The 72,089-nt window shown below is 43.6% G+C and overlaps 2 protein-coding genes across 2 annotated transcripts in view; both read left to right on the plus strand.

The window, feature by feature from the left end:
- The window catches only part of LOC149290479 (uncharacterized), a 5,831-nt gene extending 5,385 nt beyond the window's left edge, over positions 1-446 (plus strand). The window contains exon 3 of the mRNA XM_089489279.1: positions 1-446. This exon is cut by the window's left edge and continues 576 nt beyond it. The gene's annotated coding sequence lies outside the window, so the exon portion shown is untranslated.
- Positions 447-24,438: 23,992 nt separating this feature from the next.
- Positions 24,439-49,344, plus strand: LOC149290480 (uncharacterized). Its single transcript, XM_089489343.1, has 2 exons — positions 24,439-24,553; positions 48,583-49,344. Exons 1-2 carry the CDS (start codon positions 24,439-24,441, stop codon positions 49,308-49,310), a joined length of 843 nt encoding a protein of 280 aa, XP_089345469.1. The 3' UTR covers positions 49,311-49,344.
- Positions 49,345-72,089: the final 22,745 nt, after the last annotated feature.

The following is a 72,089-nucleotide window of genomic DNA, read 5'->3' on the forward strand; positions in this document are numbered from 1 at the left end:
TTATTGTCAAGAAGGAATACAAAAAATATATTTTCAATCGTATGGTGCTAAGAAAAGGTCCTTGTGATTTTGCTTTTAAGGTTTGTCTGTCCATTTGTCAATGTTTTAAGGTTCTATTTTGTTAAGGTTTTCATTGCTAATTGTATAGATAATTACTTTGGGTTGTAAATTTGGCTGGGGATTGTGGGTCTTGGTATAGGTTAGGTAGATGGGGGGTGGGATTTGTTGCAGCTGTCTAGAATAGTTATGGGAATGATAGCTTTTGCAATGTGTGGGATGTTGGCTGAAGAAAGTTGGGGACAGGTATTAACAGAAAGAGTTACTTTCTGGGAATGGCAAAGAGGGGATTGTTACCTGCGGGGCAGAGACTGTGGGAATTGGAGGTAGGGGCTAGGTTTGGAAGAGGATGATATTTAAGGTTTTGGGGTTTTAATTTATTGTTTGGATTGGTGTGGGCTTAAACACTGAATTTCTATGTGTTCTCAATAAAGTTCTTTGCTGTTTCAACACACTGGATTCTTTGATGCACTGAAGTTCTGAATTTGCCCAAAACTGACCCTTTCTTCTCTCCTCAATCCTCAGCTCCATTCCCAGCCATCAGAACAGCAGAGGCAAACACACACACAAACACACACACAAATATACAGGGTACACAGAGAGCTTTATTTCCAAACTACAGCCTTCCTTTCCTGCCTTTCCTTCCTGAATCCAGCGCTGCACCTTGGGCACATTGTGGTCTCCTCAAAGGAAGAAAGAAGGGGAGGCTGCTGAACCCCCGGAGCATACCTTCTTTTCCCGCAAAGGCCGCCAGCGGAATAAGAAGCACCAGCAACAGCCTGGAACTAGCAATCCCTGTGCATAAATGCATGAATAAAGGGATTTATGACATATTGTGACCCATTGTGACCTCAGTCTGCTGCTCCTCACCTTAAGGATTGAGACAGGACTATTGTGATCTCACCCTGAGGTTCCTTGCCTGAAAGTCTGAGATGGGACTATTGGCTCGTGCTCTTTACCTGAAGGATTGTGACTGGTCCTATTGTGATCTCAGTCTGATGCTGCTTGCCTGACAGATTGAGATGCGACTATTGTGACTCAAGGCTGGTGCTTCTTACCTACAGGAATGAGATGGGACTATTGTCATTTCAGACTGGTGCTCCATACCTGGAGGATTGATACTGGTCCATTATGACCTCAGGCTGATGCTCATTGCCTGAGAGATTGAAACTGGCGCAGTTTGACTAAGGCTGATGCTCCTTGCCTGAACGATAAGGATTGTCATATTGTGACCTCAGGCTGATGCTCCTTTCCTGATTGCTTGAGACCGGACTATTGTGAGTTCAGGAAGATTCTTCTTTCCTGAAGGATTGAGACTGTCCCATTGTGACTTCAGTCTGATGCTTCTTGCCTGAAGCATTGACACTGTCCCATTGTGACTTCAGTCTGATGCTCCTTACTATTAAAACCCCCCAACCCTCCTCCTAATGATAAAAACATTAATCAACCCCTAATAAGCTATTAAACAGCAAGAAAATTTAAAACATTCCAAACACAATACAATAAAAAGGGTTTTTCAGGCAAGAATTGGATCATTTTCTGAAGGTGAGAAGGAAGGGCAAGAATGATAGATACATCAATAACAATTTCCATAAGAATAACAATGGCAAGGGTAAGGGTCAGGGGGAGGGGGAGACAAGTCAGTAGATCTAATCTAGTCTGGAAAGGGCTGCCAAAGAGATCTGTCTTAATAGCCTTCCTAAAGGCTTCCAAGGTGGAAATATGACGGATCTCATCCGGAGGTCGTTCCAGAGCCTAGGAGAGGCTGAAGAGAAGGACCTTTGGGTCACTGCTGAAAGTCTGTTCTTCTTGAGTTGTAGCAAGTTCTTCCCAGAGGACCTGAGTCTGCAATGGATTGTATGGGAGGAGGTGTTCCCACAAGTAGTCAGGACCCAAGTCATGTAGGGGTTTAAAGGTTAAAACCAACACCTTGTATCTTACCCAGAAACTAATGGAAAGCCCATGGAGGGATATAAGAACCGGTGTCAAATAGAATGCATCACACAGAATAGGGTTCAATAGCTTCGGAAACAACATTTTTGTGGGGAGGGGGAGCTTTTTCTGGAGTCCTGGGGGGAGGGGGCTCTGGGGGGAGAAGAGCCATAATCTAGGCCAAAGCCAAGAGGAGGAGAATGGGGGGGGGGACCTCAAAACTCTGGCAATCCCCTGGCAACCTGAGAACTAGGTTTAGAGGTCCTCCCTTCATTCCAAATGCCACTGCCCTGGTCTTGAAGGGAGAGAAGAACCAGCAGTACCTGCTTGACTTGATCCCCTTCCCCACTGCCATTCCCTTCTCTTTTGTGTTGTGTCTTTTTAGATTGTGAGCCTGAGGGGCAGGGAATTGTACAATTAACTATCTGTAAGCTGCCCTGTGGCTGAAGAGAAAAGAATAAATACTCTAAATAAATAAATAACTATAGAAGCAACAATTCCCAAATTAGTGTGTTATAGCATTAGCAATATAGCATGTACACTTCTGTACCGCTTATCAGTGCACTCAGCACTCCCTAAATGGTTTACAATCTGTAAGGCAATTGACCCCAACAAGCTAGATACTCATTTGACTGACCTATGAAAGGATGGAAGGCTGAGTGGACCTTGGAGCCTTGCCTGGGATCGAACTCACAACCGTGGCTTCAGCACTGACCTTTAACCTCTGCGCCACCAGTGCCCCAGGTTCTCCACCATCTTCTAGTCCAGACAATTCAACATCCCCCTTACTTTCTTCTTTGCATGGCTAATGTAGTATTTCATTGTTGTTTGACCTTTAAGCCAAATAACCAGATTACAATATTGCTGCAAACTTCATTTAATTCCAAAATATAACACAGTTGGAATATTCTGAAGAAGCTGAATAAGGAAATCAGATTACATCGTACTGTTTACAGACTCAAGTCTGTCATTTTCACATCATATACATGTTGTTAACTGCCCTTGAACTGGTCCCGAGGCCCCCGACTCATGCTGACCCTGTGGATGAGACATCTCCAAGACCCCTGTCCTCCATTGCTCTGCTTAGGTCCTGCAGATTCAGGTCCGATTATTGACTCTACCCATTGGGCATGTGGTTTCCTCTACCTTCTATTTTTCCTAGCATCATTGTCCTTCCTAATGAGTCATGCCTTCTTGTGATGTGTCCAAATACGACGGCCTCAATTTAGTCATCTTGGCTTCCAGAGAGAGTTCTGTCTTGATCTGCTTTAGAACCCATTTGTTTGGCTTTTTGGCTGTCCATGGGATCCTTAGCACTTTTCCCCACCATCGCATCTCGAATGAGTTGATTTTCTTCCTGTTGGCTTTCTTAACTGTCCAGTTCTCACATGTGTATAAAGTGATGAGGAATCCCATGATTTGGATGGTTCTAGTTTTAGTGCTCAGTTGTTTATCTTTAGGATCTCGTCTAGTTCTTTCATCGCTGCCCTCCCCATTCCTAGTCTTCCTCTGATTTCTTGACTGCAGTCTCCATTCTGATCAGTGCTTGATCCAAGGAACTCTAACTTTCGATTTCCTCACAGTCTAAGTTGAATTTATGCAGCTTCTCCATGGTTGTTATTTTTGTTTTCTTTATATTCAGCAGTAATCCTGCCTTTACACTTTCACATCAGCCCTTTTCACATCATATACAAACAGTTACTCGAACATCTAAGCAAAGGCCTGACTTTCAGTGTCACACCACTGATCACAACACATAGTGGTTTCATGGGCACATCATACATGTCATCACACACCTCATCCCTTTGCTGTTTTGCTACTTTGTGTGTGAAGATCTGTTTCTCTCACAATTTTTCTTCCTCGCTGGTTTTTTTCTTTCTATCCCCATGACTTTTCTCTCTCTTAATCTCCCACTTCACTTTCTCTCTTTCTCTCTCTCCTCTCCCTCCCTATTTTCCTTTTGTATGAGAAAAAAGAAACTACGTTCCTGACTCTCTAAGACTTATCCCTCCCTCACAGACACACAAGGCATTAAGTCCATGTCTGCATCCATTTGAAAAATGGCCAATATGCCCACTGCCCCTCCCAAACGTGGGAGATTTCAGGCGTATGTAATGAGAAGTAACATCCTCGATAACAACATTACACATTATAACTTTTGTAGATCAGAGAGTGACCTGGTTTACAAAGAATTCAACCCAGTACATGAATGAGCCACATTTTCTTTCTTTAATATGTTTACTGCACTTACATTCCTGCTTTTCTCCCAAAATGGGAAACAAGGTGGCTTACAATAATTTTTAAAATATTCAACTAAAACATTAATTTACAAAAGCTATAAAGAAATTCAGCGTCAGCACTGAAAACATGACTAAAACACGAAAAACAAAATGTATTTAAAACAGTTCTTATATATACAGTACACTGGTGCCTCGGGATACGAAATGACCGGGTTACGAAATTTTCGGGATACGAAAAACGTGGATTGGAAAAAACTGTTTCGGGTTACGAAATGTTTTTCGGGTTACGAAATCCATTTCGGCGCGAAATTCAAATGATGCAAAGTGCAGCTACAGGCTTTCTAGGGATTTCCAGGGCTAACGGAAACCTAAGGGGGCTGGGTTAGGGGTTAGCTTTGGCGCGAATTTTGAATTTCGTTAGCAGCAGTGATTGGCTTGAGAAATCAAGCTGATCAACTGTATTGGCTAACGAAATTGGGGGGGTGGCTTGCCTTGAGATACAAAAGCCGGCTTCCATTGATCTGCTCCTTTGTCTGGCCCTGTGGACTGTGTGAGGAAGAGTTGATATTCTGAGCTCTGACTCTTGGTTCCACTTGAGGTTCGGACTTTTCCTGGCCTTTGGACTTTTTCTGCCTTTGCCAGGTGTATCTTCGGATCAAGACCGGCCATCAGGAATTTCTCTACAGGTAGGTTGATGGATTTTTACCTTCTTCTTGTGGGGTGGGGTGGGGTGAGACAGTGTGACCATGCTTTTGCTGTGGGGTGCTGGTTTTTTTTTGTGTGTGTGTTTTCAAAGTGTGGATTGTGGGTTTTGCTACTGGCATGTTCAGATGTGTGGATTATGGGCTTGGGGTGCTAGCTTGCCTTTTTTGGCTTTTTTTCCTTTTAGGGTGGCATGTTCAGATGTGTGGATTATGGGCTTGGGGTGCTAGCTTGCCTTTTTTGGCTTTTTTTCCTTTTAGGGTGGCATGTTCAGATGTGTGGATTATGGGCTTGACATGCTGGCTTGCCTTTTTTGGCTTTTTTCCCTTTTAGGGTGGCATGTTCAGATGTGTGGATTATGGGCTTGGGTGCTAGCTTGCCTTTTTTGGCTTTTTTTCCTTTTAGGGTGGCATGTTCAGATGTGTGGATTATGGGCTTGACATGCTGGCTTGCCTTTTTTGGCTTTTTTTCCTTTTAGGGTGGCATGTTCAGATGTGTGGATTATGGGCTTGACATGCTGGCTTGCCTTTTTTGGCTTTTTTTCCTTTTAGGGTGGCATGTTCAGATGTGTGGATTATGGGCTTGACATGCTGGCTTGCCTTTTTTGGCTTTTTTTCCTTTTAGGGTGGCATGTTCAGATGTGTGGATTATGGGCTTGACATGCTGGCTTGCCTTTTTTGGCTTTTTTTCCTTTTAGGGTGGCATGTTCAGATGTGTGGATTATGGGCTTGGGGTGCTAGCTTGCCTTTTTTGGCTTTTTTTCCTTTTAGGGTGGCATGTTCAGATGTGTGGATTATGGGCTTCACATGCTGGCTTGCCTTTTTTGGCTTTTTTTCCTTTTAGGGTGGCATGTTCAGATGTGTGGATTATGGGCTTGGGGTGCTGGCTTGCCTTTTTTGGCTTTTTTTCCTTTTAGGGTGGCATGTTCAGATGTGTGGATTATGGGCTTGGGGTGCTAGCTTGCCTTTTTTGGCTTTTTTTCCTTTTAGGGTGGCATGTTCAGATGTGTGGATTATGGGCTTGGGGTGCTGGCTTGCCTTTTTTGGCTTTTTTTCCTTTTAGGGTGGCATGTTCAGATGTGTGGATTATGGGCTTGGGGTGCTAGCTTGCCTTTTTTGGCTTTTTTTCCTTTTAGGGTGGCATGTTCAGATGTGTGGATTATGGGCTTGGGGTGCTGGCTTGCCTTTTTTGGCTTTTTTTCCTTTTAGGGTGGCATGTTCAGATGTGTGGATTATGGGCTTGACATGCTGGCTTGCCTTTTTTGGCTTTTTTTCCTTTTAGGGTGGCATGTTCAGATGTGTGGATTATGGGCTTGACATGCTGGCTTGCCTTTTTTGGCTTTTTTTCCTTTTAGGGTGGCATGTTCAGATGTGTGGATTATGGGCTTGACATGCTGGCTTGCCTTTTTCGGCTTTTTTTCCTTTTAGGGTGGCATGTTCAGATGTGTGGATTATGGGCTTGACATGCTGGCTTGCCTTTTTTGGCTTTTTTCCTTTTAGGGTGGCATGTTCAGATGTGTGGATTATGGGCTTGACATGCTGGCTTGCCTTTTTTGGCTTTTTTCCTTTTAGGGTGGCATGTTCAGATGTGTGGATTATGGGCTTGACATGCTGGCTTGCCTTTTTTGGCTTTTTTTCCTTTTAGGGTGGCATGTTCAGATGTGTGGATTATGGGCTTGACATGCTGGCTTGCCTTTTTTGGCTTTTTTTCCTTTTAGGGTGGCATGTTCAGATGTGTGGATTATGGGCTTCACATGCTGGGTTGCCTTTTTTGGCTTTTTTTCCTTTTAGGGTGGCATGTTCAGATGTGTGGATTATGGGCTTGACATGCTGGCTTGCCTTTTTTGGCTTTTTTTCCTTTTAGGGTGGCATGTTCAGATGTGTGGATTATGGGCTTGACATGCTGGCTTGCCTTTTTTGGCTTTTTTTCCTTTTAGGGTGGCATGTTCAGATGTGTGGATTATGGGCTTGACATGCTGGCTTGCCTTTTTTGGCTTTTTTTCCTTTTAGGGTGGCATGTTCAGATGTGTGGATTATGGGCTTGACGTGCTGGCTTGCCTTTTTTGGCTTTTTTTCCTTTTAGGGTGGCATGTTCAGATGTGTGGATTATGGGCTTGACATGCTGGCTTGCCTTTTTTGGCTTTTTTTCCTTTTAGGGTGGCATGTTCAGATGTGTGGATTATGGGCTTCACATGCTGGCTTGCCTTTTTTGGCTTTTTTTCCTTTTAGGGTGGCATGTTCAGATGTGTGGATTATGGGCTTGACGTGCTGGCTTGCCTTTTTCGGCTTTTTTTCCTTTTAGGGTGGCATGTTCAGATGTGTGGATTATGGGCTTCACATGCTGGCTTGCCTTTTTTGGCTTTTTTTCCTTTTAGGGTGGCATGTTCAGATGTGTGGATTATGGGCTTGACGTGCTGGCTTGCCTTTTTCGGCTTTTTTTCCTTTTAGGGTGGCATGTTCAGATGTGTGGATTATGGGCTTCACATGCTGGCTTGCCTTTTTTGGCTTTTTTTCCTTTTAGGGTGGCATGTTCAGATGTGTGGATTATGGGCTTGACGTGCTGGCTTGCCTTTTTCGGCTTTTTTTCCTTTTAGGGTGGCATGTTCAGATGTGTGGATTATGGGCTTCACGTGCTGGCTTGCCTTTTTTGGCTTTTTTTCCTTTTAGGGTGGCATGTTCAGATGTGTGGATTATGGGCTTGACATGCTGGCTTGCCTTTTTTGGCTTTTTTTCCTTTTAGGGTGGCATGTTCAGATGTGTGGATTATGGGCTTGACATGCTGGCTTGCCTTTTTTGGCTTTTTTTCCTTTTAGGGTGGCATGTTCAGATGTGTGGATTATGGGCTTGACATGCTGGCTTGCCTTTTTTGGCTTTTTTTCCTTTTAGGGTGGCATGTTCAGATGTGTGGATTATGGGCTTGACATGCTGGCTTGCCTTTTTTGGCTTTTTTTCCTTTTAGGGTGGCATGTTCAGATGTGTGGATTATGGGCTTCACATGCTGGCTTGCCTTTTTTGGCTTTTTTCCTTTTAGGGTGGCATGTTCAGATGTGTGGATTATGGGCTTGACATGCTGGCTTGCCTTTTTTGGCTTTTTTTCCTTTTAGGGTGGCATGTTCAGATGTATGGATTATGGGCTTCACATGCTGGCTTGCCTTTTTTGGCTTTTTTTCCTTTTAGGGTGGCATGTTCAGATGTGTGGATTATGGGCTTGACGTGCTGGCTTGCCTTTTTTGGCTTTTTTTCCTTTTAGGGTGGCATGTTCAGATGTGTGGATTATGGGCTTGACATGCTGGCTTGCCTTTTTTGGCTTTTTTTCCTTTTAGGGTGGCATGTTCAGATGTGTGGATTATGGGCTTGACATGCTGGCTTGCCTTTTTCGGCTTTTTTTCCTTTTAGGGTGGCATGTTCAGATGTGTGGATTATGGGCTTGACATGCTGGCTTGCCTTTTTCGGCTTTTTTTCCTTTTAGGGTGGCATGTTCAGATGTGTGGATTATGGGCTTCACGTGCTGGCTTGCCTTTTTCGGCTTTTTTTCCTTTTAGGGTGGCATGTTCAGATGTGTGGATTATGGGCTTGACGTGCTGGCTTGCCTTTTTCGGCTTTTTTTCCTTTTAGGGTGGCATGTTCAGATGTGTGGATTATGGGCTTGACATGCTGGCTTGCCTTTTTTGGCTTTTTTTCCTTTTAGGGTGGCATGTTCAGATGTGTGGATTATGGGCTTGACATGCTGGCTTGCCTTTTTTGGCTTTTTTTCCTTTTAGGGTGGCATGTTCAGATGTGTGGATTATGGGCTTGACATGCTGGCTTGCCTTTTTCGGCTTTTTTTCCTTTTAGGGTGGCATGTTCAGATGTGTGGATTATGGGCTTGACATGCTGGCTTGCCTTTTTCGGCTTTTTTTCCTTTTAGGGTGGCATGTTCAGATGTGTGGATTATGGGCTTCACGTGCTCGCTTGCCTTTTTTGGCTTTTTTTCCTTTTAGGGTGGCATGTTCAGATGTGTGGATTATGGGCTTGACATGCTGGCTTGCCTTTTTTGGCTTTTTTTCCTTTTAGGGTGGCATGTTCAGATGTATGGATTATGGGCTTCACATGCTGGCTTGCCTTTTTTGGCTTTTTTTCCTTTTAGGGTGGCATGTTCAGATGTGTGGATTATGGGCTTGACGTGCTGGCTTGCCTTTTTTGGCTTTTTTTCCTTTTAGGGTGGCATGTTCAGATGTGTGGATTATGGGCTTGACATGCTGGCTTGCCTTTTTTGGCTTTTTTTCCTTTTAGGGTGGCATGTTCAGATGTGTGGATTATGGGCTTGACATGCTGGCTTGCCTTTTTCGGCTTTTTTTCCTTTTAGGGTGGCATGTTCAGATGTGTGGATTATGGGCTTGACATGCTGGCTTGCCTTTTTCGGCTTTTTTTCCTTTTAGGGTGGCATGTTCAGATGTGTGGATTATGGGCTTCACGTGCTGGCTTGCCTTTTTCGGCTTTTTTTCCTTTTAGGGTGGCATGTTCAGATGTGTGGATTATGGGCTTGACGTGCTGGCTTGCCTTTTTCGGCTTTTTTTCCTTTTAGGGTGGCATGTTCAGATGTGTGGATTATGGGCTTGACATGCTGGCTTGCCTTTTTTGGCTTTTTTTCCTTTTAGGGTGGCATGTTCAGATGTGTGGATTATGGGCTTGACATGCTGGCTTGCCTTTTTCGGCTTTTTTTCCTTTTAGGGTGGCATGTTCAGATGTGTGGATTATGGGCTTGACATGCTGGCTTGCCTTTTTCGGCTTTTTTTCCTTTTAGGGTGGCATGTTCAGATGTGTGGATTATGGGCTTCACGTGCTCACTTGCCTTTTTTGGCTTTTTTTCCTTTTAGGGTGGCATGTTCAGATGTGTGGATTATGGGCTTGACATGCTGGCTTGCCTTTTTTGGCTTTTTTTCCTTTTAGGGTGGCATGTTCAGATGTGTGGATTATGGGCTTGACATGCTGGGGTTTTTTTTCTGTTTTCAAAGTGTGGAGTGTGGGTTTTGAAACTTTGGCCATGGTCCCATGTGGGCCAGAAGAGTCCCACCATAGGGTGGCATTTTCAGATTTTGGGTTTCTGGCCTATGGGCTTGTGTTCTTGTGTGCTTTGGCCATGGCTGTGATGATTTGAGAGTGTGGGGTGGGACTTTTGCAAGTTTGGGCCAGAGAGTGTGACCATGGGGGTGGGGGTGGTTTCCAATTGTGGCTTTTGCTCAGTGCCTGTGCCTTTTGTCCTTTTTAGGCTTGAGCTATGGCTCCCAAGCCAAGCGGTGAGAAAAAGAAGAGGGCTCCCTTGTCCTTGGAGGACAAGAAGGACATCATCGCCAAGCACGAGAGGGGCGTGCGCTTGGTGGACATTGCCAAGGAGTATGGACGAAACCCTTCGACAATTGGCACTGTCCTCAAGCAGAAGGAGGCCATCAGAGCTGTTGTGGCTCCAGCGAAAGGCGTGACGACGATTGCCAAGCAGAGGACACCGAAGCACGAGGAGATGGAGCGCCTGCTTCTCCTCTGGATCAAGGAAAAGGAGCGAGTCGGGGACACTGTGACCACCTTGGTCATCTGCGAGAAGGCCATCACCATTTTCGAAGACCTGGCCAGCAGGGAGGCAGGCGAAGGAACTTCTTCGCAGGAGGAGCCAGCCACCCCGGACTTCAAAGCATCACGTGGCTGGTTCGAGAAGTTCAAGAGGAGGACCGGGATCCACTCTGTCGTCCGTCACGGCGAGGCGTCCAGCGCAGACCACCAGGCCGCCGAAGCATTCGTCGTCGCGTTCAAGGCCATGGTGGAGGAGGAAGGCTACGTCCCGCAGCAAGTCTTCAATTGCGACGAGACGGGCCTCTTCTGGAAGAAGATGCCTCGCCGCACCTACATCACCCAGGAGGAGAGGAGACAGCCAGGCCACAAGCCTATGAAGGACCGCTTCACACTTGCGTTGTGTGCCAATGCCAGCGGGGACTGTAAGGTCAAGCCCCTGTTGGTGTACCACTCCGAAAATCCAAGGGCCTTCAAGGCACACAACATCCAGAAGGACAGGTTGCCAGTGATGTGGCGCTCCAATGGCCGCGCATGGGTCACACGCCTCCTTTTCGTCGAGTGGATCAACAGTGTCTTCGCCCCGACAGTGAAGCGGTACCTGGAGGAAGAAGATTTGCCCTTGAAGTGCCTCCTCCTCTTGGACAATGCTCCTGCGCATCCGCATGGCCTGGAGAAGGACATCCTCGTGGAGTTCTCCTTCATCAAGGTCCAGTTTCTGCCACCCAACACGACCTCCCTCTTGCAACCCATGGACCAGCAGGTGATCGCCAACTTCAAGAAGATCTACACCAAGCACATGTTCAAGCGTTGCTTCGATGTGACGGAGAGCACACAGCTGACCCTTCGAGAGTTCTGGAAGCAGCATTTTGATATCGTCGTGTGCTTGAAGATGGTGGACTTGGCCTGGCAGGAGATCACCAGGCGCAACCTGATTGCTGCGTGGAGGAAGCTGTGGCCTGATGCTTCTTCCTTGGAAGGGTCACAGTCCGAGGGTGCTGAGCCAGGTGAAGAGGAAGAGGTGCACGAGATCGTCTCCATCGCAAGGTCCCTGGGACTCGACGTGGACAACGAGGACGTGGAGGAACTCATCGAGGAGCACAACGAGGACCTGACAACAGAGGACCTGAAGGCCTTGGCGGCGATGCAACACTCGGCCGTGGATGAGGACGTGCTCCATTTCGACAGGGGCCAGGAGGAGGAGGCTGCGGGGGCATCTTTGCCAACGGCAGAAATTAAAGACATTTTGCGGCAATTCCACAATGTGTCTTCATATGTGGAGAAGCACCACCCTGAGAAGGTGCTCACCAGCCATGCCATTGCCCATTTTGATAATGTCTGCCTTAGCCATTTTAAGAACCTGCTTAAGGGCCGGCAAAAGCAGACATCCTTGGACCAGTTCTTCACTAGAGAGGGAGAACCGTCATCCAAGAAGGCAAAAGGTGACCCTTAAAAAAAAGGTGACCCTTAAAAAAAACACCAAATTCTTTTTAAAAAAATGGTTAACTTTGTTAAATTGGTGGCATTGGCTAAATTGGCTGAATTGGTTAAATTGGTGGCATTGGCTAAATTGGCTGAATTGGCTAAATTGGCTGAATTGGTTAAATTGCTTGAATTGGATAAATTGGCTGAATTGGTTAAATTGCTTGAATTGGATAAATTGGCTGAATTGGTTAAATTGCTTGAATTGGATAAATTGGCTGAAGTGGTTAAATTGCTTGAATTGGCTGAAGTGGTTAAATTGCTTGAATTGGTTTAAATTTGGCTTTTTGGGCTGCCCCTCTCCTCCTCCTCCTCCTCCTGCCTCACTCCGAGATGCCAGGACCAGATGCCAAGACCAGCAAAGATAAGAAAAACACTTTTTTTCTTTATCCTTTAGAATGGGCCTGACCATGGGGTTGCATGTTCAGATTTGGGGTTTCTGGCCTTTGGGTTTGAGTTCTGGGGTGGTATGGTCATGGGTGTGATGATTTGAGAGTGTGGGATGTGAGTTTTGCATGTTTGGCCTTGATGTGATGAGGGCCAGAGAGTGTGACCATGGGGTTGCATTTTTAGATTTGGGGTTTCTGGCCTTTGGGTTTGGGTTCTGGGGTGGTTTGGTCATGGGTGTGATGATTTGAGAGTGTGGGATGTGAGTTTTGCATGTTTGGCCTTGATTTGATGTGGGCCAGAGAGTGTGACCATGGGGTTGCATTTTTAGATTTGGGGTTTCTGGCCTTTGGGTTTGGGTTCTGGGGTGGTTTGGTCATGGGTGTGATGATTTGAGAGTGTGGGATGTGAGTTTTGCATGTTTGGCCTTGATTTGATGTGGGCCAGAGAGTGTGACCATGGGGTTGCTTTTTTAGATTTGGGGTTTCTGGCCTTTGAGTTTGGGTTCTGGGGTGGTTTGGTCATGGCTGTGATGATTTGAGAGTGTGGGATGTGAGTTTTGCATGTTTGGCCTTGATTTGATGTGGGCCAGAGAGTGTGACCATGGGGTTGCTTTGGTCATGGGTGTGATGATTTGAGAGCTCCTCCTCCTCCTCCTGCCTCACTCTGAGATGCCAGAACCATCAAAGATAAGAAAAAAACTTTTTTTCTTTATCCTTTAGAAAGTTTAGAATGGACCTGCCAGTCATTGTTAAGATCATTAGAAAGTTTAGAATGGACCTGCCAGTCATTGTTAAGATCATTAGAAAGTTTAGAATGGACCTGCCAGTCATTGTTAAGATCATTAGAAAGTTTAGAATGGACCTGCCAGTCATTGTTAAGCTCTTTAGTGCCTCAGGCAACTTGTATTGTAGGGTACTTAGCTTAATAGGCCTCTATTGTGCCTTTGTTTTGACTTGCAGGTTCAGTCTGAGGTCATAGAACGCATTAGTTATTTTCAATGGAAAATGTGTTTCGGGTTACGAAATTTTCGGCTTACGAAAGGAATTGCGGAACGAATTAATTTCGTAACCCGAGGTACCAGTGTATGCTGTTATGACCAGAAGTAAACATATATCCAATTATAATTATATGTACATGCTGATGTTGACCAGAACCTGGGGGCTGTATACATGCACATATTTCTCCATGCATTTGCTTATGTTTAAATTATACACAAGTAGAAGATTATATGTAAATATGTGTGTGTGCTTGCATCTCTCTCTCTTATATATATACGAGCCCCTAAGGTCTGAGTGGACTTAGATAGAGATGCCTCCACATATATACATCTATGTATATGCATAAACACACATGCACACATGCATCTGTTGTCCATTGTTCTGGTTCCTCTTTCCAGGTGATGCTGGAGAAGAGGCCCCCTTCCAGCGGAACCAGAAGCTGCAGGCGATGAGGAGAGGGACTCCTTGCCCAATGCATCGCTCACCTGGAGGTCCAGCACCAGGAAGGTCAGTCCCCCCACCTTCACAAAGGCCCCATTCCCACTCCCTCATTTGCCCTGGACAGAACTGGGCAGATCCAGGTGCCCCATATCAAATCTCCCCAGAAACAAGTTCCTACTACCCTTTACCTCAATCAGGGGAATCTACCCCCTGAACTTGACCTGATCATGACCGGGGCTGAGTTCATATTTGCCGGCAGCAGGGAAGAGCTGGTTGTTTCCAAAAAGAAAGGGTCAATAGTCCACTTTCATAAAAACCATGCTAAGAGGGATTTGCCCTGGATCTCTTTGCAAGCCCCTGATCGAATTGTGTCAAAATTGGTGTGAGTGTGAACTTCCAACTTTTAAATCTGTTTGGGAACTGGGATAAAAAGTAGTCTGAATGGCCCCTACATTTAAGGGTGAAGGGAGCAAGAAACAACAAGCAAAGCCTAAACACTTCCTTTTACCATTGCAGCGTTGGAGTGTGTCGCCACCCTCAAACTGTCAATGGCTCCACTGCAGCAAGACCAGGAGCAACACAGAAGGTGACTATAGCAACTCGGTGTGTGGCGCTCCCCACAACAATGATGTGGGTCTTCCTTTTTTATTTTCAAAAATGTTTATTACACTGAGATATCCCCATGATAGTATTTAAATTACCAAATATTGACCAAATATTAACTATTAATTTAATGGAATGTTATCTCCCTTTTCTTCAAATGTTTTAAGACAACTCCATTCCATTTCTAAATCTTCTTTTGATTTCCCTCTGAGTAAAGCAGATACTACATCCATATTTCTAGCGTCATGTATCTTAATCAACCAATCTTCGATAGAAGGATTCATTGTAGATTTCCAAACTTGAGCAAATAGGATCCTTGCACATGAGACCATATATAAAATAATTCTATTGTATTTTACTGACTTTATGTTGTGTGTCATGTTTAGTAAAAATAAACTTGGTTCAAAGGGAATATTTATATCAAGAATGTTTTGGATGGTTCCATGAATCCTTTGCCAGAATCCTTTAGCTTTAATGCATGTCCACCAATATGAAAGAAGCTTCCCTCGGGTTCCCCGCATTTCCATCACTTAGTATTGCCAGTTTTGTATCTCTGGTGGGTTTTTGGGGGGTTAGATACCATCTGTATAACATTTTGATATCATTTCCTTTATAGTTTTGGCAAACAGTTAATTTATTTGTTCCTTTCCATGATTTTCCCCATTCCTCTATAGTTATAGTTTTATTTATATCACCTGCCCATCTTACCATGCTGTGTTTAATAATTTCATCTTCTAGATCTCTTTCTTTTAAAAGTTTATAATATTTGAATATGTGTTTACCTTTTTTGTCCATCATAATTTTATCTATTTCATTGTTATCCATCGTCAATCCAGGAGCTTTATTGTCTGCCTTAAAACGATTGTTTAATTAGTTGTATAAAAAACCAATCCTTCATGTTTCCTCTTTCATTAACTTCTTCCATAGATTTCATATTGTATTTTCCTTCTGGTGTTTTGTTCATTAAATCTCCATATCTTAGCCATGAAGTATCTTTGTCCTTTGTTCTATTGTAATAGGCTTCTTGCAATGACCCCCAAAATTGATGTCTCATTTTATACCATACTTTAAGCAATGATCTTCTTATAACATGATGGTTAAAAGTGTTATTATCTTTTGGTTTTGTATACCACATATATGCATGTATACCAAGATTCAGGTTAGCTTTTTCTATATTCAATAAATTCTTGTTTTCTAATTTGAACCATTCTTCTAACCATTTGAGACAAGTTGCATAATAATACACCTTAAAGTTTGGTAAGTTACCTCCCACCTTGAAGCAAAGATCATTTACTAAGGCAACCATAACAGTTTCGACTCCGTATCCCATCCTGAGGCCAGTTTGAAATGGGTCCAGATAATCTGTTTCATCCAAGACCACTTGGAGATGAAGAGCAACTGCCCTCAAAATTATGTTGGTTAGAAATGGAAGATGGGAGACCGGTCTGTAATTGTTCATGTCCAAGGGATCTAGGGAGGGCTTTTCCATAAAGGGCCGTAGCGCCGCTTCTTTTAAGCATGATGGAAAATAGCCCTAACTAAGAGATGCATCTATGATATATCTCAGGTGATATAAAAAGGGCAAGGTTGGGAGGGCAAGTTCTCCTCTTCACACTTAAAAGGAGCTTGTCCACATCCTCAGTACTCAGATTCAAATTGATCCAGTATGATCTTACTCAGGGACACCTCACTTACAGCCTCTGCAATAATGCTGATGTCCAATTTGGCTCTTATCTGAGAGATATTATCTGTGAAATAGTCATTTAAAGTATCATAGTGAGCTGTGGAAGGCTCTAATAATGGGTTCCAGGAGGAAGGTGCCTAATCAGGTCCCAGATCTCCACACCCCCCCCCCCACCGACTTCAGCAGTCCCTTTATGCTTCTCTTCCCTTGGCACTTTCATTCCTTTCAGATGCCCCAAAGACCCCTTCTCAGCATGCGCAGGGATCGTAAGGCCTTTGCTGCTGCTGCTGTTTATTCCATTGTCGGCCTTTGGAAGAAGGGAAGGACTGCGGCCTTGTTTCCTTCCTTCCAGAATGGAGCCCAAGCTGCAGAGCTGGACTCAGGAGGGAAAGGCTGGGAAGGCTCTGCTTTGTACATATAGCTCTGTCTCTCTGAGTATATATGTGTGTTTGCCTCTGTTTTTATGGCTGGGAATGGAGCTGAGGGCTGAGGAGAGAAGAAAGGGTACATTTTGTGCAAATGCAGAATTTCTGTACATCAATGAGTCCAGTGTGTGGAAACAACAAAAACTTTATTGCAAACACATAATCAAAAATTCAGCGCTTAAGTCAGAGCTGCCCTCCCCAAACCAAACATTAAAACCCCAAAACCTAAAACATCACCCTCTTCCAAACCTAGCCCCCCTCCAATTCCCACAGTCTATGCTCCACAGATAACAAGGCCCCCTTTGCCCTTCCCAGAAAATAGCCCTTTCTGTTAATGTCTGTCCCAAACTTTCTTCAGCCAACATCCCACAAATTCCAAATGCTATCATTCCCATAACTGTTCTAACCAGCTGGAGCCAATCTCACCCCTCTGTCTAGCTAACCTATTCCACCACCCATAATCCCCACTCAAATTTATAAACTAAAGCAATAATCTATACTAATGGCAATTAAAACCTCAACTCAACAAAATATAACTGAAAAACATAAAGAGACATATGGACACACAAACCTAACACACGAAATCACAAGGGCCTTTTCTTATCACCACAGGATTTAAAATATATTCTTTAGTATTGCTTATTGACAAACATAATGTCAGTTCATTTCTGGGATTTGTGTGGCTTCTCTCCTGTGTGGACTCTCTGATGTGCCAATAGGTTTGACTTTGAAGAAAAACCTTTCCCACAACGCTGGCATTTGTATGGATTCTCTCCAGTGTGGACTCTCTGATGTGCCAATAGATATGACTTTGAAGAAAAACATTTCCCACAATGCTGGCATTTGTATGGCTTCTCTCCTGTGTGGACTCTCTGATGTTTCACTAGGTCTGACTTTGAATAAAAACATTTCCCACAATGCTGGCATTTGTATGGCTTCTCTCCTGTGTGGACTCTCTGATGTTTCACTAGGTCTGACTTTGAATAAAAACATTTCCCACAATGCTGGCATTTGTAAGGCTTCTCTCCTGTGTGGACTCTCTGATGTGCCAATAGGTTTGACTTTGAAGAAAAACCTTTCCCACAACGCTGACATTTGTAAGGCTTCTCTCCTGTGTGGACTCTCCAATGCATGACTAGGACTGACATGTAAGCAAAATATTTCCCACAGTGCTGGCATTTATGTGGCTTCTTTCTTGTGTGGACTTTCTCATGACTGACAAATTCTTCTGTAAAGGAGGACAATGACAGGCAAAACTGAATATCAGTGTTAAGAGAGGAAAGGGTTACCCCAAGATTCAGCCCCACGTTCACCCCTCTCTATTTGAGATTAAATTAATAGAATTGGTGTGAATGACCTGAGCATGACCCTGTTCTAGATGCCCCCAAATCCATATAATGACTGTATTCTTACTCATAGGTGCTACCAAAGAAGTGATTGAAGGGGAACTGCCATGAAGAAATCAGTGGAAACAGATAGTCAGGCAGTTAAAAAATATTCCATTAAATGTATATAAAACTATTTCAATTGAAAAGTGGCATCATTTCCTGTGAGGCTGCCATAGAGTGCTGAGTCAGAATCCAAGGCATGATGGAAGCTAACTGCAGAGGATGCTTCATGCTGTTTGGCACCAGGATATGACTCACAGCCAATACAGTATATAGCTCACATGCGGATTGGTGTGGGTTGGAGTTGGGTGTGTAAGAGATTGTGAAATGGATAGAAGTCAGAGAGGAGAGTTGGTAAATATTTGTTTTATATTGCAACTCAAGATAAAGAACCTCTAAGGACTTGGAGGAAATCAACTGTGTCTGTGAGTTATTTTTAAGTGTGGAAAGTGGTTTGTGCATTGCCAATGCCTATATCTGGAGATTTGCTTCTGTGCTCTGCTATGTTATTGTTGAGCTCTGGGAGTGTCGCCTTCAGACTGTGTTATACATTGGCTTGTGAATGGGATCAGAATTCAGAGCCAAGAAGGACCTAAGGGCCAGTGTGACAATCCTGTTTGGCTGAAGTATTTCACCAAGCACCCATTGCATTTATTTCAGTTTCAGACAATTCTTTCCCCACCCAGGAAACATCGTAAAACAATTTAAACCTTTTTGAATGCTCGGTTTCTGCCCCCAAGCAACGACTTCAGTATAAATATCAGCCCCAACCGGCTGTTCTTTAGTTTCAGTCCAGTTGCAGACAGACAGTCCATTGGTGTACATCTCACTACACTCGCCAGCCCCACTTGCCACAGGACTTACTAACTTCTCTCCCCTTTCTGGACCTTCAGCAATTGGAATCAAGATCCATCTAGGTAATGTATTACCATTTGCAAAGCCTCACAGTATTCGCCACTGCCACCTTTGTTAGTCAGTTCTTGTGTGTATGCATGAACACCTATATTTGTATATGTCTGTGTCTACTTGAGGGAATGCCACTCCCTACACAATCCACCCCACAATATCAGAACATCTGGGAAGAATCTATTAGATTACCCAAAGGTCAGGCTAAGAACAACTTCCCACAGAGCGTACACAGCCATTGCCCCCAAGTTATGGAACAACTTGCCAGAGGAGATCTGTCTTATCACCACCTTGGATGCTTTCAAGAAAGCACTTAAGACGGATCCTTTCTGGCAGGCTTACCCACCCGACCTCTTCTAAAGAACTTAAGGGAAAAACCACTTCTGATCGCAATTGTGCATTTTATACGATGTTTTTATTTTAAGCAACTTGTTTTTTTACTGTGTGCAAATTGGATGCTATTGTTGTTTTGTGGCTATTTTACAGGTAAATACAAATAAAACCTATTATTATTATCTGTCCGGTTGGTGGCTGCCTCCCAATCCCTAAGGCCTCTCTCCTGGCCCTTCCCAGAGGTCCCTTCCTGTCCACACAGAGCTAGGCGATCCTGGCTTTGCTCCTGCCTTCCCCTCCTGGCTCCCAGAGGCTTGATCCCCTTCCCTTTCTCCCTCCACTCTCCAACCTTCCCTCATGCCCATCTGCACTGCTTTACCATTTCACCTTCAGCATCTCTTTACTGCCTTTCTGTTTTTCACATTCCTTCCATCTCTCTATCACAGACAGAGTGTGTGTGATGCATAAACGGGACACTTTGAGTCCCATTTGTTGAGAAAGGCAGGATAATCAATATACAAATAACTCATTGGGAAAGGCAAAGCAAGGGGTCTGGGACCTGGTTTCTGATATTAGTGAGGGTCAAGTGCCAGGGAGGAGCCTTAAAACAGCTTTAAGACATCTCCAAGACTGGGATGGATTACTGTTGGGGTTTGGGGGGGGTATATTGGACCCCAGGAGATCTCAGAGCGGAGGTGGGGGCTGTTTTGCCACTGTTGGGCCCTCTCTGATCCACTGCAGGGCCAAGGGAGCCTTTTTCACATGAAGCCTCTCCAGAGCCTCAAAAGGCTGGAAGAGGGGCCACAAAAGCCAGGAAACTTACTCAGGAATGTGCTGAGGACTATTTAGGGGCAAAAAGAATTAATCTCCATGGGTCCTTCCCACAAAATTCCAGAACTGGCAGTTTAGGATTTGATATTTAGAATCCTTACAAAGTGGAGAACAATATTGCCTCACTAAAACTAGAAATTCCAAGATTCCACAGGAAGTTGTTATGACAATTAAATTACGTGTGAAAGGGAACTAGGAATGGTAGTAGAGCACAAGTTGAACATGTGTCAACAGTGTGATGCAGCAGCTAAAAAGGCCAATGTGATCCTAGGCTGTATCAATAGGAGTATAGTGTCAAGATCAAGGGAAGTAATAGTGCCACTCTATTCTGTTTTGGTCAGGGCTCACTTGCAATAATCCTGTGTCCTGTTCTGGGCACCACAATTCAAACAGATGTTGAGAAGCTGGACCATGTCCAAAGGAGGGAAACCAAAATGGAGAACGGTCTTGAAACCATGCTCTCTGAGGAACGACTTAGGGAACTGGGTATGTTTAGCTTGGAGAAGAGAAGGTTAAGAGGTAATATTATAGCCCTGTTCAAATATTTGAAGAGATGTCATATTCAGGATGGAGCAGGCTTGCTTTCTGCTACTCCAGAGAAAAGGACACGGAACAATGGATGCAAGTCACAGGGACAAGAGATTCCTCTTAAACTTTAAGAGGAACTTCCTGAGAGTAAGGGCTCTTCAACAGTGGAATATACTCCCTCAGAGTTTGGTGGAGTCTTTCTTTGGAGGTCTTTAAACCGAAGCTGGATGGCCATCTCTTGGGGTGCTTTGAATGTCTATTCTTGCATGGCAGAAGATTGAACCAGATGATCCTTGTGGTCTATTTCAACTCTTTGATTATATCATTCTAAAGTAGAATCATAGCGCTCTGACAGTAAATTATGAAACGGCCCTCAGTCTTCATAGAAAGAACAATGGATTCAGGTTCCTTACCCACAGAAGCCACATTCCCATAATTCTCCATCATCACATAACTGTACATAAGTCTCTATTTCTTCGTCAACAGTTTCCATTCCTCCTCAGTGAAATATACAGCCACATCTGCAAAGGTCACCTGCAACAGAAAATAGCCCTCATCCAGAGAGTGACTAAACAAAAGGGGAGGAAAGCACATGGTGCATTGCAAATATTGTTTCAACAATTCAGAATTCAGTCCAGGAAATAAACTTTAAATTCTGCAAACAAGCAAAAAGTGTCTCAATCCTTTCAAAATAATATACAATTTGATAAACAGTATAATTTAGGCCATGTCTGATATATTATTGATTGATTAGGATACTGACTATCACAACATTGTATAGTACATTTAGTCACCAATGAATTATAGTGCATTTAGCCATATCTCACCTAATTTCAGAGGCATATTTCCTTTTTAAAAAACAGTTCTGGGGAGTACTCTGGGCTTGGGGCCACTAGGCTCACCCTCAATTTAGGTCCAGAGATATTCCTCCATATCCCCCAGCATTTCACAGATGGGGAAAGCAAGACACATGTGGCTAAGCAACACCAGAAGGGGGTCAAGATGGCCAAAGTTGTTAATGATAAAGATCACACAAGCAAGGAAGGGTACCGCAGTTTGCTTTTTCCTCCAACTCCTGGCAAGGACAAGACCCTGACTCTATCCCTCCTCCCATCTTCCCTCTTTTAAGTTGATGGGATGCAGACTCTTTTGAACTTGGAACACATTTTGCAGCAACTGAACTGACCTGAGGAGAAGAGGGAAAGTGGGAGGAGAAGAGAGAAATAGGACATTTTCTAAGCCCCTGAAAAAATGAGGTGACAGAGGATTACCCATGACTCTTTCTGCCAAACTGGGACAGTATGTTCTCCGCTTGCTTTCATGAGCCGGCCCAGACATAGATAAAACTAATAGTAAGGATGGCAACTTACCAAAGAGCTGTTGTACCTCAGGAGCCTCTTTCTTTTGGAGCGCAACTCCCTCCGCTTGGCCTCTGTTTCGGCCATCAGGTGGGCAGGGGTCCTGGTTGTCCTGCACTCGAGTCTCTTCCAGAAAGACAGGTTCCAAAGCCGTGTACAAGGAGTCCGAGATGAAGGTCCTGAGAAAAGGGACCAGGGTTAGGATTGGCTTGGCAAGAAACCCTGCATCACTCAAAGAGACAGAGAATAGCATCCTGCTGGTGACACACGCAGGTGACATATGCCTCCTTTGGGCCAATGCAGAGGTGGGTATCCCCTTCCTCCCTCTGCACCAAACAAAGCCCCCTGGACCTAGCATAGATTCACTGCAGCTCCCCTACACAACAGATACTCCATGCCTTATTAGAGTGGGGGGGGGGAATTAGGGGATGGGGAATTGGAGAGGGCCCTGGTTATGTCCCTGTAGATAGATGTGAAATGAGTGTATCATAAACAAACAAACAAACAATCTGCCAAAATATCCAGAGGTTTCCAGTACTTTTCCCCAGCATCAGCCCCTTTCCCAAGAAGGCTGCATCCGCACTATAGAAATAAGGCACTTTGACACAGCTTTAACCGCTCAGTGCTATGGAATCCTGGGATTTTACCTTTGGACACTTAGCTTCTCTACCAGAGAGTTCTGGTGCCACAACAAACTACAAATCCCAGGATTCCACAGGATGGAGCCAGGAAAGTTAAAGCGGTTTCGAACCGGATTATTTCTTCAGTGCAGATAATTTCTGTAGTGCAGATACAGCCTAGCTCTGTTGTAAAAGTCAAATTATTATCTAGTTAAAATGGTTTTCCTTTTAAAAAATAAGTTTTTTTAGTCTCTAATCCTTATTCTTCTTGTTCTTGTTTGTTTCATTCTTGGTAATATGAGTTATTCTGGTCTGTCTCCTTCCTTCTTCCCTGAAAATCTATTAATTAGGAAACTGGGGAGACTTTGAAAACCTCCCAAAGGAGCCACTTTTGGCCTTTTTTGGGGGACTAGCCTCCTCTTAGAAGCCAAAGCCCAATGTTTGTGAGGAAGAAGAATAAGGCTTGTATTAAAACTATCCTCCCCATTTCTGATCCCTTTTAAAACCCTTGTTCCCCAGAAGGAGCAGAGCTTTGTAATAAGAAAACCCTCTCAGAAAAGAGCCACAAAAGACACACAAAGAGACACACTTCCTTCCTTTTGGCCCAAGGAGCCTGGCCTCCTTCTGACTCTGGAGCCTCAGGAGAGAAAGAGATGACTCTGTTCAACTGAGGCCTCAGAGAAGGTTCCGGAACAATATTCCCTCAGACACAAGCAGAAAAAAATGGCCACTGAAACACAAAATGGCCGCCTGAACAAATGTCTACTAGAACACAAGGAACAGGGACTGGGATTCCAGCCAATCAAGGCCAGGGATGGTGGGAGGGACTGGGATTCCAGCCAATCAGGGCCAGGGATGGTGGGAGGGACTGGGATTCCAGCCAATCAGGGCCAGGGATGGTGGGAGGGACTGGGATTCCAGCCAATCAAGGCCAGGGATGGTGGGAGGGACTGGGATTCCAGCCAATCAGGGCCAGGGATGGTGGGAGGGACTGGGATTCCAGCCAATCAGGGCCAGGGATGGTGGGAGGGACTGGGATTCCAGCCAATCAAGGCCAGGGATGGTGGGAGGGACTGGGATTCCAGCCAATCAGGGCCAGGGATGGTGGGAGGGACTGGGATTCCAGCCAATCAAGGCCAGGGATGGTGGGAGGGACTGGGATTCCAGCCAATCAGGGCCAGGGATGGTGGGAGGGACTGGGATTCCAGCCAATCAAGGCCAGGGATGGTGGGAGGGACTGGGATTCCAGCCAATCAAGACCAGGGATGGTGGGAGGGACTGGGATTGCAGCCAATCAGGGCCAGGGATGGTGGGAGGGACTGGGGTTACAGCCAATCAGGGCCAGGGATGGTGGGAGGGACTGGGGTTACAGCCAATCAAGGCCAGGGATGGTGGGAGGGACTGGGATTCCAGCCAATCAAGGCCAGGGATGGTGGGAGGGACTGGGATTGCAGCCAATCAGGGCCAGGGATGGTGGGAGGGACTGGGGTTACAGCCAATCAGGGCCAGGGATGGTGGGAGGGACTGGGGTTACAGCCAATCAAGGACAGGGATGGTGGGAGGGACTGGGATTCCAGCCAATCAGGGCCAGGGATGTGAGAGGGACATAGCAACATCATCTGAAATCTTGGGATTTGTAGTCCATTGAGCTACTGGATCTCTCTAGTTAAGAGTTATAAATACTGCTTCCTTGGCTGCCAATCCAAGGATTTCCTAGGAAGGAACCATGTCAGTTAATGTTTTTGGCCCCAAAAGTTCCCCAGTATATCCTTCAGCAAGTTTACAGGGATTTTTTGGTCCCTGTTTTTCTATGCTCTGGAGAAGCTTCCAATGTCCTCTTGGGGAAAAGGCCTCCTTTGGCCCTACTACAAGCGCTCAGAGTGGTCCCAACAGTGAGAAAACTGCCTCTACTTCCCCCAAGGAAAGTGGGGGAGTATTCAATAGTACAATGGAACGTACCTCTGAGATCCCTGGGGCCCAATGTGGCTGCCCACCCCTGTCTTGGAGATGTCTTCAGGCTGTTTTAAGGCTCCTCCCTTGAGCCTTACCCTGACCAAAACAGGAGTCCAAGCCCCCTTCTCCAGCCTTTCCACTGGTGAGCGATTTGTTGCAAGCTCCTCCTAAGAGTAAATCGGCAAGAAAAAGTGGCGGCGAAGCCTTTGCTGCGGCGCCTCAGCTCGCAGCGGCTGACGCGGACGTGGTTGCCCAGGTACTTCCTCGGTCTGCAGCTTTCCTTCTTATTTTCTCCCTTGCTGCTAATTAGTTTCAGCCGAGTAAGGAATCCAGATGGGCCCCTCTGCCTTCTCCATCACCGGAGAATACTCTCAGCTGTCGGTATCTCAGCCCGACAGCTCCTTCCGCGAATAGCCAGACACACTTTGGAGACCTCTTAAAGTGTGTCCGTTTGCTCTGCCATGCCACCGGAAGCTCCTATATACCACCTTTTCAAAAAGATGAAAGCAGTTTACAAATGTACAATTACAAAATTTGTGTGTTTGTGTGTGTCAGTCATAGCAGGAGCATGAGGTATGTACCTCCTTCCTTTGCTTGCTAAAGCCACACAGAAATTGAGGTATGTACATTTCTGTGCAGTGTTTCTGAACAGATCTATTGTCAAAATCACAATTTCTTCACTTTTCCTTGTATATTTTTAAAAAAGATGTACATTGCTGAATATGTTGCACTTATACAACAAAAATCTATAAATGTATAGGTTTATGAGTGAAGATTGCATCCTGGATTATGCTCATTTTTGGGAAGACATATGTAAATTCATTTTATAAACCCAGTGAAACAAATACCTCACAAAGCTGTAGTAAACAACACATACACATAGTCCCCATAAAAGGGACTCACTGGCGCACTGTGTGTCTGGGGTCTGGAATCTCACTTCCACCTTCTGGGAAGACAATGCTGCCACAGTCTGAATTTGGGGCTTTATGCCTACAAAGCATGGGCTCGGTCTCTCAGCTGCAACCCTTCCACACAATCCTGGACTGAAGCATTTAAACAAAGGTCCTCTTTCAGCTCCAGGAATAAATACCTACTTTCAGTATAAAGACCCTGATTCCTGCAGCCTCAGAAAGGGCTCTCCTTCAGTCCTTTATGGCCGGAGCTTCCCTGGGTCAGAGGCCGTCTCCTCAGCCGTAGAGAAGGGTTGCTCTGAGTGCGAAGGAGGAGGAGGTCCAAGGGCTGAGGGAGGGAAGGCAATGGGGAAAGGTCAGTGCCAATGGCCACGGAGGGCAGAAGGTGACAATGCCTAGGAAACTCCTCTGAGTCCCAGCCATTCTAGGAATGAGTGGCAGGAGTGAGTCCAGGGGGCTGAGGGGGTCTCCTTTCCCAAAGGGGGAGGCAAGGACCGGTGAGACCCTCCCCAGCTAGGGCCCAAAGGGAGGGTCTCTTTCCCCACCTCTCTCTCCCAGCCCCCAAAGCCCAGCCTCCCCACTGGCCCTGGGTCGCTGCCTCCCTTGCTCAGACTCCCACAGACCCCTTCCTTCCTTCCTTCCTTCCTTCCTTCCTTCCTTTCTTCCTTCCCCCCAAAATGGAGGGCCAGAGGCAGAAAGGGACACAATGCCTTCCTTTTGGCCCACGGAGCCTGGCTTCCTTCTCTCTCTGGAGCCTCAGGAGAGAAAGAGAAGCCTCTGTTCAACTGAGGCCTCAGAGAAGGTTCCGGAACATTATTCCCCACAGTCACAAGAAGCACAAAATGGCTGCCAGAACACAAAATGTCAGCCTCTGCCTCAGCACTTGGCAGTTTGAGACCTTCAGGGAACCCAAAATGGAGGCTGAAGGGGCCTCAAAGTCGGAAGGGACCTCAAACAGGATTTCCAAACCTTAACAACACCTAAATATTTTCCTGATGCTATAATTTAGAGACTCCCTGAGGCAGTCTATACAAGTAACTCTTTATAAGTCTTTATAAATAAATAAAGTTTAGGAATAATAATAATAAGAAGGAACATTAACCAAGAGCTATTTCTCCCTGTGGCTTTTCCCTCTGAGGCCTCTGCGCATGCCCAGGAGCCCCTTCTTCTTCTTCTCCTTCTTCCTCTGAAGAATCCCCCAGCAGCCTTTCCTAAGCCTTCCTCCTCCTCTTCCTCAGGCCTTTCCTCTAAGCCTCCCTCCTCCTCCTCCTCCTCCTCCTCCTCCTCCTCCTCCTCCTCTTCAGGCCCTCCCTCTTAGCCTTCTCCTCCTCCTCCATCCCTTCCTTTAAGCCTGCCTCCTCAGACTCTTCCTCTAAGCCTTCCTCCTCCTCCTCCTCCTCTTATTCTAATCCTTCCTCCTCCTCAGTCCCTCCGTCTTAGCCTTCTCTTCCTCCTCCACCCTTTCCTCTAAGCCTTCCTCTTCCTTAGGCTCTTCCTCTAAGCCCTCCTGCTCTTCCTCCTCCTCAGGTCCTTCCTATAAATGCCCTCCTCCTCCTCCTCCGGCCGTTCCTCTAAACTTTCCTCCCCCTCCTCGTCCTCAGGCCCTTCCTCTAATCGTTCCTCCTCCTCACAAAATGGCTGGGTCTGCCTGAGTAGTAAATACTCCAAGGAGATATCTATTATAGATAACTAAATATAACTGAAATATAAGTCATACAAGATATCAAGAGTCTTGCAGGTACAATATTTGTAAGTATATAATATTCAATTCATACAAGCTATTAAACAAATAAATAGACCTAAGCATCCAATTCTGAGACTAACTTCCAAGATCCGCTCTTTAACTCTCTCTCTCGATCTCCAACCGACACAATTCCCCCAACTGTCTCTTGGTCTCTCAGGCCTTATATCTCCTTCTCACGGAAGCTTCCAGAAGAACCTTTATCTTGCTCTCTGATTGGTCAAGAGAGCCTTCCATAGCAGTGATGTCACTCTGCATTTGCATAAACCTCCATTTACTGCCCCCCGTTGGCCACTTTCAAGAAGAGGAGGAGTTTCAGTTTCTCTATTTAGTTCTTTGTGAGCAGCAGAGTGTCAGAGGGAGAAAGACAGAAAGAAGCAGAGTGACAAGGCCTGGAACCACTAGGCTTCACTGCTGCCCTGAGCTCTGGCTGGGCCTGGCTTGGGTCTCCTGCTGCTGCTGGTGCTTTCCTTTGGCCACTGCCATTAAGAAGGGGAGGAAGGAGGCCCAGCAGTCCTTCTAGGCATTGGCCCACTCTCTCTGAAGGTGGGAGAGTGGGGCTCCCCAAAGGGATTTCAATGCTTTTAATGGTGGCTCTCGCGCTGTAGCAAAGATGATGATGATGATGATATCAGGCCTCGGGAGGATGGAGCTGCCGCCAGACCTTAATCATCATTAATGCCACCATCGCTGGGCGTTCTTGTCCTGCACCACTGTAATGGCCATGGCTCAGTGCTATGGAACTCTGGGAATGTTCTTTTGGTTTGGCATTTTAGGTGTTGTTAAGGTTTGGAAATCCTGTTTGAGGACCTTCTGACTTTGGGGCCCTTTAGTCCTCCATTTTGGGTTCCCTGAAGGCCTCAAACTGCCAACTGCCAAGCGCTGAGACAGAGGCAGCCATCTTGTGTTCTGGCAACCATTTTGTGTTCCAGAGGCCATTTTGTGTGCTGCTTGTGACTGTGGGGAAGAATGTTCTGGAACCTTCTCTGAGCCTCAGTTGAACAGAGGCCTCTCTTTCTCTCCTGAGGCTCCAGAGTCAGAAGGAGGCCAGGCTCCTTGGGCCAAAAGGAAGGAAGTGTGTCTCTTTTCTGAGAGGGGTTTCTTATTACACAGCTCTGCTCTTTCTGGGGAACATGGGTTTTAAAAGGGATCAGAAATAGGAGGATAGTTTTAATACAAGCCTTTTTCTTCTTCTTCTTCACAAACATAGGGCTTTGGCTTCTAAGAGGAGGCTAGTCCCCAAGAAGGCCAAAAGTGGCTCATTTGGGAGGTTTTAAAAGTCTCCCCAGTTTCCTTATTAAGAGATCTTCAGGCAAGAAGGAAGGAGAGAGACCAGAATAACTCATATTACTAAGAATGAAACAAACAAACATAGAAACAAACAAGAACAACAAAAATAAGGATTAGACACTAAGACAAACTACTTATTTTTTTTAAAGGAAAACTATTATTAGGAGGGTAAAAAGATGAATTGAGTGCTTCTATCCTTTTAAAACCGACTCATGCTGTATCCGCACTTCAGAAATAATCCAGTTCGAAACCGCATTAACTCTCCTAGCTCCAGCCTATGGAATCCTGAGATTTGTAGTTCATTGTGGCATCAGCTATCTGTCACAGAAGGCTAAGTGTCCCAAAGGTAAAGTCCCAGGATTCCATAGCACTGAAAGGTTTCAGCGGTGTCAAAGTGCTTTATTTCTATAGTGTGGATGCAGCCTTCTTGGAAAGGGGCTGATCTGCGGAAAAGCACTGGTAAACTCTGGAGGTTTCAGCACATTATTTATTTATTTATTTATTTATTTATGGGGCACTCATTTCACATCTAGCTACAGAGACATAACCAGGGCCCTCTCCAATTCCCCATCCCCTAATCCCCCACCACTCTAAGAAGGCATGGAGTATCTGTTGTGTAGGGGAGCTGCAGTGAATCTATGCTAGGTCCAGGGGCTTTGTTTGGTGCAGAGGGAGGGAGGGAATGCCCACCTCTGCATCGGCCCAAAGGAGGCATGTGTCACCTGTGTATGTCACCAGCAGGATGCTGTTCTGTGTGTCTTTGAATGCTGCAGGGTTTCTTGCCAAGCCAATCCTAACCCTGGTCTCTTTTCTCAGGAACATCTTCTCGGCCTCCTTGTACACGGCTTTGAGGCCTTTCTTGCTGGAAGTGACCAAGTGCAGGGCCACCAGGACCCCCTGCGCACCTGATGGCTGACACAGAGGCCAAGCAGAGGGAGTTGGGCGCCAACAGAAAGAGGCTGCTGAGATACAACAGCTCTTTGGTAAGTTGCCATCCTGACTATTCATTTCATCTGTGTCACTGCTGGGCTGGCTCATGAAAGCAAGCGGAGAACATACTGTCCCAGTTTAGCAGAGAGAGTCCTGGTCAATCCTCTGTCACCTTATTTTTTCAGGGGCCTTGAAAATGTCCTATTTCTCTCTCTTCCTCCCACTTTCCCCCTTGTCCTCAGGTCAAGTTCAAAAGATATGTGCACCCCATCAACGCAAAAGAGGGGAGAGGGGAGGAGAGAAGGGAGCAGGGTCTTGCCCTTGCCAGGAGTCGGAGCCAAAAGCTTACTGCTGGACACACACCTTCCTCGCTTATGTGATCTGTATCATTAAGAGCTTTGGCCATCTTGATCCCCTTCTGGGGTTGCTTGTCCACATGTGTCTTCCTTTCCCAATCTGTGAAATGCTGGGTGATATGGAAGAATATCTCTGGACTTAAATTGAGGGTGGGCCCAGTGGCCCTCAATCCCAGAGTACTCCCCAGAACATCTTTTAAAAAATGAAATTTGCCTCTCAAATTAGGTGAGACATGGCTAAGTGCACTATAATTCATTGGTGACTAAATGTACTATACATGTTGGGATAGTCAGTATCTCAATCAATCAGTAATATCCCAGAAATGGCCTAAATTGTATTCTTCATTATATTGTATATTATATTGAAAGGATACAAGACAAACTGGATCTCAAAGGCAGTAGCTTTTTGCTTGCTTGCAGAATTTAAAGTTTATTTCCTGGACTGAATTTTAAAGTGTTGAAATAATATTTGCAATGCACTATGTGCTTTCCTCCCCTTTTGCTTAGTCACTCTCTGGATGAGGGCTATTTTCTGTTGCAGGTGACCTTTGCGGATGTGGCAATATATTTCACCGAGGAGGAATGGAAACTGTTGACACAAAAGCAGAAATTTATGTACAGTTCTGTAATGATGGAGAATTACGAGAATGTGGCCTCTGTGGGTAAGGAACCTGAATCCATTGCCCTTCCTGTGAAGACTGAGGGCCCTTTCATAATTCACTGTCAGAGCGATATGATTCCACTTCAGAATTATAGAATCAAAGAGTTGAAATAGACCACAAGGACCATCCGGTTCAATCTTCTGCCATGCAAGAATACACATTCAAAGCACCCCCGAGATATGGCTATCCAGCCTCTGTTTAAAGAAAGAGACTCCACCAAACTCTGAGGGAGTGTATTCCATTATTGAAGAGCTCTTACTGTCAGGAAGTTCCTCCTAAAGTTTAAGTGAAATCTCTTGTCCCTGTGGCTTGCATCTATTGTTCCATGTCCTTTTCTGTGGAGTAGCAGAAAGCAAGCCTGTTCCATCCTGCATATGACATCTCTTCAAATATTTGAACAGGGCTGTCATATCGACTCTTAACCTTCTCTATTCAAAGCTAAACATACCCAGCTCCCTAAGTCATTCCTCAGAGAGCATGGTTTCCAGACCAGTTACCATTTTGGTTTCCTTCCTCTGGACATGCTCCAGCTTCTCAACATCTGTTTGAATTGTGGTGCCCAGAACTGGACATAGGATCATTGCAAGTGAGCCCTGACCAAAACAGAATAGAGTGGCACTATTACTTCCCTTGATCTTGACACTATACTCCTAATAATACAGCCTAGGATCACATTGGCTTTTTTAGCTGCTGCATCACACTGTTGACACATGTTCAACTTGTACTCTACTACCATTCCTAGTTCCCTTTCACACGTAATTTAATTGCCATAACAACTTCCTGTGGAATCTTGGAATGTCTAGTTTTAGTGAGGCAATATTGTTCTCCACTTTGTAAGGATTCTAAATATCCAATCGTAAATTGCCAATTCTGGAATGTTGTGGGAAGGATCTATGGAGATTAATGCTTTTTGCCCCTAAATGGTCCTCAGCCCATTCCTGAGCAAATTTCCTGGCTTTTGTAGCCCCTCTTCCAGCCTTTTTTGGCTCTGGAGAGGCTTCATGGGAAAAAGGCCTCCTTTGGCCCTGCAATGGATCAGAGAGGGCCCAACAGTGGCAAAATGGCCTCCACTTCCACAAAGGGATGCTGTGGGATATTGAGGGGCAAAACATTAGGCCATATTTTTATTTTATTTTTTAAATTTTATTAATAACAGACATCACATTACAAACATTGCAAGCACATAAACAAACGTACATGAAAAATTGGTTTCAATACCAAACCACAAGACAAAACAAACATTAAAAAATAACAACTATGTAAATCTAAAACATTATACTATTTAATTCTAATATATATCATGGCTTCCTCAAAGTAAATTCATATTTTACATTACTAACCATATCATATCTCCTAGGTATACATCTTCAAATAAAAAGTTTTTTACTTCAAAATTTTTTAGGCATTCCCATTCCCTTTTTATCTTTTCCTTATCCAGATCCTTTAGCAATGCAGTCAATATATCCATCTCCATTGCTTCTTCTAATTTATTTATCCACTCATCTTCTGTTGGAATTCTTTTCGCTTTCCAGGAACTAGCATAAACAATTCTAGCTATTGTAACCATATATAAAATAATACGTCTATATTTTTCCCACTTCTTTTTCTAATAATCATTTTTCTAATATTATTTTTAATTAATAAAAATAATAAAGGACCAAATGGTAATGTTATTCCTAACATGTTTGACATCAAAGTGTGTATTTTCCCCCAGTATTTCCCCGCTTCTGTACGCTTCCACCAAAGGTGGTAAAAAGTTCCTCTTTGTTTACTGCATTTCCAACAACTACTAATTCCATTCTTGTACATTTTGCTTAGTTTATCTGGGGATATATACCAGCAATACATCATTTTAATATAATTTTCTTGATGATTTTGGCAAAGTGTGAAAGAATTAGTATCATGCCAAGATTTTTCCCATAGGTCAATTTTTATTGTATTTTTTGTGTCCTTTGCCCATTTTATCATACAATGCTTCACACTTTCCTGTTCCAAATTCCTTTGCTTCAGTAATTTGTAATATTTTGAACTATGTCCGCATTTATCATCAAAGATTATAGCATCCATTTCATTTTTCTTATCTGTAAGACCATGCTCTTTTTTTAATCAATTTTATATCTTTCAAACATTTGTCTAAACAGAAAGCAATTCTTATTAATCTTGTTCTCTATCCCATTGCTAGGTTTCATTATTAAATAATTTTTTCTGTTGTTAACAGGTCCCTGTATGTTAACTATTTCTGACCCTCCATTTTTGTTCTTCTATAGAAAGCTTCTTGAATAGAGACCCATGATGGTATCTGACTATAAAATTGTTTTTTAACTTTAACCCCTACTCTAAACAATGAATTTCTTGTAAAGTGATGGCAAAAATCTGTATTAGCTTTCATTTTGTCATGCCACAAGAAGGCATGATATCCAAACCTTTTTGTGTTTTCCATTTCTAATAACTTATCTCTTAATAATATCCATTCTTCGATCCACTGTAAACAGACTGTATAATCATACAATTATTTCATATTTTTAGGTGACACAATGTGGGATTGTGACACCCCCCCCCCCCATCCCCAACAGTAATCCATCCCAGTCTTGAAGATGTCTTAAAGCTGTTTCAAGGCTCCTCTCTGGCATTTGACCCTCACCAAAATTGGAAGCCAGGTCCCAGCCCCCTTGTTCTGCCTTTCCTAATACATTATTTGTATATTGTATATCCTGCCTTTCTCAACAAATGGGCCTCAAAGTGTCCCTTTTATGCCTCACACACACTCTGTGTTTCTGTCCGTGATAGAGAGATGGAGGGAATGTGAAAAATAGAAAGGGAGGGGAGAGATGCTGAAGGTGAAATGCTGAAGCAGTGCAGATGGGCAAGAGGGAAGGTTGGAGAGAGGAGGGAGAAAGGGAAGGGGACCAGGCCTCTGGGAGCCAGGAGCAAAGCCAGGATCACTTAGCTCTGTGCGGATAGGAAGGGACCTCTGGGAAGGGCCAGGAGGGAGGCCTTGGGGATTGGGAGGCAGCCACCAACCTGACAGATTTTAAGAATTGGATTGAGTGAACTGGTGAGAACATGGCTCAGGCCCTTGTTTTCAGGGATATTAAGGCGCTCCATATAGCAGTTATCAGCAATGTCTATGAAGAGAGGAAAGGTGACACAAAAATTCCTTTTTCTATAATGTTTTTGTCCAAACTGAGTTTGCTTAGGTCCATGGTTGTTTCCAGAGGCCCTTTGTTATCCCAAATGCTGGCATTTGGGTAGGACACCCGCAAGTGCAATGCTTTTAGGGGAATTTAGTACTTAGCTGAAAAGAGAGATATAGTTTGGTTGGGGCAAGAGTGACCTCGGGATTCAGCCCAACTATACCAGGCCCAGAAGCACACAGAACTCCAAATGCATTTGAAATAGGTTTTTATATTTTATTTAGGGGAAAAGCAAAACACACACACACACACACACACACACGTAAGCATTCACACATATGCAGAAGAACTAGACAACAATTGGGAGTGGTCAAGAGATGTAAGACTTTCATAATGGTAATACTTTACTTAGGCGGATCTCGATTCCAATTGCTGAGGGTTCAAAATGGGAAGAGAAGTCAGGAGCTCCTGTGACAAATGGGGTTGGCGAGAGCACTGAGATTCTTAACCATGTAAACCAACAGACTGTCTGTCTGTAATTGGACTGACGTCAAAGAACAGCCATCCAGGGCAGATATTTATACTGTAATTGTTGCTTGAGGGCAGAAACCGAGTGTTCAAAAAGGTTTAAATCGATTTAGAATGTTTCCTGGGGGGAAAAATGGTCTGAAACCAAATTGAATGCAAGGGGTGCTTGGTACAAATATCTTAGAAAAAAAGGATTAGCACACTGGCTCTCAGATCCATCTTGGCTATGAAATCCAATCGCGTTGAAAAGCCAATACAGTGGTCCCCCGGGTTACGAAATTAATTCGTTCCGCTGCCGCTTTCGTAACCCGGAAGGCTTTCGCAAGCCGAATTGCCATAGGCGCTAATGGGGAAAAGCCGCGATTTGGTGCGAAATAGCGCCGAAAAGCACCAAAAGTTTTTTCGTAACCCGAAAAAACTTTCGTAACGCGGAACAGTTTTTTTAATAGGATTTTTTTCGTAACCCGGAAATTTCGTATCCTGGCGCATTCGTATCCCGGGGTACCACTGTATACAGCACAATCTGAGGGTGACGCTCCCAGATACAGTGCAACAATAACATAGCAGAGTACAGAAGCCAATGTCCAGATATAGATATTAGCAATGCACTGACCACTTTCCACACTGAAAAATAAGTCAAAAACACAGTTGATTTCATTGAAATCCTTGGAGAATTTCTCTCTTTAGTTGCAAAATAATACAAATATTTGCAAGCTCTCCTCTCCGACTTCCATCAATTTCACCATCTCTTGTACATACAACTCCAGTGCAATCCACACCAATCCGTATGTGAGCTGCATACTGTATTGATTGTGAGTCATCTCCTGGTGCCAAACAGCATGAAGGAACCTCTGCAGTTAGCTTGCATCATGTCTTGGCTCTGACTCGGGACTCAATGGCAGTCTCACAGGATATAATGACACCTGTCAATCAAAGTATTTTTGCACATGGTTAATAGAATATTTTTGCAACAGTCCTTTGACTATCTGCTTCCACTGATTCCCTCAAGGCAGTCCCCATTCTTTGCTAGCTCCTATGAGTAAGAATACGATCAGTACATGGATTTAGGGGCATAAGCAGCAGGGTCATGCTTGGGTTACTTACAGCAACTTTCTTAATTTCATCTCTAATAAGGAGGGGTTAATGAGGGCTAAATTGTGGGGTAACACCCTCCTCTCTTAACTCTGATTTTCAGTCTTATCTGTCATTGTCGTTCTTTACAGAAAAACATTTGAATCATGAGAGAGTCCACACAGGAGCAAAGCCATACAAATGCCAGCATTGTGGGAAAAGGTTTTCTTGGAGGTCACACCTAGTGACACATCAGAGAGTCCACACAGGAGAGAAGCCATACAAATGCCAGCATTGTGGGAAAGGTTTTTCTTCAAAGTCAGACCTAGTGACACATCAGAGAGTCCACACAGGAGCGAAGCCATACAAATGCCAGCATTGTGGGAAAGGCTTTTCTCGGAAGTCAATCCTAGTGACACATCAGAGAGTCCACACAGGAGAGAAGCCATACAAATGCCAGCATTGTGGGAAAGGTTTTTCTTCAAAGTCAGACCTAGTGACACATCAGAGAGTCCACACAGGAGCGAAGCCATACAAATGCCAGCATTGTGGGAAAGGCTTTTCTCGGAAGTCAATCCTAGTGACACATCAGAGAGTCCACACAGGAGAGAAGCCATACAAATGTCAGCATTGTGGGAAATGTTTTCCTTGGAACTCAAGCCTAGTGACACATCAGAGAGTCCACACAGGAGCGAAGCCATACAAATGCCAGCATTGTGGGAAAAGGTTTTCTCGGAGGTCACGCCTAGTGACACATCAGAGAGTCCACACAGGAGAGAAGCCATACAAATGTCAGCATTGTGGGAAATGTTTTCCTTGGAACTCAAGCCTAGTGACACATCAGAGAGTCCACACAGGAGAGAAGCCATACAAATGCCAGCATTGTGGGAAAGGTTTTTCTTCAAAGTCAGACCTAGTGACACATCAGAGAGTCCACACAGGAGCGAAGCCATACAAATGCCAGCATTGTGGGAAAGGCTTTTCTCGGAGGTCACACCTAGTGACACATCAGAGAGTCCACACAGGAGAGAAGCCATACAAATGTCAGCATTGTGGGAAATGTTTTCCTTGGAACTCAAGCCTAGTGACACATCAGAGAGGCCACACAGGAGAGAAGCCATACAAATGCCAGCATTGTGGGAAATGTTTTTCTTCAAAGTCACACCTAGTGACACATCAGAGAGTCCACAAAGGAGAGAAGCCTCACAAATGCCAGCATTGTGGGAAATGTTTTGCCTACAAGTCAGTCCTTGTCATGCACCGAAGAGTCCACACAGAAGAGAAGCCATACAAATGCCAGCATTGTGGGAAATGTTTTTCTTCAAAGTCACACCTAGTGACACATCAGAGAGTCCACAAAGGAGAGAAGCCTCACAAATGCCAGCATTGTGGGAAATGTTTTGCCTACAAGTCAGTCCTTGTCATGCACCGAAGAGTCCACACAGAAGAGAAGCCATACAAATGCCAGCATTGTGGAAAATGTTTTTCTCGGACGTCAAGCCTAGTGACACACCAGAGAGTCCACACAGGAGAGAAGCCACACAAATCCCAACAGTGAACTAATATTCTTTTTGTCAATAAGGAATATAAAAAATATATTTTCATTCAAGTGGTGCTAAGGAAAGGCCTTTGTGATTTTGTTTGTAAGCTTTGTCTATCTATATGTCTATGTTTTAAGGTTGTATTTTGTTAAGTTTGGGTTTTTATTGGTAACAGTATATGTAGATAATTACTTTGGGTTGTAAATTGTGGGTCGTGGTATTGGTTAGGTAGTTGGGGGGCTGGGAGTTGTTATATATGAGTTATGGGAATGATAGCTTTTGGAATTTGTGGGATGTTGGCTGAAGAAATTTGGAGTCCGGTATTAAAAGACAGGGCTAGTTTGTGGGAATGGCAAAGGGGGCCTTGTTACCTGAGGGGCATAGACTGTGAGAATTGGAGGTGGGGGCTACATTTGGAAGAGTGTGATATTTTAGGTTTGGGGGTTTTAATATATTGTTTGGATTGGAGTGGGCAGTTCTGGATTAAAAACTGAATTTCTATGTTTTCTCAATAAAGTTCTTTGGTATTTCAACACACTGGACTCTTTGATGCACTGAAGTTCTGAATTTGCCCAAACTGAACCTTTCTTCTCTACTCAGTCCTCAGCTCCATTGCCCAGCAGAGGCAAATACACACACAAACATACAGGATACACAGAGAGAGCTATATTTCCAAATCAGAGCCTTCCTTTCCTGACTTTCCCTCCTGAGTCCAGCTCTGCACCTTGGGCTCCATTGCGGTCTCTTCAAAGGAAGAAAGGAGGGAAGGAAGGGGAGGCCGCTGACCCCCCGGCGCATACCTTCCTTTCCCGCAAAGGCCGCCAGCGGAATAAGTAACAGCAGCTTTGCCCTGGCAATCCCTGCGCATGCTGAGGAGGGGCCTTTGGGGGCATCTGTTCATGCGCAGTCTCAGCCCCTGAAGCCATTGCTGCCCTCACAGTCTGTTCTGAGGGAGGGAGGAAAGTGGGGAGAACCCTTGTTGATTCAGAGGAATGGCTGGAGCATCTTCTGGGGGACACTTGGGGGTTATTAGAAGGAAGGAAGCCCCTCTTCTCCCTCCAAAGAAAGGCAGGGGTCCTGCCAGGCCTCCTGTCCCTCTTTCCTTCCCTGCCCCCTCCTCGGGAGATTCCTTAGGGCCCAGGTGTTTGGGGGGTTATTATGTTAAAAGGGGGCAGAGGGGACCCTTGAAGAGAGCTCCCTCCCTCCTGGAAATTGGGGCAGAGGAGAGACCTTTCTGATGCCTCATTTGGAGAAGGGTTTTGTGCCAAATAGAAAGCATCACACAGGATAGGGTTCAATAGCATTGGAAGCAACATTTTTTTTTGGGGGGGGGGGGGGAGAAAAGTTTTCTCTGGAGTCCTGGGGGACGGGGGTCTGGGGTGGGGGAGAAGAGCTAAAATCTAGGCCAAAGCCAAGAGAAGGGAGACAGAAGATCTCAAAGCTCTGGCAATCCCCTGGCAACCTGGGAACTAGGTTTAGAGGCTCACAGGATCTGGATTGGGCAACCCCCCTCACATACTTACCTTTTCCTTCACAACAACCCTGCAGAGGAGGACCAAGAGAGAGACCCACAGCCCGAGAAACCCCCCCCCCCCGGTTCTGGGAGCATAGTGAAAGGGCATTAGAGCCCCTTGAAGGGATGTTATTATTATTATTTCTTTATATTCCGCCTTTTCTCAAAGGAATAAAAGTGGATTACAGTAATAAAATAACATACAATTTCAGAAATGCAATTAAAATTCCAAAACCCCAACCCTTCTACCAATTATAAAAACAAGTTTTTTCAGGCAAGAAATGGGTCATTTTCTGAAGGTGAGAGGGGAGGGCAGGAACAACACATGAATAACAATTTCCATAATAGTAAAGATTGCAAGGGTAAGGGTCAGGGGGAGGGGGAGGCAAGTCAATAGATCTAATCTAGTCTGGAAAGGCCTGCCAGAATAGATCATCTTAATAGCCTTCCTAAAGGCTTCCAAGGTGGAAATATGACAGATCTCATCCGGAGGTCGTTCCAGAGCCTGGGAGCGGCTGATGAGAAGGACCTCTGGGTCACTGCTGAAAGTCTGGTCTTCTTGAGTTGTAGCAGGTTCTTCCCAGAGGACCTGAGTCTGCGGTGGATTGTATGGGAGGAAGCTCTCCCTCAAGTAGTCAGGACCCAAGCCATGGAGAGCTTTACGGGTTAAAACCAATACTTTGTATCTTGTCAGGAAACTAATGGGCAGCGAGTGGAGGGATTTAAGAACCGTTGTAATGTGGGCAGTTCTAGAAGTGCCCATAACCAACTTGGCTGCCATATTCTGTACCAATTGAAGTTTCCAAACTTGGCACAAGGGTAGCCCCATGTAGAGTGAGTTACAGAAGTCTAGCCGAGAGGTGACCAGCGCATGTACTACTGTTTCAAAGTCTCCCTGCTCCAGGAAGCGGCGCAGTTGGCATATCAGCCGAAGCTGATAACAAGTGCTCCTGACCTTTGCATCCACCTGAGCTGTCAGATGAAGTGATGAACCCAGGAGCACTCCCAAACTGCAGACAGAGCCTTTCAGGGGAAGTGTGACCCCATCCAGAACTGGCTGACATAACTCCATTCCCAGATTAAGGTCCCTCTTACAAGTACCTCCGTTTTACCTGGATTCCATTTGACTATGTTGGGATAGTAGGGTGAATGGAAGGGGAGATAGATATTTGTCAGGCTCCTAATTGCAGCCCCTCTTGCAACACAAAAGGCAGTACTTTGAAAAAGGAAGAGCTTGTATTGAAAATAAATGCAATAGAAGTGACTTTTTTGTCAGTAATGAAAGTATAAACATATCACTTTTATAACCATATCAATTAACCCCACCCCATTAACCAATAAAGCTAATTAATTGGATAGCCTGTTCCCGCACAGTGTTCTCCCATCCAGGATTCATGATTAACTCTCTCTCTCTCCCTCTCCCTCTCTCTCTCTCTCTCTCTCTCTCTCTCTCTCTCTATATATATATATATATATATATATTATGAAACCCCATCAATCCCAATGTAATATGATACCATATGAAAATATAATAAGCACAAACCCATAACAACATAAAATAATATAAAACTACCAGTAACTCTCTATGTTCCTCCTCCTTTTACAGAGACCAGTCTTTTAAAATCAAGTCTCTGTTACAAGGATGATTTCCACACATTCCAACCCTAGGAAAGAAGCACATTCTTTAGCCATGATCTCCCTACCTCTTTATAGTATCTTCTATTAAAGCACATAATAAAACATATTATTTTAACCCACCAGAAATACCATCTATCTTAACTCTAATTTAAACCTAAACCTATAACCCTTATGGCATGAATCCCTAAATGAATAAATGAATAAATGCATGAATAAAGAGATTAATGACATATTGCGACCTCAGACTGATGCTCCTTGCCTGCAGCAATAAGAAGCGATCATTGTGAATTTAGGCTAATGCTGCTCACCTGAAGGTTTGAGACTTGACCATTGCAACCTGAGACTGATGCTTCTTGCTTGAAACATTGAAACTGGCCAATTGTGATCTCAGGCTGATTCTTGTTGCCTGAGAGATTGAGACTGGCGCATTGTGACTTCAGTCTGATGCTCCTTGGATGAAGGATTGAGACGGTACTATTGTGACTTCAGGATGGTGCTCTTTACCTGAAGGACTGAGACTGGCCCATTGCAACCTCAGGCTGATGCTCCTTGCCTGAAAGGTTGAGACCGTAGAACTGTCACTTCAAACTGGTGCTATATACCTGAAGGATTGGGACTAGCCCATTGCGTGTCAGTGTATAAGTGTCATAAACATTAAAAATATTAGGGTTTGATTATTAGAGATAAAGTAAGAGTTATAGTTGTAGTTCATAGCAAGTAGTGTAGAGTGATGGGTTATAGAAAGCATGTAGTGGGAAATGTTAGAAAGACAGATGATTAAGGAGGGCGTTTGGAAAGAGGGATGGGGTTGCAGCTGGAGACTGGTTCTCAAGGAGGAGTGAAGCTGGCTTGGGAACACCGCTCTTCAAGGTGAGGCTGTCTGGGAGAAGGGAAGGGAAGTAGAGACAACCTTGGTATCTATGCACCCTCCCCTTGTGTTGCTTTAGCTTGAGAATTGGGGTCTGGCTTAGGGAGGGGTTGAGCAAGTTCCTTTGGACTTCAGACTTTGCAAAAATGTGTTAATGGATGTTTCTGCCTGGATTCATCAATAAAGCTTCTTTAGTTTCAAATGGGTTTTATTTTTTGAGCACAGGACTGACTCCAGATCTCACATTGCAACTTCAGGCTGATGCCCTTTGCTTGAGAGATAGAGACTGTCCATTGTGACCTCAGTCGGATGCTCCTTGCCTGAAGCATTGAGACGGGATTATTGTGATCTCACCCTGAGGTTCCTTGCCTGAAAGACTTAGATGAGACTATTATGACTTCAGGCTGGTGCTCTTTACCCGAAGCATTGAGACTGTCCAAATTGTGCTCTCAGGCTGATGCTCCTTGCATGAAGGATTGAGACAGGACTATTGTGACTTCGCAAAGATGCTTCTTTCCTGAAGCATTGAGACTGGCCCACTGTGACTTCAGTCTGATGCTGTTGCCTGAAAGATGGAGACGGGACTATTGTGACTTAAAGTTGGTGCCTCTTACCTGCAGGAATGAGATGGGACTATTGTCATTTGAGACTGGTGCTTCATACCTGGAGGATTGATACTGACCCATTATGACCTCAAGCTGACGCTCATTGCCTGAGAGTGAGACTGGCGCAGTGTAACTTAAGTCTGATGGTCCTTGCCTGAACAATAGAGACTGTCATATTGTGACCTCAGGCTGATGCTCCTTTACTGATGGATTGAGACCAAACTATTGTTAGTTCAGGAAGATGTTCTTTCCTGAAGGATTGAGACTGTCCCATTGTGATCTCAGGCTAATGCTCCTTGCCTAAAGCATTGAGACTGTGCATTCAAGCTGATGCTCCTTGGTTGAAGGATTTAGACTATCCCATTGTGACTTCAGGCTGATGCTTCTTTCCCGAAAGACTGGGGATGGCTCATTGTGACCTCAGGCTGATTCTTGTTGCCTGAGAGGTTGTGACTTCAGGCTGCTCCTTCCTTACCTGAACACATGAGACTGGCCCATTGCTATCTCAGACTGATGCTCCTTTTCTGAAGGACTGACACTAACTCATTGTGACTTTGGGCTGATGTTCCTTCCCTGAAGGATTAAGAAGGGCTTATTGACTTCAGGCAGGTGTTCCTTACCTGAAGGATTGAGCCTGGCCCATAGCGACCTCAGGGTTATGATCCTTGCCTGAAGGATTGATACTGTCCCATTGTGATCTCAGCCTGAGGCACCTTTCCTGAAAGATTGTGATGGGACTATTATGAGTTCAGACTGATGCTCCTTGCCTGAAGGATTGAGACTGGCCCATTGTGATCCTTACCTGAAGCATTGAGATTGTCACATTGTTATCTCAAAGACATCCAGTCCAACCCCCTTCTGCCATGAAGAAAATCTCAATCAAAGCATATCTGACAGATGGCCATCCAGACTCTGTTTAAAGGCCTCCAAAGAAGGAGACTCCGTTATTCTCTATTGAGGAAGTGTGTTCCACTGTCAAACAGCCCTTTCTGTCAAGAAGTTCCTCCTAATGTTGAGCTGGAATCTCTTTTCCTGGAGCTTGCATCCATTGTTCTGGGTTCTCTTCTCTGGAGCAGCAGAAAACAAGCTAGCTGCCTTCTCAGTATGACATCCCTTCAAATATTTAAACAGGGCTTTCATATCACCTCTTAACCTTCTCTTCTCCAGGCTAAACATCCCCAGCTCCCTAAGTCTCCCCATTTTGGTGGCTCTCCTCTGGACATACTTCAAACTTGTGAACGTTGATCCTGTCCTCTGGGGTATTAGCTACTCCTCCTAGTTTGGTGTGATCTGCAAATTTGATAAACATGTCCTCTATTAAAGCAGGGCTGCACAAGTTGTGGCCCAACAAAGGATCAAAAGCGAACGACTCAACAGAACGGAAATACAGAGTAATCATATTAATTCCCCAATAACTAAACAAGAGGTAGAAAGAGTAATACAAGATTTAAAAGGATTTACATCTCCTGGGCCAGATGAATTTGCATCTATATTTTATAAAACCTTTAAAAATGAACTGAGTGAGCATTTGACTAAAAATTACAATGAAATATTGGATAATAAAATAATCCCAGAAACATGGAAACTATCTGAAATTATATCAATACTTAAACCCAATAAAGATCCAGCCAATTCTGAATCTTATCATCCGATCACATTAAGCAATCAAGATTATAAAATTATTATGAGAATCCTAGCCAAGAGATTAAAAAGAATATTTACCTACTTTAATTAAAGAAGAACAATATGGATTTGAGGAAGGCAGATATATTTATGAACCGATAAGGAATATATTTAATATACTACATCATGCCAAACAATACAAAAACAAATTAGCTTTGATAAAACTAGATGTTTACAAAGCATTCGATTCAATAAATCATGAATATCTATATAAAATCTGTAGGGATTTTGGATTACGGAAAAGGTTTAGTGAAACCCTCAAAGAAATATATAATGATATAGAAGCACAAATCATGATAAATGGAGATAAATCAAGAAAATCTAAAATGAAAAGTGGAGTAAGGCAAGGTTGCCCTCTTTCCCCTTTATTACTTATATTAGCAATGGAAGCGTTTGCAAATATGATTCGGGATCAGAAGAGATAAAGGGATATGAAATAGATAAAGAAGAGATGAAGTTGGATTCATTTGCAGATGATGATCCTCTGTTAATGACACAGAAACCGAATGAAGCTGTAAGCAAGTTATTGGAAATATTTCAGACATTTGAAAACATTTCTGGGCTTAATATTAATTAATATTAATTAATATTAATTAATATTTAATATGGATAAATCAGAGATAATGTTTATGAATACGAATTGGCCGGAACAAAAAGAAACTCAAATTGTGTCAGGATTGAAATTGGGGATTAAAAATGTGAGATATTTAGGTGTAAATTTACCAATTAAGATAGATAATATTGTACAAGGTAATTATAATCAATTAAGGGGGGAAATTAATAATCAGATTTCTAAATGGACAAGTAAAAATGGGGAAATGTTAACAAAAATTAGAATGTTTAAAACGATGGTATTACCGAAGTTTTTGTATTTATTTCAAATGATCCCAGAAATAATGTCTACTAAAATTTTAAAGAAATAGGAAAGGTCAATATTAAAATGGATATCAGGGAACAAAAAACCAGACTATCTAAGGCGTTATTATATGAGCATCAAAGTAATGGAGGATGGGGAGCTCCATCCCTGGAATGATATTTTGAGGCGGTTCAATGGCTAAGAATGATAGAGGCAGAATAGAACCATGATATAAAGTGGGTTGAATTAGAAAGACAGAGCAATCAAATGGAAAATGTCTCTGTCTTTCAGGGGAAAATATGGGGGAGATATGAATTTTAAACATGAGGAGACTCTGAGGGGCTGCCATTGGCTGGAATCCCAGTCCCTCCCACCATCCCTGGCCCTGATTGGCTGGAATCCCAGTCCTTCCCACCATCCCTGGCTATCTTGTGTTCTGGCATCCATTTTGTGTTCCAGTGGCCATTTTGTTCCAGAACCTTCTCTGAGTCTCAGTTGAACAGAGGCCTCTTTTTCTCTCCTGAGACTCCAGAGTCAGAAGGAGGCCAGGCTCTTTGGGCCAAAAGGAAGGAAGTGTGTCCCTTTGTGTGTCTTTTGTGCCTCTTTTCTGAGAGGGTTTTCTTATTACACAGCTCTGCTCCTTCTGGGGAACATGGGTTTCAAAAGGGATCAGAAATGGGGAGGATAGTTTTAATACAAGCCTTATTCTTCTTCTTCACAAACATTGGGCTTTGGCTTCTAAGAGGAGGATAGTCCCCCAAAAAAGGCCAAAAGTAGCTCCTTTGGGAGGTTTTAAAAGTATCCCTAGTTTCCTTATTAAGAGATTTTCAGGGAAGAAGGAAGGATCCAAACCAGAATAACTCATATTACCAAAAACATACAAACAAACAACAACAACAACAAAGATAAGGATTAGAAACTAAAAAAACCTACTTATTTTTTTAAAGGAAATCCATTATTAGGAGGGTAAAAACAAGAATTGGATGCTTCTACCATTATAAAACCAGCTCACGCTGTATCTCCACTGCAGAAATAATCCAATTCGAAACCGCATTAACTCTCCTGGCTCCATCCTGTGGAATCCTGGGATTTGTAGTTTGTTGTGGCATGAGAGCTCTCTGGCAGAGAAGGCTAAGTGTCCAAAAGTAAAATCCCAGGATTCCATAGCACTGAGTATTTAAAGCGGTTTGAGAGTGCCTTGTTTCTAAAGTGCGGATGCAGCCTTCTTGGGAAAGGGGCTGATGCTGGAGAAAATCACTGGGCACCTCTGGAGGTTTCAGCAAACGATATATTTATATGGGCGGGATACACACCGCCATATAGTACGTATTGTATACATACTAGGGTTAGGAAGGGGCGGTGCTTCCACACACCCCTAACCCTAGTACGTATACAATAAGTACAAGATGGCGGCGCCCCTTCCACATGGGCGCCGCCATCTTTACGTACTGGACGCATAGCGTTCAGACGTGTCGCGGCGCCTATGATGTCGCGAATGCGCCAGTGGCACTTCGCGACGTCATCAGTGCGCCGCAAGAAGAAGCTCCGAAATGCAGCTTCTTTTTTGCTCCGTGCGGGAGTCGCGCGGTTTGGCTGCTGCAGCTCCCACGCGGAGCAAATGGCGCCGGCGGGGAAGCACCGCAAAGTGGCAGTTTGTATCCCGCCTTAGTTATTTCTTTAGGATGCACTCATTTCACATTTAGCTACGGGTAAATAACCAGCACCCTCTCCAGTTCCTCATCCCCTTATCCCCCACCACTCTAATAATGCATGGAGTATCTGTTGTGTAGGGGAGCTGCAGTGAGTCTATGCTAGGTCCAGGAGGCTTTGTTTGGTGCAGAGGGAGGAAGGGGATTCCCACCTCGGCATCAGCCCAAAGGAGGCATATGTTACCTGCATATGTCACCAGCAGAATGCTGTTCTCTGTGTCTTTGAATGCTGCAGGGTTTCTTGCCAAACCAATCCTAACCCTGGTCCCTTTTCTCAGGAACATCATCCCGGACTCCTTTTACACAACTTTGAGCCTTTCTTTCTGGAAGTGACCAAGTGCAAGACCACCAGGACCCCAGCCCACCTGATGGCCAACACAAAGGCCAAGCGGAGGGAGTTGGGCTCCAAGACAAAGAGGTTTCCAAGGTACAACAGCTCTTTGGTAAGTTGCCATCCTGACTCTTAATTTCATCTGTGTCTGGGCCGGCTCATGAAAGCAAGCGGAGAATATACTGTCCCAGTTTGGCAGAGAGAGTCCTGGTTTATCCTCTGTCACCTCATTTTTTCAGGGGCTACTCCTCTTCCAACTATCCACCTTCTCCTCAGGTCAGCTCATTTGCTGCAAAATGTATTCCATGTTGAAAAGAGTGTGCATCCTATCCACTCAAAAGAGGGGAGAGGGGAGGAGAGAAGGGGGCAGGGTCTTGCCCTTGCCAGGAGTCGGAGGCACAAGCAAACTGCTGTACCCTTCCTTGCTTGTGTGATCTTTATCATTAACAACTTTGGCCATCTTGATCCCCTTTTGGTGTTGCTTGTGTCTTGCTTTCCCAGTCTGTGAAATGCTGGGGGATATGGAAGAATATCTCTGGACCTAAATTGAGGGTGGGCCCACTGGCCCTCAAGCCCAGAGTACTCCCCAGAACTTATTTTTAAAAATGAAATTTGCCTCTGAAATTAGGTAAGATATGGATAAATGCACTATAATTCATTGGTGCCTAAATGTACTATACATGTTGGGATAGTCAGTATCTTAATCAATCAATAATATTCCAGAAATAGCATACACTATATTGTTTATCATATTGTATATTATATTCAAAGGATTCGAGACAAACTGGATCTCAAAGGATGGAGCTTTTTGCTTGCTTGCAAATTTAAGGTGTATTTCCTGGACTGATTTCTGCAGTGTTGAAATAATATTTGCAATGCACCATGTGCTTTCCTCCCCTATTGTCACTCTCTGGATAAGGGCTATTTTCTGTTGCAGGTGACCTTTGCGGATGTGGCGATATATTTCACCAAAGAGGAATGGAAACTGTTGACAAAAAAGCAGAAACTGATGTACAGTAATGTGATGATGGAGAATTATGAGAATGTGGCTTCTGTGGGTAAGGAACCTGAATCCATTGCACTTCCTGTTAAGACTGAGGGCCCTTTCATAATTCACTGTCAGAGCACTATGATTCCACTTTAAAATTATAGAATCAAAGAGTTGAAATAGACCACAAGGACCATCCGGTTCAATCTTCTGCCATTCAGGAACAGACATTCAAAGCATCCCCAAGAGATGGCTATCCAGCCTCTGTTTAAAGACCTCCAAAGAAAGAGACTCCACCAAACTCTGAGGGAGTATATTCCACTGTTGGAGCCCTTACTCTCAGGAAGTTCCTCCTAAAGTTTAAGTGGAATCTCTTGTCCCTGTGGCTTGCATCCATTGTTCCATGTCCTTTTCTCTGGAGTAGCAGAAAGCAAGCCTGATCCATCCAGAATATGACATCTTTTCAAATATTTGAACAGGGCTGTCATATCCACTCTTAACCTTCTCTTCTCCAAGCTAAACATACCCAGTTCCCTAAGTCATTCCTCAGAGAGCATGGTTTCCAGACCGTTCACCATTTTGGTTTCCTTCCTCTGGACATGCTCCAGCTTCCCGACATCTGTTTGAATTGTGGTGCCTAGAACTGGGCACAGGATTATTGCAAGTGAGACCTGAACAAAATAGAATAGAGTGGCACTATTACTTCCTTTGATCTTGACACTATACTCCTATTGATACAGGCTAGGATCAAATTGGCCTTTTTAGCTGCTGCATCACAATGTTGACACATGTTCAACTTGTGCTCTACTACCATTCCTAGTTCCCTTTCACACGTAATTTAATTGTCATAACAACTTCCTGCGGAATCTTGGAATTTCTAGTTTTAGTGAGGCACTATTGTTCTCCACTTTGTAAGGATTCTAAATATTCAATCCTAAACTGCCAATTCTGGAATGTTGTGGGACGCAAGCGCTATGCTTTTAGGGGAGTTTGGTACTTAGCTCAGTAGAGCGAAATAGTTTTACTGGGGCAATAGTGACCTCTGGACTCAGCCAATCTATAGCAGTTCCTGAATCAAACAGATCTTCAGTGGGATTTGAAATAGGTTTTTGTGTTTTATTTAGGGGGAAAGCAAAACACACAGACACATACATAGAAGTGTTCACGCACACACGCAAGAACTAGGTAACAAAGGTGGAGTGGTGAATAGATGTAAGGCTTTGATAATGATGATACGTTATCTATCCAGATCTTTATTCCAATTGTTGAGGATTTGAAATAAGGAGAGATCAGTAGTTCCCATGACAATTGGGGTTGGTGAGTGCATTGAGGTGTTTAGCCATGAAAACAAACAGAGTGTCTATCTGTAACTGGACTGACACCGAAGAACAGCAAGTCGGGGCTGATATTTATACTGAAATTGAAGGGACCTCTGCATTTAGCTTCCATCATGCCTTGGGCTCTGACTCAGGACTCTATGGCCGTCTCACAGGATATGATGCCACCTGTCAATCAAAGTATTTTTGTACATGTTTAATTGAATATTTTTTTTCAATAGTCCTTTGACTATCTTCTTCCACTGATTCCCTCAAGACAGTTCCCATACGGTCTCTTCTTTGCTAGCTCCTAGGAGTAAGAATGCAACTGTTCAATGGATTTAGGGGCATAAGCAGCAGGGTTAGGCTTGGCTTACTCACAGCAACTGTATTAATTTAATCTCTAAGAAGGAGGGGTTAATGAGGGCTAAATCATGTGGTAACACCCTCCTCTGTTAAGTCTCATTTTCAGTCTCATCTGTAATTGTCCTTCTTAACAGAAAAACATTTGAGTCATGAGAGAGTCCACACAGGAAAAAGGTCACATAAATGCCAGCATTGTGGGAAACATTTTGCTTACAAGTCAATCCTAGTCATGCATCAGAGAGTCCACACAGGAGAGAAGCCATACAAATGCCAGCATTGTGGGAAAGGTTTTTCTCAGAAGTCAATCCTAATGATACATCAGAGAGTCCACACAGGAGAGAAGTCACATAAATGCCAGCATTGTGGGAAATGTTTTTCTCAGAAGTCAGACCTAGTGACACATCAGAGAGTCCACACAGGAGAGAAGCCATACAAATGCCAGCATTGTGGGAAACGTTTTTCTTGGAAGTCAAACCTAGTGGTGCATCACAGATTCCACACTGGAGAGAAGCCATACAAATGCCAGCATTGTGGGAAATGTTTTTTTACGAAGTCATACCTAGTGACACATCTGAGAATCCACACAGGAGAGAAGCCATACAAATGCCAGCAATGTGGGAAAGGTTTTTCTCAGAAGTCACACCTAGTGGCACATCAGAGAGTCCACACTGGAGACAAGCCATACAAATGCCAGCATTGTAGGAAATGTTTTTCTCAGAAGTCACACCTAGTGGCACATCAGAGAGTCCACACTGGAGACAAGCCATACAAATGCCAGCATTGTGGGAAATGTTTTTCTCGGAGGTCAGTCCTAGTGAAACATCAGAGAGTCCACAGAGGAGAGAAGCCACACAAATCCTAACATTATATTTGTCAATAACGAATACAAAAATTATATTTTCAATCCAGCAGTGCAAAGAAAAGGCCCTTATGATCTTATTTGTAAAATTTGTCTGCCAATATGTCTCTATGTTTTCAAGTTGGATTTTGTTAAGTTTAGGTTTTAATTGCCAATAGTATAGATAAGTGCTTTGGGTTGTCAATTTGGCTGGGGATTGTGGGTTGTGGTATAGGTTAGGTAGATGGGAGGTTGGGATTTATTGCAGCTGGTTAGAATAGTTATGGGAATTATAGCTTTTGCAATGTGTGGGATTTTGGCTTAAGAAAGGTGGGGGCAGGTATTAAGAGAAAGGGCTAGTTTCTGGGAATGGCAAAGGGGGCCTTGATACCTGTGGGGCATAGACTGTGGGAATTGGAGGTGGGGGCTAGGATTGGAGGAGGGTCATGTTTTTGGTTTTAGGGGTTTTAATGTATTGTTTGGATTGGAGTGATCAGTTCTGGCTTAAACACTGAATTTCTATGTGTTCTCAATAAAGTTCTTTACTGTTTCAACACACTGGACTTTGATGCACAGAATTTCTGAATTTGCCCAAAACTGACCCTTTCTTCTCTCCTCAGTTCTCATCTCCATTCCCAGCCATAAGAACAGCACAGGCACAAACATACAGGATACACGGAGAGAGCTATATTTCCAAAGCAGAGCCTTCCTTTCCTGCCTTTCCCTCCTGAGTCCAGCACTGCACCTTGGCCTCCATCGCAGTCTTCTCAAAGGAAGAAAGGAGGGAAGGAAGGGGAATCTACTGAACCCCGGCGCATACCTTCCTTTCCCACAAAGGCCGCCAGCGAAATAAGCAGCAGCATCTAGGACCTGGCAATTCCTGTGCATGCTGAAGAAGGGCCTTTGGGACTATATGCGCCAGCACAGTCTCAGCCCCAGAAGCCATTTTTGCCCTCACAGTCTGTTCTGAGGGAGGGAGAGAAGTGGGGAGAGCCCTTGTTCATTCAGAGGAATGGCTGGAGGGGAGAAGCCCCTCTTCTCCCCCCAAAGAAAGGCAGGGGTCCTGCAAGGCCTCCTCTCCCTCTTTCTTTCCCTGCCCCCTCCTTGGTGGATTCATTGGGTCCCTGGTACTTGGGGAGTTATTATGAGACATGAAGGCCAGTGGGACCCTTGGAGAGAGGCATGGCCATGGAGGGGAGGGGGATCCAAGGGTAAAAAGGTCTTTGAGGAGCCCCCTCCCTCGTGGAAAGTGGGGCCGAGGAGAACCCCTCTCTTCTGATGCCTCATTTATGGAAGAGTTTTGTGCCAAATAGAAAGCACCGCACAGGATAGGATTCAATGACATTTTTCTTGGGGGGGGGAGTTTTCTCTGGAGTCTGGGGGAGGGGGCTCTGGGGGGGAGAGAAGAGCCAAAATCCTTTTGGCCAAAGCCAAGAGGAGGGAGACAGAGGGACCTCAAAACTCTGGCAATCCCTTGTCAACCTCGGAAATAGGCTTAGAGACCCACAGGATCCAGATTGGGCATCCTCCCTCACATACTTATCTTTTCCTTCACAACAACCCTGCAGAGGAGGACCAACAGAGAGACCCACAGCCCCAGAAACATCCCCCCCAGTTCTGGGAGCATACTGAAAGGGCTTTTGACCCCCTTGAAGAGATGTTGTTATTCTTATTCTTATTATTATTTATATTCCACCTTTTTTCAATGGAATCAAAGAGGATTACAGTAATAAAATAACATACAATTTAAGAAATACAATTAAAATTCCAAACCCCCAACCCTTCTCCCGATTATAAAAACATTAATCAACCCTTAAAAATCCTATTAAACAGCAAGAAAATTAAAAACTTTCATAACACAATACAGTAAAAAAGTTTTTTGGGGCAAGAAATGGGTCGTTTTCTGAAGGAGAGGTGAGAGGGCAGGAACGATATACATCAATAGCAATTTCCATCACACTAACGATGGCAAGGGTCAGGGTCAGGAGGAGGGGGAGGCAAGTCAATAGATCTCATCTAGTCTGGAAAGAGGTCCATCTTAATAGCCTTCCTAAAGGCTTCCATGGTGTTAATAGGACGGATCTCATCCGGAGGTCGTTCCAGAGTGAACCAACACCTTGGATCTTTCCCGGAAACTAATGGGCAGCCAGTGGAGGGATTTAAGAACCGGTGTAATGTGGGCAGTTCTAGAAGAGCCCATAAGCAACCTGGCTGCCATATTCTGTTCCAATTGAAGTTTCTGAACTTGGCACAAGGATAGCCCCATGTAGAGTGCGTTACAGAAGTCGTGACGAGAGGTCACCAGCACATGTACTACTGTTTCAAGGTCTCCCTGCTCCCTGTCCCATGTCTCCGAATGATCTCACCCAGCAGCTTCATGTAAATGTTGAATAGCATTGGGGACAGAATCACGCTTTGAGGGATGTCCGACTTGAGCTCCCTCTTGGACGAACAACTGTCCCCAAGTGACAGGAATCTGCCCGAGATGTAGGACCTGAACCACTGGAAAGCAGTGCCCCAATTCCCAACTCTTCCATATGTTCCAGAAGGATACCGTGGTCAATGGTATTGAAGGCCGCTGGGAGGCCTTCAATTTCACCAGCAGGGTCACACTTCCCCTTTTCAAAGAGCTGTCGATGCTCAGACAGAGGTCATCGACTAAGGTGACCATGGCCATCTCAACTCTGTAACCCTTCCTAAATCCAGTTTGAAATGGATGTAGAAAAATCCATTTCTTCCAAGACTGCTTGGAGTTGAATGGCGACTGCCCTCTCCATTACCTTGCCTAAGAATATTAAGATCCAAACTGGCCTGTAATTGTTTCTGTCCAGAGGGTCAAGGGAAGGCTTTTTGTAGAAGTGGTTTAACCACCGCCTCTTTGAAGCAAGATGGAAGACAGCCTTCCCTGAAAGATGCATTAGTTATATGTTTAGCAGCATCTTGATGGTATCTCCCCCTGGACGGCCAGCCAAGATGGGCAAGGATCGAGAGAGCAAGTCCTCTTTATCATACTCCCAAGGAGCTTCTCCACATCCTCTGTACTAATGACTCAAATTGATCCAGAATAACAGTATGGGCGGAGGCCCTGGATACCTCTCCTGTCGCCTCTGTCATAAGGCCGGCATCCAAATCGGCTCTCATCTGAGAGATTTTGTCCGTGAAGTAGTTATTAAAAGCATCACAACAGGCTTTTGTAGGTTCTAATAAAGAGTTCAGGGTTCTGGAAGCTATATATTAAATAGGACAGTGTTGAAAAATATATAGTTTTGGCAAATGGGTGATATAACCCAAGAAAAGGGTTTAGTTCACAGAGACTGGAAGAATCTTAAAGTAAAAGTTGAAAGAATAGATATGTAAATGCAGAACATGTTCACGTCTATAAACTGCACTGTCAAACATACTGGTGGCGACCAGATGACAGACAAGCGTCGCTGGGACCCCAAAAGCCATCAACCAACTGGAAAAGGAGATTCAACAGAGGGAAAAAGACCAAAGATTGTGATGAACTATCTAGAGAATGGGATGATTTTGATAAGGGACACTTTACGGTCTACAGAAGAAGATGTAAAGATTGCTCAACGCACTCAAGGAATGTGGTCCAGTGAAACAGGAGGAAGCAAAGACTTTTTACTAGATGAGGTGTTAAGTCCACAGCCGGTAAAAAGAAACACGCGGTCAGTTACAAGGACTGATCCAGAGAAGACTCCTAAAAAGGAGAAGGATATAATAGAGTTGATAGACTAGAAAACCAATATATTGTAGTTTGCCATTAGTATAATGGAAGATGAAATGTTTTCAAAACCATACTGGGAACGGGGCAAAGTAGCTGGAGATGATGTTCCATCAATAAGAAAAAAGGGTTAAAAGATTAAATATGTTTGATAAAGACATTTAAATGGAACATATAAAGATCTAAAGTTGGAGGAAAAGGTTATTTAAGTGTTATTAAAATATTAAAACCCAACAAGTGATAAGGGATATGGATATAATATGCTAAACTTACAAGAAAATGATGGTAAGTTGTTATAAGAGGTAGAACTGATATTAGACATATGTTTAAAAGGGGAACATACAGGAAAAAACCAAAGATATTTAAGTTGGAAATGGTTATTGATAAAACAAGTATATGAAATATATCACATGTGTCACCTGATGTGTGTATAATGTTATATATAATGGGTAAGTATAATTGATAACTGGGAGTTCCTTGGACCATAGAACCATTTGGTTCTGTGTCTCAATGAACCTATTAAAGGGGGGAGGCGTGTGATGGACTGACTTACAAACCAGCCAATCAGAAGCCAGAGACTCTAAGCCAATCAGGAGTTTGAAGCTTCTGATTGGCAGTTGGGTGGAGTCAGTTAGGGTTTGCAATCCTGAGGGATGAAGTGGGAGTTCAGTGGGAGATAGTTATAGAGAGGATGGGAACAGTAGAGTCCAAGAGAGGAGTGGGTTCCCATAGTTCCTGAGGGATGGTTACTTAAGGAACTGCTTTGTCCAGAGAGGGACAGTATTAGTTCTGGAGAGTCTAGAGGAGAGAGACTCAGTCTCAGGAAGAGGGCTTTGGCTTACATCATTTTTTGAGTGATAGTATAGCCTGTGTGGCGGAGTTGTTATTATTATTATTATTATTATAGAGTTAAAACCAGACCTGTATATATGTAACAAAAGAAGACATAGGCGGGATACAGACGGGCAGGGGAAGACGTCTTGGGGGTGTATTCTGCTGAATACGGAGCCTCCAGACCGCCCGCCCCGGGGGCGTGGCTCAGGAGATGGGGCTTCCACATGGGGGGCAGTGAAGACGCCTCACCTGGGGCCGTTTCAGACCCGGAGTTTCCAAACCGCCGCCTCGGAGGACGCTGCAAAGAGAGAGGCAGCTTCCTCACGGGCAGCCAAAAACGGGGCTTTTTTTTTCCTTTGCCGGCTGGCGGATGCGCAGCTGCGCAGCTGCAGCGCTAAGCAGCGGCGGCAGAAAGCCTATGGGCACATTTAAAGAACCCAAGCCCCTTTAAAACTTTTCCCCCCGCTCTGCCCAAGAACAATGGTGGTCTCCTGCCAGCTGGTGATCAGCTGGTGTTGGCATCCTTGTCCGCTTGCACTTTGCCAGTGTCACCAGCATCATAGATGCCTCCTCTCCTTTGGTCCCCGCGCTCTTGCTGAATCTGCAATGCACAGCCACAGCTGTGGCCGGTGCCACCGCTGTCCCCCTGCCATCCCCCATCACCTCCCTTGTACATATGTAAATATTTACAGTTTTAGCGTTTTTTATTGTTAGGTGAAAATGGCACAGGAATGTGTGTAGGGGTTCACTTTAAAGTCCAAACTTTCCCCAATTCTAGCAGCGCATGCGTACATGTTGCTCTAGGGTTAGGGTTAGGGTTAGGGTTAGGGTTAGGGTTACGAGTCTTAAAATGCGCTGCAGCTGTGCTGCAGCTTCCACACCTGCATGGCAGCTGACGCTGCAATTAAAGCCTGACTGCAAACTGCGCATGTTCCAGGACCCCGACTCATTATGCGACGCAGCAGACATGGAACTTTTAAATGGGCAACTTAAATTAGCGGCGTAGCAATTCTGGCGTACCGGTGCAGCAGCTTACAGACGGAGCTGCGCAGCTGCGCATCAAACGGAAAAGAAGCGGAGAAAAGTAGCACCTTTTTAATGCCGCTTCTTCCCGCTTGGGGCGTGCGGGGGGCGTGTTCATGGCGGCATTCAGGTAAGGCCTGTCTGAAGGCTCTACCTTCATGACGTCATGAATACACCCCTTTTTGCCCGTCTGTATCCCGCCATAGTAACAACTCCATCTCAAAGATATCTTTGCCTATTCTGTTTTAAAAATAAACTTATATTCTTGTTTAACCAGCCGCTTGGTCTGTGTTTTAAAATCCATCCACACGACTGTCCTTCAAACACCCAAAGAAGCGTCGGGTCAAAATAGAAGAGAGGATTGTGAATCGTTACATCATCTATTAGAGATTTAAATCTGGATCTAGGTCTTTTCCTGTCCAGATGGATTTTTGCAGGTCCTTCTGCCGTTCTAAAAATGGTTTGTCATTAAGAAGGATAGGTATAGTCTGAAATGAAAATAGTAATTTAGGCAGTACGTTCATTTTAACTGCCCTGATCCTACTCAAGAGGGATAGGTGGAGTTTAGCCCATCTATTGGGATCTTGGTTGATATCACCCCATATTTTCTTGTAGCTGTTTTAAAGAGCTCTCGGTTTTTAGAGGTGAACTCAACACCTAGATATTTGACCCTTTTTCTACTTTAAAGCCAGTCTCCTCTTGTAGATTTTCCTGATCGTTCTTTTGTTAAATTCATGGGTAAAATGTTTGTCTTATCCCTGTTAATCCAGAAACCTGAATGCTGTCCATATTCCTTTAATTTATAACGCAGGGGATTAACACTTTCTATTGGGTCAGATAAGTATATCACCACGTCGTTTGCGTATAGTTTAAGTTTGTACTCTTCCTGCTTCATTTCCAGGCCTCTGGTCTTCTTATCTTCTTTAATGCTAGGACTCAGAGTCTCTAAAGTGGCTTCAAATAACAAAGGTGAGAGAGGTATCTCTCATTACAGGTAACGCCTTCGCTTTCCCCCCATTAATCATAAGTCTTGCTGTTTGTTTTCTATAGATTGCATCTATCCAGCTGATAAAGTTATCTCCTAGAACCATTTTTCTTAAGGCTTCCAGCATGAAGTTCCAATTAACTTCATCGAACGCCTTTTTGGCCTCAAGAAAAATCATAGCTGCTTTTTTATCTGTTTACTTCTCATAGAAGTCTATAATATCTAGTAAATTCCTCGTGTTGTTTCTAAGGTGTCTTTTTGGGAGGAAGCCTGTTTGGTCTTCGTTTATGATATTTTGTAGGGTTTTTTAAAATCTTTCTGCTAAAACCATTGCAAAGATTTTATAATCGTTGTTAAAGCGAGAAATCGGTCTGAAATGTTTCACCTCCAGCACCTACTTACTTTCTTTAGGAATCAGTACAATGTCAGCTATCTTCCAAGAGTCAGACGTTCTTCTTTGTGAAAGTCTATCCATGATTTCTACTAGAGGTTTAATTAGCTCTTTCTGTAAGCTCTTGTAATATATTGCTCTTAGGCCATCCAGCCCTGGCGCTTTGGGTGCCTTGGTTTTACTGATTGATTTTAGCACCTCAGGAGCCGTTATTGGTTTATTAAGTTCGATTCTCTGTTCTTCATCAATCTTTACTATGTCTTTTCTTTCCAAAGATTCTTGTATCCTCTCATGGGAAATATATTCTTCTTTGTATAGATTTGTGAAATATTTATATAAACATTCTTTCATATGTTTTTGGTTGGAATGAATCTTGTTCCCTTCTTTAACACTTGAAAAGATCCGTTTCTCCTTTTCCTTTTTTCAGTTTCCATGCTAACCATTTGCAAGGTTTATTAGCATTCTCAAAGTGTTTCTGTTTGATGTAACTTGATTTTTTCTCTTGGTCTTCTATTAGTCATGTGGATATTTCCTTTTGAATCTTCTTAATCTGTTGTTGAATCATTTTGTTTTGGGGGTTTTCTTGAAGTAATTGTTCCTTATCCTTTAACTTTTCCTATAGTTCTTTCCAATTCTTTTCTCTATTTTTCCCTTTCGTAAGATTGCTTCAAAGAGAAACCCCTCATTGCTGCTTTGCTTGTGTCCCAGACGATCTCTGGGCTGACTTCTCCATTCAGATTTTATTCAAAGAAGGATTTAAGTGGGTTTGTTTTTGCTTTATCTAGACTTTTTCCATCTTTTAACAAAGTCTCATCTAGTCTCCATATCAGTTCCTTAGGTTTACTCTTCAAAGAGAATAAAATTAGATTGTGACCCAATAGGATTTTTGGTAGGGTTTCTCCTACTTCCACCATTGTGCTAATAGTTGGGGAAGTCAAGAACATATCTATTCTCAACCAGGATTGATGAGTGTTTGAAAAGAACGTAAATCCTTAGACAGACCATACTTGATTCTCCAGTATCTTCTAATGCAAAGGCTTCTTTTAATTCAAAGAAAGATTTCAGTAATTTCCCTTGCTTTAAGTATATTTAGTTGTCTGCCTTTCTATCTATCTGGGGGTCTATCACCCCATTTCAATCTCCCATTGTTAAGGTCTCCCACCCTTTTCTGCTCAGTGTCGTCCCATCTGGGATTCTGGCAGCTTTTCTAAAAACAATTAAGCTCTCATGTGCCTTATCTCAACCACTGCATCTGTGGCCTTTAACCACAGAACTCAGCCACACAACAGTTTTAATTAACATTATGGCTTAACGATGTGTGTGTGTGTGTGTATAATGAAATCTCATCCATCCCAATCTAATATGATACCATATGAAAATATAATAAGCATAAATCCATAACAACATAATACAATATAAAAATACCAATAATTCTCTATGTTCCCCCTCCTTTTACAGAGACCAGTCTTTTAAACTCAAGCCTCTGTTGGGATGATTCCCACACATTCCAATCCTAGCAAACAATCACATTCTTTAGTCATGATCTCCTTACCTCTTTCTAGTATCTTTTATTAAAGCACATATTAAGTCATATTATTTTAACCCACCATAAATCCTGTCTATCTTGACTCTAATTTAAACCTAAACCTATAACACTTATGGTATGAATCCCTAAATGCATGAATGAAGGGATTCATGACATATTGTGACTTCAGGCTGGTGCTCCATACCTGAATGGGACTGGCCCATTGTGATCTCAGACCAATGCTCCTTGTCTGCTGCCATGAGATGGAACCATTGTGAATTTAGGCTAATGCTGATTACCTGAAGGATTGAGATGTGACCATTTTGACTTCAGTCTGATGCTCCTTGGATGAAGGATTGAGACAGTACTATTGTGACTTCAGGGTGGTGCTGTATACCTGAAGGATTGAGACTGGCCCTTTGCAACCTCAGGCTCATGCTTCTTGCCTGAAAGATTGAGATGGGAGAATTGTCACTTCAGACTGGTGCTGTATACCTGAAGGATTGGGACTGGCCCATTGCATGTCAGAAACAGGGTATAAGGGTTCTGTCATAAAGGGTAAAATATTAGAGTTTGATTATTAGAGTTAAAGTAGGAGTTATAGTTGTAGTTCATAGTAGGTAATGTAGAGTGATGGGTCATAGAAAGCATGTAGTGGGAAATGTTACAAAGACAGATGGAGTGGCTTTTAGATGAAGGAGGGCGTTTGGAGAGGGGCTGGGGCTGCAGTTGGAGAATGGTTATCAAGGAGGAGTGAAGCTGGCTTGGGAACACTGCTCTTCAAGGTAAGGCTGTCTGGGAGAAGGGAAGGGAAGTAAGACAACCTTGGTATCTATGTAACCTCCCCTTGTGTTGCTTTAGCTTGGGAATTGGGGGCTGGCTTAGGGAAGGGTTGAGCAAGTTTCTTTGGACCCCAGACTTGTCTTGGGAACACCGCTCTTCAAGGTGAGGCTGTCTGGGAGAAGGAAGGAATCTCAGGAAGAGTTAAAAGTTGAAGGAATTGGTTTCAATTGTTTTGAATATTGACAAATTCAAGAGAGAACATGATGTGATTTAAAAGAATGGGGACGGATTAAAAAAATCTGAATGAGAAGAAATATTAGAAATTAGAGAAAACAAAAAGGTATGATGGGCAAAATTTATAAAGTATTATTATTGTGGGACACGAGGCAAGAAACAGTGAAAGAAGTAATGCTCAGTTGGGCAAAGGACACAGGAGACGCGATTGATTACGATAAATGGGAAAGCATATGGAAGAAAGATATCAAATTTATATTGGCACAGAGTTTGAGAGAAAACTGGTTGAAAATGTACTTGAGATGGAATCTAACCCCAATAAAAATAGCCAAAATGTATAAGAAAAGGAAGAATTTATGTTGGAAATGTGAAAAAACATCAGGCTCCTATTTTCATTGTTGGTGGAAATGCAGAAAAGCGAAAGAATACTGGAGGCAGATAATAGATGCAATAAATACGATACTAGAAATTACAGCAGAAGAAACCCCAGGATGAATGTTATTAAGGATGTTGGAGGAGAATACAGATAAGAAGCAAGGGAGGATATGGATGTCTATGTTAGCTAGCGCCAGGGTTTATACGCGAGGAAATAGGAGACAAAAGGAATACCAAAAACAGAAGGATGGGTTAACTCTCTCTATGATTTATTGCAGATGGAGAAACTACTATCACGCATATTGAGAGAAAATTCGGGAGAAACTATATCAGAAGACTGGAGGAAAGTATTAGGTTTCATTAGGAAGGAATGGGGAAATGATTTGATTATCTATTGACGATCCTTCTTGTTGCACTTTAATTTACTAACTGTGTTATTCTTCTATGTATTTTTAATTTTATGATATAAGAAAATAATTTGTATTTTTGTTAGAGGGAGAAAGAGATAAACTAAGGAAGCAGTATAGAAACAAACAAACAATAAAAAAGTGATATAGCGTATTGTAGAATGTCAACGATGATGATAGAGAAGAAAAAGAAGACAGAAAAACCTTGTGGTTATCTGTGTCAAAGATAATTGTATCAGATACAAGATAGTAGTTGGGACATAGTATTGTTAAGACATTGAAGGAGGAGGGTATAAGCGAGAGAGCAATGTATAAGAGAGTATTTAGTTGGATCATTCTCACATAGTGGAGGAAGTCACAGATAAGTAGTAATGTGTGTGTTATGAATGTAAGAGTAGAGAGAAAGTGTTAGTGTTTAAGAAGAAAGGGGCAAAAGGCAAAGTAAGTGACTGAGTTACAAACAAGAATATGACAAGAAGAATCAAGGAAAGCAAAGGTTCAGGTTAAAGAATGAGAGATTACAGAAGAAAGAAAGAGAAAGAAGAGGATCAAGATAGAGTGAGAGAAATTTATAAAAACCAGTCAGCTTGTCTAAAAATTAATAGAGAACTAACAAAAGAATTTAATATAAGAAGAGGAAGGAGACAAGGATGTCCGCTCTTGCCATTATTATTCATAACTGTATTGGAATTTTTGTTAAATAAGATTAGAAATAATTCAAGGATAAAAGGACTTAAAATAAAGGGAGAAGAAACAAAGGTGAGAGCCTTTGCGGACGACCTAGTTGTGATTCTTGAAGACCCAATAAATAATACCGAACATTTAATGTGTGAAATAAATTGGTTCGAAGATTTAAGATCAACAAGGGAAAATCTATGATAATACCAAAAAAATTGAATAAGCAAGAAAAAGAATTATTGAAACAAAAAACGGGATTTCAAGTCACAAATAAAGTAAAATATTTAGGAGTCTGGTTATCCAATAACAACATGAATCTTTTTGATAATAATTATAAAACAATGTGGAGTAAGATATGTAAATAATTGTATAGATGGTCAAACCTAAATGTATCTTTCCTTGGCAGAATAAATGCATTAGAAATGGCCATACTTCCTAAGATTGTATTCCTTTTTATGAATTTACCAATTAGTATAACCCCAAGAATCATAGATTAGTGGAATAAAGAACTTTAAAAATTTATTTGGAAAGGGGGTAAAGCAAGAATTAAGTGGAACAATTTAAAAGAGAAGAAAGAGGGAGGAGGATGTGCCATGCCAGATATAAACATCTATAGATGGGCATGTAAGATGATATGGCTACAGGAGTGGATTACATTAAATGATAAAACAACATTAAATGTGGAAGGACCAGACATACGATTTGGGTGGTACACGTTCCTATGCTGCAATAAAGCTTTGGTGAATAGAGACTTCAATAACAACCCAATTCGAAGAGCACTGTCGGAAACATGGAAATTTGTAAAAGAAAATTTTTATTACAAAATACTGGGTTGGGGATCAAGACAGGAGGCTTTCGCTAATAGATGGGACTCAAAAAAAAGATTGGTTAAGATATAATGATATAATTAAAATAAATAAAAAACAAGAAATTTGTATGAAATCTAGGGAGGAATTGATTCTGGGGAAAAAGAAATAAATTGGTATAGTTACTATCGAATGAAATATAGATTTAATGAGGACATGAAGACAGTGGGAATTGAGATACAACAGAATTTGACAAATTAATAATAAAAGAAGAAGATAAAAAATAGCTAAATATTATAAATTATTCAGAGATAGAGAGTGAGAAAAAGAAGCAATAAAGCAATACATGATAGACTGGGCAAAGGATATTGGGCATGAAATCCCATTAGAAGCATGGGAGAAAGCTTGGGGGAAAACAAACTCTTTCACCAAATGTCAGGATTTAAGGGAAACATTTTTAAAAATCAGCAATAGGTGGTATTATACTTCAGGTAGAATGAAAAAGATGTTTAAAATAGAAACAGATAGGTGCTGGAATTGCCAAAAAAGAAAAAGAAACGATGATCCACATCTGGTGGAAATGTGAAAAGGTAAAAGGGTTTTGGGAAGATATACACAGAATAATACAGCAAATTTATGGTATAAAATACAAGAAAAGACAGGAATTGTACCTTCTGAATATGACACATTTCATGAAGGCAGAGATGAGAACAAGCGATGGTGAATTATACTATACATGATAACACTGGCCAGGATATTGAGAGCAAAATACTGGAAATCAAAGGAGAAGTTACAGGTAGATGAGTGGCTGTTAAAACTTAATGAGATTAGAGAGTTGGATAGACTTTCATGTACTCTGGAGGATAAGAAGAGAGACAGAATAGAAAAGGATTGGATGCAGATAATGACGTATTGGGAGAAAAGATGGGCTGAGGATAAAAACATGATCTGATATTATGCATAAATATCAGCAAAATAAAATATGTGAAGAGAGCAGGAGAAGAAATATTTTTCAAGGAAATCAAAGTTATAAGGATTATTGGATAAAATTAGGAGAATACGTATGGACATACAACCCTTTGTATATGAAAACAAAGGGGGAAATGTGATAATTCAATGGGGGGATTGTATAACTTCATTGCAAGAAACAAAAAGAAGTGTGATAGGCAACACAGATAAGCTCTTTTAAAGCAAGAAGTGAAGAAAAAGAAGAGAAAGAAGATCAAATGTCTTCTGTGTTATTGAAGTTTGCATTTATGTGACTTGCATTGATGAAGATATTATTGGAAAATTTAATAAAGATATAATGTAAAAAAACAACAACAACAAAACCCAGCCCTTTCTGTCAGGAAGTTCCTCCTAATGTTCAGCTGGAATCTCTTTTCCTGGAGCTTGTATCCATTGCTCCAGGTTCAAGTCTCTGGAGCAGCAGAAAACAAGCTTGCTCCCTCCTTAATATGACACCCCTCTAAGTATTTAAACAGGGCTATCATATCACCTCTTAACCTTCTTTTCTCCAGGCTAAACATCCCCAGCTCCCTGAGTCGTTCCTCGTAGGGCAGGGTTTCCAGATCCTTCACCATTTTAGTCGCCCTCCTTTGGACACACTCCAGTTTCTCAATGTCTTTTTTGAATTGTAGGGCCCAGAACTGGACACAATATTCCAGGTGGGGCCTGACCAGAGCAGAATAGAGTGGCACTATTACTTCCCTTGTTCTAGACACTATACTTCTATTGATGCAGCCAAAAATCGCATTGGCCTTGTTAGCTGACGCATCACATTGTGGACTCATGTTCAACTTGTGTTCTACCTGGACTCCTAGATCCCATTCAGCCATTTGTCACCCATCCTATATCTGTGCACTTCATTTTTCCGCCCTAAGTGCAGTACCTTACATTTCTCTGTGTCGAATTTCTTTTTGTTCGCTTGGACCCAGCTTTCTTGTCTGTTCAGGTCATTTTGAATTTTGATCCTGTCCTCTGGGGTATTATCTACTCCTCCTAATTAGGTGCCATCTGCAAATTTGATAAGTATTCCTCCATTTCTGTCATCCAAGTCATTGATAAAGATGTTGAATAGCACTGGGCCCAGGACAGAGCCCCACTGGACACCCCACTGGTCACTTCTCTCCAGGATGAAAAGGAGCCATTACTGAGCATCCTTTGGGTTCGTCCGGTCAACCAATTACAAATCCATGTAACAGTTTCCTTGTCCAGCTTGTTTTCATGTTTTTGTTTTATATACTGTTTAATTTTGTTAACTGCTATTAAGGGACATAGCTATGAGATTCTATGATATGGGTGCACTATAAACCTTTTAATAAAAGAACAGGTATTTCAATCCTATATATACATATCATCAGACATAACTCCAGGGAATGTTAGCCTTTTGGATGCCATAAGGTTCCTCTCATTCTTCAAGAAGCAACCCCTCAGCTTCCTTCTAGAAGATAAAGCAAAAAGGCTTCCAAAAGAACTGAAGCCTTGGACAAGTCACACTCTCTCAGCCTCAGAGGATGGCCATGGGAAACCCACTCTGAAGAAACCTGCCAAGAAAACCCCTTCAGAGACTCCCATAAGGTCACCATAAGACCTGGAAACAACTGGGAGGCAGACCCCAAGAACAACATTGGGAAATAGGTGCAAGCCTTGCCTTGGGAAAGTGCAATGACTGGGCTCCAGTCAATGGAAGTCTTTTTCAGGCAGAAAAGGGAGGTTTATGCAAATGCAGAGTGACATCACTGCTACGGAAGGCTCTCTTGACCAATCAGAGAGCAAGATGAAGGTTCTTCTGGAAGCTTCCGTGAGAAGGAGATATAAGGCCTGAGAGACCAAGAGACAGTTGGGGGAATTGTGTCGGTTGGAGATCCAGAGAGAGAGAGTTAAAGAGCGGATCTTGGAAGTTAGTCTCAGAATTAGAAGCTTAGGTTTATTTAATAGCTTTTATGAATTGAATATTATATACTTACAAATATTGTACCTGCAAGACTCTTAATACCTTGTATGACTTATATTTCAGTTATATTTTGTTATTTATAGTAAATATCTCCTTGGAGTATCTACTACTCATTGCTCCTTTTACACGTGTCTTGGATCGGTTGATGCTTAGGAAGATCAGTAAAGAAGGAGAAATAAGGTTCCTTAACTGGTCCCAGTGTAGGTTAAGGGAAACCCTTTTATGATTCACTGGATGATGGCAGCGAGATTTAAGGAATTTAAGGGTTTGCTGGGCTAAGAGCCAAAATGTCTAAATATCTAATTAACAATTTGTAATCCACTCTGATAGCCTTTTGGCTGAAGAGAGGCGTATAAAAGCATTATTATTATTATTATTATTATTATTATTATTATTATTCCAGGGCCGCAGTTTGGCTGCTTGGACCACCGGAGATCATCACAGTGACTCAGTTGGAAAAGTCCATCTCACTCCAGAAAATAAAGGTACTTGAGGAGTTTGCACTCTACGTCTTTCTGTAATAATAGCTACAAAACTGATAATAGCACTTGGGACATTTAGTCTTTTAAAAACAAATATGGCAGATTTAAATGCTGCTTTAAAACCTCTTTCCATCTGCCATGTTTGCACTGGTTTTGGGGGTAAATGAGAAAGTGTTGGGAGGGAGGGACTGCCAACAGAATTAGGAGATGCATTGCAGGCTATGGACAGTTTGCGGCCAAGAAAGGTCCAAAACACACAGCAGCAATAATCCAGTTTGAGAACGTTTTAACTGCCCTGGCCCAGTGCTAGGGAATCCTGGGAACTGGAGTTTATTGTGGCACCAGAGCTCTCTGACAGAGAAGGCTCGATGTCTCACAAAACTACATTTCCCAGAATTCCTTAGCACTGAGCCAGCACAGTTAAAGCGGTCTCAGATTGGTTTATTACTGCAGTGTGTTTTGGACTTAGGTGATCCTTGGCAAGTCACACTCTCTCAGCCTCAAAGGATGGCAATGGCAACCCATCTCTGAAGAAACCTGCCAAGGAAACCCCATGATAAAGTTGCCTTAGTGTTGCCATAACTTGGAAACGACTTGAAGTCACACATGAAGAACAGAAAAAAGTCTGCAATTATTTCACAGGTTGTACATGGGAACGGGTGACAGTGTGGTGCAGTGGTTTGAGTGTTGGGTTACAACTCTGGAGGCCAGGGTCCAGTGCCCCACTCCTCCATGAAACCAGCTGGGTCCCTTGGACAAGAAGTCACACTCTCTCAGCCTCAGGGAAGGCAATGGCAAACCTCCTCTGAACAACTCTTGCCAAGAAAACCCCAGGAGAGGCTCCCCAGAAGTCGGCAATGACTTGGAGCACTCCACAAAACACTAGAAAGCCTCAAGAAAGAGCCAGCGTGGTTCAGTGGCTGGAGCACTGGACTATGACCCTGGAAACCAGGGTTCGAATGCCCTCTTGGCCACGGAAACCCACTGAGTGACCTTAGGCAAGAAGTAGCACTCTCTCAGCCTCAGAGGGAGGCACTTGCAAAACCTCTTCTGGACAAATCTTGCCAAGAAAAGCCTGAGAAGGGCTTCCCTTGGGTTCGCCATACGTTAGAAACAACTTGGAGGCACACAATGACAACAAGAGCAGTAACACCACTAACACAAGGCAGCTAGGGAGAAAAGAAGGAAGGAAGAAGGAAAATAACAAAGAAAGAAAGAAAGAAGATGTGGGTGTTGTAGTCCTTGGTTCAGAGGGATTGGAGGGGCCTTACTGCAGGGCAGGACTAGTGTTGCTAACAAACCTCGAAAATATTTCCCGGCATGTTTTACCAAAATCCACGGAATCCCCCCCCCCCCCAAATATTACACGGAATATTCAGTCAAAATCCCTGTAACGTTCCCGTAATGTTAATAATAATAATCATAATAATAATAGGATGTATTTATATATTTATTAATATGGCGGATCTTTTGCAAATAAACGTAACCCTAATTGAATAAAAATAATTGTATCTTATTTCAACTCTCAAAATTACCATTGAACCAAACAAAGAATCTTTCAATTCTTCTAATACCTTTAAGATATTTATTTTGACATGAAGGGGGTCCAGGAAGCTTTGTGCCAAATAGAAACGTGTTCGGCTGCAACCACAGTGCATAAATAATCCAGTTTGACACCTCTTTAGCTGCCCTGGCTCAGTGCTAGGGAGCCCTGGGAATTGTAGTTTTGTGAGACATTGAGCCTTCTCTATCAGAAAGAGGTCTGGTGCCACAACAAACTACAATTCCCAGGGTTCCCTAGCACAGAGCCAAGGCAGTTAAAGCGGTCTCAAACTGGATTATTTCTGCAGTGTGTTTTGGACCTTTGTTATTATAAATGCTCAAGATCCAATCCATACTGCAGAAATAATCCAGTTTGAGACTGCTTTAACTGCCCTGGCTCAGTGCTAGGGAACCCTGGGAATTGTAGTTTTCTGAGAAAGAGCTCTGGTGCCACAATAAACTACAATTCCCATGCATCTGAGGCAGTACGCTTATGTCTAGGAAAGCTCATGCTGGCAAGTTTTCTTTCGTGTGTCTCAAAGGTGCTACAAGATCTATCTCTGTATCATCATCATCACCATTATTATTATCATTATTAAATCCTAATGCAGCTGAAGAAGTGGACTTAAATTGGCAACACTGATGTACTGTAGACTCTTTCTCTGGGGCTGTGATCTCTAAGTGTGGAGGCAATTCCCTTGTCAAACCAGGGGATCCTGGGAATTGTAGTTTGTTGTGACATGTATGTGTATATATGTGTGTGTGTGTTGTGTGTATATATATGTGTGTGTGTGTGTGTGTGTGTGTGTATAAGAGCCTTGTCTCCCGCACTTCTGCCCTGGCTGAGCTTTTCCTGAGGGCGGGGGGGGGGGGGGGCGGACGACTACTCTCCTCTCTCTGATTGCCTGAAAACTCTCAGTGTGACTCCCAACAGGACTGGTTGCTCTGTAGCCTCGCTCTCAGAGTCAGGGCCACTGGTGCCAATTTCGGGGGTTTGTCCCGGAAATTGGGTTGTTTTTTTTCAGGGCTGGAGCTGAAATGTGCAAAAGTCCCTGAATCTCCAAAGAATAGAGCCAGGCACAGAAATCACACGGAAAGCACTCAAAAATCCCAATTTCCGTGTGAAAGTCACAAAATTGGCAACAGTGTACCTCTGTTCAACTGAGGCTTCAGAGAAGGTTTTGGAACATTCTCCACACTCACAAACAGCACACAAAATGGCCATTGGAACACAAAATGGCTTCCAAAACACAAAATGGCCACCGGAAAACAAAATGGCTGACAGAACACAAAATAGCTGTCTCTGCCTGAGTGCTTGGCAGTTGGCATTTGAGGCCTTCAGGGGAGAGAGAGACTGAGGGAAGGAGGTCCTGGAGGGAAGGGGCCTTGGGAGATATAGGGCTTTCCTGAGATATCTGGGGTTGCTTCCTAACAAAGGGGTTTCTGGACCCATAAAGGATTTGGGGCAAACTGGTTCTGAAAGGCAGTAGTAACCTTTTATCTTTCCAATGGGATTTACAGTGTATTTGCTTGACTGGATCTCCCAGCATCCACATGCCCAGAAAGAGGAGGGGTCTTGCCCTGCATTTCATGGGTCTCAGGCTTTGGGAATGTGGACCTTTGGCCAGTGTCCGTGTGGCTGGGGCTCCAGAGTCCCTCCTGCCTTGTTCCATATTAACTGCAGGAGGAGCCTGTGAGGGTGGGGCAGGGGGCGGGACCTTCCAGCTCCTCTGCTCCCATTGGCCAGACTGAAGAAGGGGAGGAGCTTCTGCCTCTCTATTTAGCTCTCTGCGCAGAAGAGTGAGTGAGGAGTAGAGAGTGAGAAGGGGTTAAAGAGAGACAAGGAGGAAGGAGAGGGACAAGGCTTGGAAGTGGTAGGCTTCACTGCTGTGCTGAGGCCTCCAAGCGCTGAGGTGGAGGTGGCCATTCTGTGTTCCAGCAGCCATTTTGTGTTCTGGTGGCCATTTTGTGCTGCTTGTGACTGTGGGGAATAATGTTCCAGAACCTTCTCTGAGCCTCAGTTGAACAAAGGCCTCTCTTTCTCTCCTGAGGCTCCAGAGTCAGAAGGAGGCCAGGCTCCTTGGGCCAAAAGGAAGGAAGTGTGTCTCTTTGTGGGTCTTTTGTGTATATTTCCTGAGAAGGTTTTCTTATTACACAGCTCTGCTCACCTGCGTATGTCACCAGCAGGATTCTGTTCTCTGTGTCTTTGAGTGCTGCAGAGTTTCTTTCCAAGCCAATCCTAACCCTGGTCCCTTTTCTCAGGAACCTCATCTCGGACTCCTTGTACACGGCTTTGGGCCTCTGTTGCTGGAAGTGACCCAAGAGTAGGGCAACCAGGACCCCTGCCCACCTGATGGCCGACACAGAGGCCAACCAGAGGGAGTTGCGCTCCAACAGAAAGGGGCTGCGGAGGTACAACAACTCTTTGGTGAGTCCCCATCCTGGTTATTAGTCTCATGTGTTTCACTGCTGGGCCAGTTCATGAAAGCAAGTGGAGAACTTACTCTCCCAATTTGGCAGAGACAGTCCTGGTAAATCCTTTGTCACCCCACTTTTTCAGGGGCTTTCAAAAATGTCCCGGTTTTGTTCTCCTCCTCCCACTTTCCCCTTTGTCCTCAGCTCACTTCAGTTCCTACAAAATGAGTGCCAAGGATTTTGAACCCCATCAACTCAAAAGTGGGGAGAGAAGAGGAAAGAAGGGGGCAGGGAGTCCTTGCTATGAGTCTGAGGCAAAAGCAAACTGCTGTGTCCTTCCCTGCTTTTGTGACCTTCCTCATAAACATCTTTGGCCATCTTGACCACCTTCTGGTGTTGTTTGTCAACATGTGTCTTTCTTTTTCCATCTGTGAAATGTTGGGGGATATGGGGGAACATCTCTGGATCTAAACTGTGGCCCTCAAGCCCACAGTGTTCTCCAGAACTGTTTTTTAAATATGACATTTGCCATGAAATTTGGCAACAAATGGATAAATGCACTATAATTCTTTGGTGGCTAAATGTAGTATATGTTTTGTTATAGTCAATATCTTAATCTATCCTCAATATCCCAGCCATAGCCTAAATTATTTTGTTTACATCTTATCTTTGGTTTATATATGATATATTGTGTATATCGAGCTAGAATAGACCCTTTCAATCAACTACTAAACGATTCTTCAACAGATAGGTAAATTCAGCTGATTCAGTGGGTCTACTCTGGTGAGGAACAGAGGCAGTTTTGCTTATGTGAAATCACAATACTTGTGAAACTCAGCTTATTCCACACATGGTTGTAAATCCTATGGGATCAATAGGTCTTCTTGGGCAGAGACTAATAGTATGATTCAGGCCCTTATCATGGTAATGAAAATCATTTCATGGTTCAGACTGAATAATAGTGAATCAAATATGATTGGATTGGTTATACTTATAAGATGTAGTGATTGTGTGCAGAGGGATTTTGCAGCACCCTTGATACCAACTGTGTGAAAGATATTGCAGCATTGAACCTGGTCTGTGCCCCTTCCTCTGGCAACAGCCCCCTGACCCTCTCCTCTCACCCCCTCAGAGCTCAGCCCCAGTGGTCAGTGGGACAGAAACAGGTCTTCTGAGCCACAACACATTGCTATGGGCTACATTCCTCTGGCCATGCAAGCAACTGCACAAGACCGTTCCTGGGAGGAACAAGAAGGGGTAGGAAATGTCCGAGACCCAGGTAGCCCCCTGTCCTTTTGGACTCTCACTCTGTGGGGCTCTTGCTACTGAGATGGCCTCAGGGAAGGCAGAGCAACTGACTTCCAACCTCTGGTGATGGTGGGGCTGGGGTGTCTTTTCCAGGCATTCCTCACCCTCCTCAAGGGCTGCCCCACCTTCGACCAGAGCCAGTAATGCAGCCACTATGGTTCTCCAGCTCTGGCAGAGTTTGTCCTTCAGCCCTCCCTGTTAGCTCACCATTTCCTCCAAAGGAGGCCATACTTGAAGGCCACAGACCCGGTCAGTCCCTTGGAAGGGACAGAGAGCTGGGGGGCTCTGGAAGAAAATGGAGTGGGGTGAACCCAGGAGGAAATGGATGGGAAACAGGATGATGTGAAAAGACCTTCCTATTGACACCCAGAGAATGTCAGAAACTCAGAGCTTTGCTTCCCAGATTTTATCCTACACAAACACACACACAATTGACATATCCAGCGGGAGCCATGTTGGCCATATAGCAGTATCATCCCAAATCCACAAAACTAGGATATCGGATATGTTATATGGATGTGAATATACCACATTTTAGGCTTCACGGGAGAATGATAAAGAGAAGGCCAATGGATGGGACCTGTACTATTGGAGGTTGCTACCTCCAACAAAGGTTTTAAAATATCTTTTAAATTGGGACAGCATTGGCATGTTTTACCTTATCAACACCTACAAGTTTTCCTGTGCAAAAGCATGTAGCCTGCCTGAGAAATTCAGTTTTCTCTTCCAAACAGAGGGGCTTGTAGCCTCACAAAGGATTCGAGAAAACTGGATTTCAAAGGCAGTAGCTTTTGCTTGCTAACATTATTTAAAGTTTGTTTCCTGGGATAAATTCTGAAGTAATGAAATAATATTTGGGATGCACCATGTGCTTTCCTTCCCTTTTATTAGTCACTCTCTGAATCAGGGCTATTTTCTATTGCAGGTGACTTTTGCGGATGTGGCGATATATTTCACCGAGGATGAATGGAAACTCTTGACAAAGAAGCAGAGACTTCTGTACAGCGATGTTATGATGGCGAATTATGAGAATGTGGCCTCTGTGGGTAAGGAACTTGACTCCACTGCCCTTCCTGTGAAGACTGAAGGTCCTTTCATACTACATTGTTATGGTGTTATGTTTCTACTTTAGAATTATGGAATCATAGAGTTGGAATAGGCAACAAGGGCCATCCAGTTAAACCCCTGGCCATGCAGGAATACACATTCAAAGCACCCCCAACAGATAGTCATCCAGCCTTTGTTTAAAGATCTCCAAAGAAGTAGCGCTTTAGAAATAAATCTTAATAATAATAACAATGGCTCAGTACAGATTAGAAGAAAGGGGTGTCCAGAGGCTGTCCCTTTCTCCTCCGGATCATTGCCGCAGCAACCTCATGGCTGCAAGAACGATCTGCAGCCAAAAGGAGCTCAGAAATGGAACTCCTTCCTGTGATGCCACCAAGGCGCCATTTGCACCTTGGAGCGTCACGGTGATATGTCTTATGCGCCGTGCTGTTTGGACGCGTCACACAAGACACGTCATGGATGCATGCGCCGTATGGATGGCACTGTGTCAAGATTGTGCTGCCCATAAGTATTAGGCTTTGGGAGTGCGCAGTTACTGCATGCTCCCAAACCCTAAAATCACCGCCGGCATGCCACAAAGTGCCCATTTGTACCAGGCCAATAATAACAATAATGATACTCCACCACGTTCAGAGGAAGTATATTGCACTCTCGAACAGCCCTTACTGTCAGCAAGTTCCTCCTAATCTTTAGGTGGCATCTCTTTTCCTGTGGCTTGCATCCACTGTTCCTCTCCTTTTCTCTGGAATAGGAGAAAGCAAGCTTGATCCATCAAGGTGACATCTCTTCAAATATTTGAACAGGGCTATTATATCCACTCTTAACCTTCTCTTCTCCTGGATAAATATAGCCAGCTCCTAAGCCACTTCTCATAGGGCTTGATGGTTTTCAGTTCCTTCACCTTTTTGGTTGCCCTCCTTTGGATACTCTCCAGATTCTCAACATCCTTTTTGAATTGTGGTGCCAAGAACTAGACACAGGGTTATTTCAAGTGAGGCCTGACCAAAGCAGAATAGAGTGGCACTATTACTTCTCTTGATCTAGACACTATACTTTTATTGATAAAGCCTAGGATCATATTGACCTTTTTAGCTGCCTCATGTTCAACTTGTGGTCTACTATGAGTCCTAAGCTACTTTCACACGTAGTTTAATTGTCATAACAATATCCTGTGTAATCTTGGAATTTGTAGTTTGGTGAGGCACTATTGCTCTCCACTTTCTAAGGATTCTAAATATCCCATTCTAAACTGCCAATTCTA

Source organism: Sceloporus occidentalis, unplaced genomic scaffold (assembly GCF_023333645.1).
Source record: "Sceloporus occidentalis isolate IW3139 unplaced genomic scaffold, rSceOcc1.0.p SCAF_39, whole genome shotgun sequence".
In the NCBI taxonomy this organism is placed as follows: Eukaryota; Metazoa; Chordata; class Lepidosauria; order Squamata; family Phrynosomatidae; genus Sceloporus; species Sceloporus occidentalis.

Excerpts from the sequence above, each read along its gene's own strand:
- LOC149290480 (XM_089489343.1), top strand. The coding sequence starts at position 24,439 with ATGTGGCTGCCCACCCCTGTCTTGGAGATGTCTTCAGGCTGTTTTAAG. Across the intron at positions 24,554-48,582 it reads CTTCTCCAGCCTTTCCACTG|AAAAACATTTGAGTCATGAG; the intron begins GTGAGCGATTTG and ends CCTTCTTAACAG.